General features: G+C 30.9%; 6 protein-coding genes across 12 annotated transcripts; 3 read left to right on the top strand and 3 right to left on the bottom strand.

Moving 5' to 3' along the window:
* The first annotated feature begins 14267 nt into the window (after positions 1-14267).
* Positions 14268-25290, top strand: LOC112719859 (putative pentatricopeptide repeat-containing protein At3g01580). Its single transcript, XM_025770581.2, has 2 exons — positions 14268-14399; positions 23020-25290. The coding sequence occupies exons 1-2, from the start codon at positions 14268-14270 to the stop codon at positions 25288-25290; spliced, it is 2403 nt and encodes an 800-aa protein (XP_025626366.2).
* A 490-nt stretch (positions 25291-25780) lies between these two features.
* LOC112719858 (probable LRR receptor-like serine/threonine-protein kinase At1g06840) lies at positions 25781-33050 on the top strand. Of its 6 annotated transcripts, none has more exons than XM_025770577.3 (21): positions 25781-26230; positions 27093-27267; positions 27559-27709; positions 27798-27869; positions 28021-28092; positions 28307-28450; positions 28555-28626; positions 28734-28805; positions 28912-28986; positions 29290-29358; positions 29476-29544; positions 29629-29700; positions 29846-29929; positions 30100-30168; positions 30299-30792; positions 30936-31097; positions 31200-31483; positions 31628-31679; positions 31786-32036; positions 32117-32251; positions 32384-33050. In XM_025770577.3, the coding sequence occupies exons 2-21, from the start codon at positions 27162-27164 to the stop codon at positions 32729-32731; spliced, it is 2853 nt and encodes a 950-aa protein (XP_025626362.1). In that variant the 5' UTR covers positions 25781-26230; positions 27093-27161; the 3' UTR covers positions 32732-33050. The 6 variants fall into 6 exon arrangements, with proteins under 6 accessions (XP_025626362.1, XP_025626364.1, XP_025626365.1 ...); XM_025770579.3 differs by having other exon boundaries at positions 25792-26457; XM_025770580.3 differs by having other exon boundaries at positions 25818-26161.
* A 3969-nt stretch (positions 33051-37019) lies between these two features.
* LOC112719857 (large ribosomal subunit protein uL16) lies at positions 37020-39561 on the top strand. Its single transcript, XM_025770576.2, has 5 exons — positions 37020-37150; positions 37243-37615; positions 38447-38575; positions 38921-39002; positions 39278-39561. The coding sequence occupies exons 1-5, from the start codon at positions 37141-37143 to the stop codon at positions 39350-39352; spliced, it is 669 nt and encodes a 222-aa protein (XP_025626361.1). The 5' UTR covers positions 37020-37140; the 3' UTR covers positions 39353-39561.
* A 2054-nt stretch (positions 39562-41615) lies between these two features.
* Positions 41616-46309, bottom strand: LOC112719856 (metal tolerance protein 4). The gene is made up of 7 exons (XM_025770575.3): positions 45785-46309; positions 44531-44706; positions 44002-44200; positions 42931-43109; positions 42692-42842; positions 42257-42387; positions 41616-41975 (listed from the first exon to the last, which is right to left on the bottom strand). Exons 1-7 carry the CDS (start codon positions 46032-46034, stop codon positions 41796-41798), a joined length of 1266 nt encoding a protein of 421 aa, XP_025626360.1. The 5' UTR covers positions 46035-46309; the 3' UTR covers positions 41616-41795.
* Positions 46310-51055: 4746 nt separating this feature from the next.
* LOC112719855 (cytochrome b-c1 complex subunit 8) lies at positions 51056-53209 on the bottom strand. The gene is made up of 2 exons (XM_025770574.2): positions 52890-53209; positions 51056-51278 (listed from the first exon to the last, which is right to left on the bottom strand). The coding sequence occupies exons 1-2, from the start codon at positions 53057-53059 to the stop codon at positions 51230-51232; spliced, it is 219 nt and encodes a 72-aa protein (XP_025626359.1). The 5' UTR covers positions 53060-53209; the 3' UTR covers positions 51056-51229.
* A 1004-nt stretch (positions 53210-54213) lies between these two features.
* Positions 54214-57757, bottom strand: LOC112719854 (KH domain-containing protein At2g38610). Of its 2 annotated transcripts, none has more exons than XM_025770573.3 (8): positions 57490-57757; positions 57223-57329; positions 57050-57138; positions 56375-56523; positions 55984-56103; positions 55732-55848; positions 55450-55593; positions 54214-54645 (listed from the first exon to the last, which is right to left on the bottom strand). In XM_025770573.3, exons 2-8 carry the CDS (start codon positions 57312-57314, stop codon positions 54499-54501), a joined length of 858 nt encoding a protein of 285 aa, XP_025626358.1. In that variant the 5' UTR covers positions 57315-57329; positions 57490-57757; the 3' UTR covers positions 54214-54498. The 2 variants fall into 2 exon arrangements, with proteins under 2 accessions (XP_025626358.1, XP_025626357.1); XM_025770572.3 differs by having other exon boundaries at positions 55975-56103; positions 57490-57730.
* Positions 57758-72089: the final 14332 nt, after the last annotated feature.

The following is a 72089-nucleotide window of genomic DNA, read 5'->3' as shown; positions in this document are numbered from 1 at the left end:
TAGTCCATTTTTCTAATTATATAAATCATAATCCTAATATAACATAACGACACTAAATTGATAAATTTTCATAAATATATTTATTTAGTATCTAATTAGATATTCTAGGTGGCATATATGATGTGAATTAATGTTTCATGTCGTCAATCGTTGATAAAAACTATTAATTGAGTGACATGAAAATAATTAATTTATAATATTTGAAGGACCAATTTAATTGATAAAATCTTTTAAAAACAAATTTAAAATATGTCCTATCTTTTAAGCAAGGTTCTGAAAATCGAATCGATCATCGAACCGTTCTAACTATCAGTTCGTTGGTTTATAGGTTTAACCGATTTGACCGTGGTGGAACCAAAAAAATTATTTTATAATAAAATAATAAATAAATAAAAATACATTCTGCAGAAAAATACCATCCAAAGTTCCTGTTCATGCATATGAAACGGACATCATCAAACAAAGCCATATAAATCAATGGCACGAGACATCAAAGAAGTTGTCTCTTGCCAAAATTTCGTTTCATATTACAACATATACAGACAACAAAATGCCACAAGTGATATAGAAATTCTATAATGGTTATTGAACATGCATGCTCTCATCAACACTAATCAACTAATCAATACCATCATTGCCGCAAGTGCTAGTCCACACTGCACCATGGCTTCGATCTAGCAACTTGCACTCAAAGTTCTTAGTCTGCATAATAATTATATGTATGATCAATAATACTAGCTGCTAGTACCATTTACAATGAAAAAAGTTTAAGAGTCAACAATTTTAATTTATATTAGCTAACACTTTTAGTCAACAGTTTAATGCCTTTAGTTTAATAGTCTAATACTATATTTTTAACCAACACTTTTAAATATTACTGACTAATTGTTCAATAATGTTTTATATATATTAGTTATATACTAGGAACTTAATTCTTACATACATATATATAACATAATAAAGAGTTTTTAGTAATGGTTTTGTGAGGGTGTCTATTTAGTGATTCCAATGCAATATATATGATGAAAAATAATTTTTTTAGTCATAACAATAACCACTATTTCATTACATAGGATAGTAGCATTAGTGTAAGATGTTGAAGACTCAAATTTCAACTACTCTTGACGTTAATTACTTGATTCAGCAAAATAATTTAAAAGTAGAAGAATGTGTATATATATAGTATACCTCACAAAGCTGGACAGCAGTTATGTTTCTAATTCCCTGTTGATACCAATCACAAATGCCAAGTAATTAAGGTTGCTGTTACTCTTGTTTATCTTTAATGTTATGTTCTCGTGTGGATAATTGCATGCAACCCTGCACACACAGATACAAAAAACTATAAATATTTCAATCTTAGCTTGCATGTGTGCATATATAAGGATCTAATTAAGAAAAAATGTTAATTATTAAGGGTTAGCACCTAACAACTAATCAATTATCATTGCTTTTAACAATTAATCATGCTTCAAAAAATTAACAGAAGGTTTAGACTTTAGAACCAACAATTAATAAATGCTTCAACAATTAATTATGCTTCAAGCAATCAGCTTCAACAATTAATCATGTAATCATGCTTCAAGCAGTCAGCTTCAACAATTAATCATGCTTCAAGCAATCAACAACAAAGTTTAGAACAACCAACAATAAATCAATGCTTCAACAATTATTATTACAAAAAACAAATTTTATACCTAGGGTTAGTAGAAGATAGGAAAGAATACAGAGCTGGCGGTGACAGTGGCTGGGGTGGAAGGGTCGAATAGAGCTGACACCGGCAAAAAAATTGCATGACGGCAACTGGCACTGGCAATAGCTGAGATTTTGACGGCTGAAAGGAAAGCTGGCTAAAAGGAACTTGCGACGGTGAGTGACTTCCACAGACCTTGCGACGGCGGCGGTGGCTGAACGGAGGTTGTGCCGGAAGCTCACCGTGGAGACTGGACGTGGTGAGAGCGAGAGGTGAGAGTGGAGGGCTGGAGGGGAGGTTCAAGAGTGGGTTTGTGCAGCGTGAGTGTCTGGGTGAAAGAGTCCTAAGATTCCCTTTTTGGGGGGGCCAAGTCAAAACGCCTACATTTTTTTGACAAAATTTAAAAACCAGCCGGATCACAGTTCGGTTCGACCAAATGATTTTCAATTAGTTCGGTGGTCCAACTAATTTTTAGATTTGATGGTTTTACTTTCTGTTCAAACTGTATTTGCTAACGGTTTTTGATTCGATCGACCAGTTCGAACCAGTTTTCAGAACCTTGCTTTTAAGAAGTAATTTAATTATTAACTCGAAACTTTTTATATTTATGAAACATTCAAATGAATTGTATTACGTTACATCTATATGATGACAAAGAAAATTCAAACATGCATGATGAGTTAACTTACTGAAAAATAAGTTGTCTTAAATAAATTTTATTCGCAGCTCGACAAACCTAAGAGCCAACTATATTTTAATCCAGTTTTGGGTTTTTCAACTATAACTATTTGTAATAATCACCAAAAAAGTTCGTTCCATATTGACTTTCTGATGCAATTTTGCTTTCTTTCTTTCCTTAATCAACACAAAGTCTAATCCTAATTAAGCTTTTGCGACAACAATTCATTTTCGGTATTAAAATTGATTGAGAAGAAGCGAGAAAAAATAAAATAAAAAATATATATATTTTATACCATAAAAAATATAAAAATATATAAAGAAAAAATAGTATAGATATATTTTTTCGAAAAAAATACATAGCTTTTTATTTGGGACTTGACATAAAGTTTTTAAGTTTTTACTTGTGGGGATATCCTTTTTTTTTTGGGTGTACTGTGGGGATATCCTTTTTGTTGGAAGATGATTGATAATTGGGAGTTTGGAACCAATTTTGTATGTTCTTCAGTGTTGGAAATAAGATACTTATCAATGACCAAAAAAAAAAAAGAGAAATAAAAACTAGACTACTTACCCTAACCACCCCCCCCCCCTCCTTTCTTCTTTTGGTCTGGACTTATTTTACAGCAAAAGCAAATCGTCAATACACAAATGCCTACCTCTATTTATAAGCATCCATATATGCTCTCCGTTGGGCTTTGTTGACTTCAGACAAAAAAAACATTAACTGTCCAAAGAATCAAGCATGATTTTACTAAATTTAAAAAAAAAAACAGAGGTATATTGTAAGCCCTGGTGATTTACAGAGTCCTCCGAGTTCTCTACAATTCTCCAAACTTGTTTTGCAAAGTGCGTTAAGTTTTGTAATTAAAAAACTTGAATCCCAACCCTCTATGTTTTTTGTTTAGGTAGATACTACAATGAAGATTTTATAATTGTCTTTATGTGAATATATTTCTTTTTGATCATTGAATGATAGATTGTATAATTAGATTTTGATATTTATAAAAGTGTTATTTTTGTTTAAAATGTGACTAAATAAATAAACTACACTTTTAACCAAAGCATCTTCATGAAAAGATATTTTTGCCATCTTTATTGAAGTATCCACTTTTTGTTTATCGTGATCTTTTTCCGGCTCTTCAGTGATTTCTGCGATCTTTTCCTAGAATGTCCACTAAAATTTGGTTACCTTGTTCACCGAAAAAAAAAAAAAAATTGGCTACCTTAACATTTAATCTTTATCAAAAGTTTTTTGGAAATTTAATTACGTTCGATGCATACGATGGAATAGCTTGAATTATTGATTTAATCAAAATCTCTTTATCTGTTTGATTAAGTAACATTTTTTTTATCCTTTTATTTTATTCATAACTCTTTTTATATTTAAGCTAACGCTCTACTTTTAGATCTTTTTTAATGTGTTGATAATTCTAAATATTTGTCAGAATTTTCTCACGCACATATCCAAAATCTCTTTAATATTATTTTTTACTTGAATTGATACTTGTTCTCTTACGCTTAACTTCTTAAGATTAATTCTGTCTTGACACTTCTATAAATATACTCATTCAAGATTAAAACAATCTGATATATCTCCTCCTTTTTTGCTTCAACTAAAATGATGTAGTTATCTACAAACATGAAATATGGACTCATTTTTTTGGATATGTAAATTTTTTTGTGTTGTGCATGGCTATGGAAGTGGGTGGTGCTAGACATGAATGTGAAAACTATGAAGTAAAGAAAACAGACTTATGTGGGAGGAAAAATCGGAGGGTCCTATTTGTACTTTTAAAATTTTTTTATTTTAAAAACAAAAATCGGATGGTCCGATTTTAATATTAAAATTTTTTTAATTTCTAAAACACAAATCGGACGGTCCGATTTGTGTGCTGCAAATTTTTTTTAATTTTTAAACATAAATCGGAGGGTCCGATTTGCTCTTGACACTATAACTGTATAAAGCACTCATGTACTCCATAACTGCGTCTTACACCATTCTCTCTTCCATATCTAAATTAAAAAGTGATAAATATGTGATGGTAGATACATTAGGTATAATTTTAAACATAAAAATCTCCACTACTATTATAAACAGATAAAAAGATAGATGATCATCTTTGTCGGAACTCTTTTATGCTATAATTTTTTTTGGCAACTCTCCCCTCACTTTAAATCTATAATTTGCATTTTTAATACATTTTATGATAAGTTGCATCCGTTCTGTTTTAAATCTAAAAGCCTCTAAATTTTTTTTAAGAAACCTCATTTTAATCTATCGTAAGCTTTGTTCATATCTAGTTTAATAGTCAAATTTTTAGATCCTCTTTTTCTTTTCTTTTGCAAGATGTGAAACGCTTTTTGAATAATTACAATATCATCCTGAATAATTAGTTTATTTCTTATAAAAGTACTTTAAGTAGGTGACATTACTTTATCCAAAATTTTCTTAAGCCACATAACTAATATTTTTGAGATGATTTTGTAAATAAAATTGCAATAACTTATCAATTTTAGATGATTGAAATTTTTTGACTACTTTATTTTAAGGATAAAAACAACCGTTATTTCATTACTAATCTCTTCTGACAAATTCTTATTTACAAAAAATTTTAAACGTCACATACCTCATTTTTTTATATCATTCCAATATTGCTGGAAGAACGACCATTGAACCGTCTGCTCCTAGTACTTTTAAACCTTCCATGCTAAAAGATTGCATTTTCTTCTGTCACTTGCACTACTAGCTCTTCATTCATCTCTTGATTCACTTTTGTGAAAATCTTTTGCACACATTATTCTAAGTTGTTGTTCTTAGAGGCTTTAAATAGTTATGTGAATTGCTCCTCTATCATCTCTAATACCTCTGAATTTCTGCTGATCCATTATTTTTAGGCATTTTTGAGTTTCTCGATTTTATTTCTGTCTTTCCTCCAAATGGTGGTAGCTAAAGATGGTAATGAGTCTTCATGAGAGCGGAGAGTCCTCAGTCCTCTCCTGTTCCTGTTCTCATTTAGAAAAATATCTCCTGATCTCGTCCCATTTTCGTTACGAGTCCGCGTTTATTTTTGTTGTTGGAAAGGTGGGTATCTGCGGGTATCAATGGATAATTGAATATTATTAAGTTTTAACATAATAACATAACATAAAATTTTTAACATATAAATTAAAATAAAATAAATTAGAGTTATTTATATAACTTATATTAAGGACATTTAAGTAAATTTTCTTTCGCAGGGATTTCTCGAGTCCTGTGGGACGAGTACCTCAATTCGCACCCTGTCTCCATTTATTCGTGGGAGCGGGTCCCGTCTCCGTAGATATTTTGCGGGTCTCCATTAGCCTTCTCGTCGCGGATAATCCTGGGTTTTTTTTTGCTATCCCTACTTAGGAGTGTTCATGAATCGGGTGAAATGGGTTTGATGTGACCCCGACCCGGTCTGAAATATATATCGAACCTATTTGTTAGATCTAAACCCGACTCTAAACCCAATGAAACCTAAACACTTTCGGGCCACGATTATATCGGGTGAAAATCGGGCCGTTAATATTATATTACCTTGATATCTTCTTGTAAGTTAGCATGTGAAAATATCCAAATTTCCAAAACTCCAACCATTATTTAATATGGTAAAATTCACTTAGAAAAATATAACAAGAACCAACTCTTATCTAAATTTAAAGCATAACCACAATCAATACTAATATTGTCTAATAATACCAAATATTTAAATCAATACAAATAACACAATATTATACATTAGTCTAAAGTCTTATGCATTTAATAACACAAAATATTAAGTTTTACAATACTTAAATTCCACATAAGAATAGCTATCATCCATCACTAATAACAAAAAATATTAATTGTGTATGATGACCGGGCCACCGGACCGAATTCTGGTGTCAATACAATGGGACGAATGGTCAGAACTCATTGTTGGAAAAGCCTCAAGCTTTGTATGTTAAAATATCTTTCCTCATTTCCAATTAGCTAGTACCTAATTTTGACATTGTGCTTCATACCAAATATCAATTATACATCACATACCTTGTACTCCATCTACATAGATATCAGATCATCAAATCATACCAAATTAGTAGTGCTCAAATTTATGTAGTTATAGTAGCCATTTGGTTAATATCACAAATTTAAGCTTTATCAATTAGGTGTTGTATTTTTTTTAACTCAAAAAAAATCTATATTAGATCATTAAAAGATATATTTAATTGTTCTTAAATTTATGAATATGATTGAAAAACTTTAATTTTTTATCTTGATGATTTGTTGTTCTAAATCTTAATGCGTGTTTTTTTTTTTTTTTTGAGTAAAATTTCTTAAATCTTCATTATTTAGGGTTGAGAACTAGAATTGGAAGGTAATTTTTTAAATATTATATTGAAAACTAAAATCTTAAAATTTTATTTATACTTTATATATTAATTCCTATTATACCCTGTACAAATAAAATATGTATTTAGTTTTATTTTTATTAAGAATCAAACTAGTAAATAATATTGACTTATCTTTTTTTATTTATAAAATAATAATAAAATTATTATGAGTTAAATATAAAATAATTAATATAATTATACTTATTTCTGTAATATATATATATATAAAAGCATAAAATGAATAATGAAAATAAAATTTTCCAACGTTAGGAGCACTCAGCAAGGGCGGAGGTTAGCTTCGACAACGGAGTTATAGCCTTCCTAAATTTTTTATAAAAGAATTAGTAGTATTATTACAAAAGAATAAATATAACTCAATTGATTTATGTTTTCTATTTTTATATTAAATTTATGGGATTAACTTTCATTTTTTACATTTATTCAATCGTTTTTAATTTTAAACATTAATGTCTTAGACTTAATTTTAATGGATTTTTACAAATTAAAGACCTTATTAGCTTATTCATATAAATTAAAATTTCATTTTCATTATCATTTATTATTTTCATTATCAACAAAATTTTACAATTTTAGTATTGAAATAGTTATAATAAAATTAATTCTTTTTATTTATATAATTTTTTTACAATAACATCTTAAATTTGGATTTCAATAGACTTTTACAAATTAAAAATTTTATTAACTTATTTATACAAATTAAAATTCTATTTTCATTATTATTTATTATTTTTGTTATCAACTAAATTTTACAATTTTAATATTAAAATTAGTTATAATAAAATTATTTTTTTATTTATATAATTATTTATTTTATAATTTTAATTCTACAAATTTTAAAATATTTTATAATATCTATTTACATAGTTATTTATTTATTATCATATTAGTAATAAATTTAAAAACAAATTATATTTATAAATTTTATTTTAATATAAATATTATTATATAATTTTATGTTACAAGTTTTTGCCTCCCAGACAAATTTTCAAGCTCCGCCTCAACAATTAACTGCTGCAAGACCTCGTCAAATTAAATGATAATGATAATAATAATAATAAATTAGAGAATGGGCCAGCAAAGTTGAATCTTAATCTTTTCTTTGTGCAACTTGGATACTTGTGTATTTTCAACAAAGAAAGGATATTTTTGAATTCTTCATCCAATGGTCTCCGTTTACGTTCGTTGATATGAAAGCATACCTTAATAGATATATACATGCAGTTGTATCTCTCATTAAGGTCTTAGGAGCATGATAAGAATTATTGGTTAATTGTCAAATTAAATAATAATGACTATGATGATGACCGTGATGATGAATTGATGATACAATACAAGATGGAGAATGATATGACCTTGTTGTACTTCACTTCTACTAATTATGTATATATTTTTTTAGAAATATAGATAAATAAGAATTTTGATAGAAATGGAAGAATACGGAGAAAAAAGAGATTGATAAGAGATTTGAATTGAAAATTGAAATAGAATAATTATTGTGCTATTTTTCAGTTATTTATAACAGAATCATAACCTTCTATTTATATAGCAGAGTTAGTAAGAGGACCTTATTTCTAAAAAATTAACAATCTCTAACTAAATCAGTTATAGCTAACTAACAGTTTTACTAATTGTTACTCATATCTCCAATATCCTCTCTCAAACTTGAAGATACTCTTGCAGTAACTTTAAGTTTGTCTTTACACATTGAAAAGTTCAGGGATTTAGTAAAAATATCAGCCACTTGATTCACTGCACTAATATGAATAATACTTAGTTGATTCTGATTTACTCTTTCTCTAACAAAATGTAAATCTAACTCAAAGTGTTTAGTTTTGCTGTGCAAAATGGGATTAGCTGCCAGCAAAACTGCACTCATGTTATCGCAATATAGAGTGGGAACAGTGTCAACTTGGATGTGAAGTTTCTTGAGAAGATTTTGGAGCTAGATTATTTCGAAATCTGCTTCGGCTAGTCCCCTATACTCAGCTTCTGTACTGGATCTACTGACAGAGGGTTGTTTCCTGCTGTACCAAGATACCAGGTTTGCACCAAGATAAACTCCATAACCATAAGTGAATTTTCTATCATCAACATCCAATCCCCAGTCTGAATCACAAAAAGTATAAATTCTTAAGTCAATGCTGGAATTAAACAAAAGATCTTGTTCTATGGTCCCAGCAAGATACCGTAACAATCTCTTCACACATTTCTAATGACTAATCAAGGGTCTTTGAATATATTGACTTAATTTGTTAATACAATAAGAGATTTTTGGCCTTGTTAAGGTAGCATACTGTAGAGACCCTATAACAGATCTATATAATGTTGCATCATCAAAGATATCATTTTCTTCTTTAGATAGTTTAACACTTGTGATCATAGGAGTTGGAACTCCTTTCAATTCTGCCATGCCAACTTTCTTCAATAGGTCAGATATGTATTTTGTTTGGCTAAGAAGATAAGTTTTCGAATCAAATAAAGAGTGATCTGACCTGGTTTTGATGAAACCAAATGAAGCTAAAGTTGGAGAAAATTTAACAAACCATGCTCTTGGGGCTTGTTTTAAGCCATACAAGGATTTTTTCAATTTACAAACCTGTCCAACATCACCTTGAGAAAATCCTGGAGGTTGTTTCATAAAAACCACTTCATTCAAATTCCTATTCAAAAATGCATTATTGAAATCGAACTACCGAATCTGCCAATGATACTTTAAAGCAATCGTGAGAACAATTCTTATGGATGAAGGTTTGATTACAGGGACAAAAACTTGTTCATAATCAACCCCTTCAACGTGGTGGTTACTCTTTGCAACCAATCTAGCTTTATACCTAACAATATCTCCATTTGATTTTTTTTTAATAGCAAAAATTCACCTGCTACCGATCACCTTGGCAGTAGGGGGAGGAGTTTCTAAACTCCATGTTTGATTCTTATATAAAGCTTGCAGCTCCTCCAACATGGCTTGATGCCAATGAGGTGACTGTAAAGCCTGTGCAGTAGTCCTAGGAACATTATTATAAAGATTAAGATTGGAAGAAGTAGTACTTGAGAATAGTTTTGGTTTTGCAATACCAGACTTGGATCTGGTTTGCATTGAGTGAGTATTAGTTGAAATTTTTGGTTTTGGAAAACTTCCAAATTATATTTCTAAACCTAAAATAGAGACACTATCTGAGTGGTGTTGAGCTGTATTGGCTTTAGAGAGAGGAATTAGCTCATTTGATTTTCGGTTAGAGGCTTGCTTAGGTGATGATACATCTAAGGAAGAGTGAGGAAGATTGTCAGAATTAGAACTAGATGGAACTGGTTGGTAGGAGGAATGAAGAGTAGAACTGGACTCATTGTTAAGATGTGAATTTGAAAAAGTATGAGTTATAATAGGCAGTACCAAGGATGTATGAGGAAATTGTTGCTTAGGCAAAGCAGGAGGTGAGGATGGCAAAAGAATAGAATATGAAAACTTAGATTCATCAAATATAACATGATGAGTAATAATGATATTTCCAATTTTAGTGAAACACTTATATCCCTTATGATTAGGAGCATAATCTAAGAATATGGATAATTGAGATTTGTAGTCAAATTTATTAGTAGAATATGGTTTAAGACATGGACAACAAGCACATCCAAAGGTTTTAAGGAAAGAATAGTCTGGTTTATGATGGTGAAGGAGTTCATAAGGAGTGATATTTTGAGTATTTAGAGAGGGTAGTCTATTGATGATGTAAGTTGCCAAAAGGAAGGTATCGTCCCAATGTATCAAAGGAAGAGAAGCTCTTGCAAGCATTGCAAGACCAGTTTCAACAATGTGACGATGCTTCCTTTCGACCCGTCCATTTTGTTGATGAGTGTATGGACAAGAGAAGCGATGAGTGATACTGTGAGTAGCAAAAAATTCAGTGAATTGTGTAGATAGGTATTCACGGCCATGGTCAGTTTGTAAAACTTTAATCTTTAGACGCATGTGAGTTTCAAGATTAGCTTTGAATTGTAAAAAATTATGAAAACGCCTGATATTTAGAATGGAGAAGATAAACACATGTATACCTAGTAAAAGCATCAACAAATGAGATATAGTAATTGAATCCATGATATGAAGTAATAGGAGCAGGTCCCCATAAATCTGAATACACCATTTCAAGAGGAGCATTAAAGTTAAATTTATCTAGAGAAAAAGGAAGAAGGTGCATTTTTGCCATACATCAGAATTTACAAATATGAGAAGTGACTTTATTTGATTGAAAATCCAAATTACAATATTTCATTACATTTAGAACAGTATTTGTACCACAGTGGCCAAGTCTATCATGCCACAATTCATATAAGTTCAAATTAGCATGAAAAATCTTATGATAAAAGTTGTCAATTTGCACTAAATTCTTATCAGCATTGTCAGATTTAGTTTGAGTAACAGTCACTCTATCAAAATGATAAATGCCATTCCTAGAAATTCCTTGAAGAAGAATCTCCTTTGTAATCTGGGATTTAACACAATAGTAGTTAGCATGAAATTCAAAGAAACACTTGTTATCAATAGCAAATTTATGCACACTTATAAGGTTCTGAGTTATTTCAAGGGAATGTAATAATTTGACAAGCAGAAACTTTTATTTTGTATCAAGATTAACAAGATACGAGTGACCATATTGAGTAATACTACTACCTGTACCATTACCTAGCATAATCTGTTCAGAACCATTGTAATAAGATGAACAAACCAAATTGTTTGGATCAGATGTGACATGCATGATGGCTGGCACCTGTATCAAGAAGCCAGGAAGAATCTGACAAGGTGGAAAGAGTTGCAAGATAAGCACGAGGAGTATGAAATGATGATGGAGGTGGAAGAGCCAAAGGTGTATTTGTTTGCTGATTTGTGGAATTTTGAGAAGAAGGGTGAAAGTTGTGATCAAAGCGATGGAAGCAAGAAAAGGCCACATGTCCAAGTCTCCTACATACTTGACACTGAGGCCTAGAGTCCAAAGAAGAGTATCTGCCACCGCGAGAAAATCTACCACCCTTTCCACGACGTCCATAGAAATTTGCTCTTGAAGGTGGTCGTGCATACGGAGGAGTTGTTTGTGTGTAATTGGCAGAAACTGATCCAAAATAAGGTTTTCAAAAATGATCGAACATATGTTCATGAGCCAGAAGGAGGGATTCAGCTTTCATTAGAGAAATTGATTCGATGTTTGTCAATGCAGCAGAGATATACAATGCATAATCCTCAGACAAGCCTTCAATAATGGCAGTAATATGATCATCAAGGAAGAGGGCATAACCACTTGCTGCTAGAGAATCCACAATCTTTCTTATCTTGGCAAGATATTCAGTAGCAGAAGTTCCACCTTTTCTAATCGACTTGAGTTCAAATTTTAATTTTTGAATCTTGATTTTTGAAGTTTTAGAGAAATAATCTTGAATTTTTGCCAAACCTGGTGTGCAAAAGCGCAATCCAACATTCTGTTCTTGAAGCTATCATCAATTGATGAAAGAAGCTAGGTCGTGAGGTAGTGATCTTTAGTCTTCCATTTCTTGTAGGATTCTAATTCTGTTCCTGCAATTCGAGCTGCTTCATTATCAAATCTGGTTAGAATTTTCTCTGGATTAAGATGATCCACCAATTCATTAGCATTAATGACATGGAAAGCCAAGTGCTGCCAAGTCTTGAAAGAGTTTTTATTGAGTTTATCTATCATAGGCGCAGAAAAAATAGTTGAATTTGTAGAAGAAGGAGAAGAAGAAGTGTGTGTGATAATTGCTGCCTTGGATCTTGGACCTGAGCTCATGATACCATGATAGAAATAGAAGAATACAGAGAAGAGAGAGATTGACAAGAGATTTGAATTGAAAATCGAAATAGAATAACTATTGTGCTATTTTTCAGTTTTCTACAACAGAATCATAACCTTCTATTTATACAGCAGAGTTAGTTAGAGGACCTTATCATTAGAAAGCTAACAACCTTTAACTAAATCAGTTATAGCTAACTAACAGTTTTACTAACTGTTGCTCATATCTCCAATAAATTTAATTTTTATATACCCGTAAGTGTATATAAATCTTATATTAATAACAATAATTAATTTTTTTTAAACCATTGTAATATGTAATCATAAAAATTCGTCGTTATTTTGTGACGGTTTTTAGAATGAAAGTGCAATTTATTTAGAATTTAGTATTATATCTTGAAATTTATAGAATATGTGATAGCTAAGCTAATTTTATTTTTATTTATTTCTAATATTGTTTATTCTTCTCTCTTTTTTGAATTAAGTCTCAAAGTAGTCTCTGAAGTTACACTCGAGTCTCAAAGTGGTCCTTGAAGTTAATAGTTAGCAAATTTCGTCCTCGAACTTACACTCTATGACTCATAGTAGTCCCTAAGGCACTTTCCGTCCATCGGAAAGCTGAAACAACGTCATTTTGTATTAATAAAAAAAATAGAAAAACCCGAGCCCCTTCTTCAACCCAAGCCCTTCCTCTTTCCCTTTCCCAACCCGAGCCCCTTCCTCTTCCCCTTCCGCTTCCCTTCTATCGCCGCCTCTCGCCATCCTCCGTCACAGCGACGCACCGCTCGCCTCCTATTCAACCTAGTCTCACACTCTTGTCTCTTCTCTGTCTTTCTCTGCCTCCCTCTTCTCTGTCTGCTTCTGCAAGTTGGAAGAGCCAATAAAGTTAAATTTTTTGAAGATTCTTGCCTTGGGATTTGAAAATCCAAATTTAACATAGGTCAACTAGTTAATCAGACATGACAGAACATGGGATGCTAGCTTAATTCACACAAATTTTAACACAGAGATTACCAACAAAATTTTTTCAAACAATTATCAAAGAAAGGGAATATTGTATTACATGGGCAAAAGATAAGTCTGGTCAATATTCTATAGCATCTAGATGCCAAGTTGTATTTGTTTTCTTTTATCCCCCAATTGATCAACTCCTTGAGGTTTGTAGACAAAAAGCGTTATGGAATACAATTTAGGACTTGAGATGCTCTCCAAAGATCATTTTGTTTGGAAACTCCTCCGTAATGGTGCTCCAGTTCGGCAGTGGCTCCACAACAGATTCCCGAACATTGAAGACAGATGCCCTCGATGTGGAGAAGAAGGGGAATCAATCATCCATTGTCTGGTTTACTGCATACAAGCAAAACAAACTTGGCAGATATCCCCTCTAGCTGGCCTCGACACAGTTTCAGATGAACTTGAACCATGGTAGTGGTGGGCGTGGCTCTGCGAACAGACAAAACAGCCGTTCAGGGAAAGAATGACTTGGCCATGGCAGCTAACATCCTTTGGAAAATTTGGAGAGGAAGAAAATTGAAGGTCTTTGAAGGAAAAGAAATTCCGTTGGCATTATACTCTCTTAGGCGTTGGAATTCCATGCTCGAATGTTGGACGATGGGGGACGGTGCAGCAAATGCGAGTAGAAAGGAGAGAACAGAGCGGCGTCAGAGAGGAGAATGGACGCGATGGAGAGACTATATTGGGGAAGGGGCGAGTGGCACGACGCTGTGACGAAGGCCGGCGAGAGGCAGCTAACAGAAGGGAAGGGGAAGGGAAAGGGGGAAGGGAAAGGGGGAAGGGCTCGGATTAAAGAAGGGGTTTGGATTTTTTTTAATTAATAAAAAACGACGTCGTTTCAGCTTTTCGATAAACGAAAAGTGCCTTAAAGACTACTATGAGTCTTGGAGTGCAAGTTCAAAAATAAAATTGAATAACTATTAATTTCAAAGATCACTCTAAAATTCGAATACATCTTTAAAAATTACTTTGAGATTTAACTCCTCTTTTTTTCCTCATCAATTTTCTACTATATGAAGAGACATATAATACATTGTGTGTATCTAATTCTAAACTACTGTAAAAGGAATAATTACAAAAATCATATTAAAACAAGACGTAATTGATTGGCAATATGATTTAGTATAGTAAAACTATAAGTAGTTAAGTACTCTAATATGAACATATTCTGATTGAAAGCAAGGAAAAACAAGTTGAATAATAGTAGTCTTTATTTTATTTAACATGGTTAGAACTTACAACCTACACATGTATAAACTATATTATCCATGCACAAAGTTCAATCTTATTGAACATTTATGTCACGTTCAACCAAGTCTTAAAAAAAAAAATAAAAAAAATATTTGGTAACAACAAAAATTAACAAAACAATAATCAAAATTTATTTTATTTAATATTTATTAATTTTAGTAATAATTAATAAATATCAATAAATAAAATAAATTTTGATGATTATTTTTTTTATTTTTCTGACATTATCATAAAAATATGCATTATAACAAGACTGCATTATACTGCAATTCACTTGCTATTAAGAAAATACTACATAAACAAGATTCCAATATTTAAAATAAAAAACATATTTTAAATTTTTTATTTAAAATATATAATACACATGTTTCTTAGTACTAATGTATAGTATAATCACGTATTTATCAATGTAATATAAATAACAATACAAACAAAGCAAAATTTTCAAATTAATATAATTTGATATAGCAGGGGAAGGAGATTCGAAGCAGCTATAGTTTGCATAGTGTCTTCATTAGAAAAGAACAATAAAATAAATACTAAATAAAAAAATATCTTCCGAAAATATTTGGTAACAAAAAAATATTAACGAAAAATTATAAAAATTTACTATTTTTAAATATATCTTATAATAAACAAACATTAAATAAAATAAATTTTAACTGTTTAAATTGATTATTTTTTATTTTTCTAACATTATCGAATATCCTCCTAATCAAATAATCAATAAAGTAAACTTCATAAATATTATATAAATGATTTTAATTATGATTATTCTTGATTCTTCATCATTGTTAAGTGTTTGATTCTTTACGATAGGTATAAAAGAGATCCATATACTTACTTAGTACAGTCTTAAAAGGGAAAAAAAAGCTTTTGACCTAGTAAAAATGCTTAATAAATGAAATTAGAATTTAATTAGGAAGTAATCTTTTTTCAGCCAATATCAATAAACTTTTTTAAATAATAATTTTACTCTAAATTTTAAATTTTATTTAATCTTTAAGTTCCAATCCTAGACTTTAAATCTTCTTAAAAATAAGTTAAAAAAAATAATTTTATAATAAAAAATAAACTAAAATTAGTTTTTTTTTTATATATATACTTATGTATTAAAATTGATAAATAATTTAATTAATTAATATGCATTATTGACTTTGAGGAGCCAATAGAATATATATACAATATATATAATGGAGGTTTAGAAAGTATTAGAGATATAATTATTAGTATTATTTTTTTCATCAGCTGAAAATTTTAGGATGAGTGGTATTATATTTATTATCGCTAGTATTTGGATGGTTATTCTAAATAATATAAAAATGTTTATTTTATAATTTAATAGTTCATTATACACATTGTACAAATAATTCATTGTCTCCCTAACGAAATCTATCTGAAATATATAGTTCACTTGCCTTCAAAAAGGATGGCTTATGTAATTAATGCGCCTACATATTTGAAAAAATTGGAAGCTTCAGCCTCAATGATCATTATAAAATAGTAACATTCAAATTAGACCATTTTACCAACTATACTACTTTTAAGATAAAAATTCAAGAGTCAATAAAATTTATTATTTTTAGTTATTATTTTTAATTATTAATATAATTTTTTAATTTAATAATTTAATAATATATTTTTAATTTATATTTTTAAATATTAATAATTAATTATTAACAAAAAATAATAAATTCTTCTCTAATATTCTTCGTACTTTTAAAACTCCTATATTCTAATTACTATCGAAAAATATATACTTTGATTCCTAACATTTGTCTTTGCTTTCGGTTTTACACCAAATATTTTAATTTTATTTTTTATAATACAAATTTTGTTGATTAACTTTTTTTTTCAATTTTTTATGGTAAAATTAGAATCGAACCGATCAAAATGTAATTGGTTCGGATTTATATTTTTTTGTACATGTACCCGAACCAAATCAAACCGATTAAGAACGGATTGGTTCGGTTCGGATAATTTGCTACCCAATGACTTTGAAATTCATAAAAAAAAAATAAATTTTTATCTTAAAAATTCAACAAGTACAATAAACATGTAACATCAATAGAAATAATCCAAACATGTTAAACATCAAATACATTAAAAACTAAACTCATTAAAATTCAAACATATTAATAATGAATAATCATTGTCTAATAGAAAAACCATATATATATATATATATATATATATATATATTTATTTTTTTATTTAATTAATATATGATCGGATTCGCGGGTTGGTTCGAGTTTTGCACCCCAAAAATCGATATTCAAACCAATCACTAACAAAAGTCATCGGTTTGGTTCGAATTGGATCTGATTACCCGTTGATTTCAGAACCAATTTAATTGATTCAGTTCGAATTCGAAGGGATAATCAGATACCCGCTACCCGTGCTCACCCCTATCGGTCTTCCTTTTTAAATTTTAAGTCTCTACGTATTGCAATTTTTGGGATCAAAATATTATTAAACTTTTAGTAATAGAGTCTGATTAAAAAATATCTTTTAATTAAGTTTAGTTGCCACCGACACCTATAGATTGTGTTCAATTTGCTTAATTTCCTACTACAGGTTCACCTAATTGACTTGATTTTCCCCACTGATAATATATTATTAACCACTTACTTTACTATAATTATTAAGTCATATTCGATGGAGTGTAAACCAATATGAACACTTGCATAAGGAATCTATCTATAATTAATATATAGTGGTTTGAAGCTTTCTACGCCTGACTTGTTCAATTACTCTCTCTAATTAAAATGAATTAGGTTTGATAAAGTTTTTTCTGAAAAGATGTACAAAAAGGTTATATGCTTAAGTTTTTCAAAATTACAGTACTTTTTTGAAATTAGTTTATATTTAAATTTGTGTAAATTATTTTTTTAATTTTAAAAATTGTTTTATAAATATAGTTATTGTGTTTAAATTTAAAAATTATTTTTAATTAAATTTATCAAACATATATATTACAATTTTTAAAAAGTTATATTTTAAAAACTAATTCTGATAAGTTATATTTTCGAAAAATAAAAGGTTTACTAATCAATATTTTTTTAATTGAATTTTTTGATGTCCATCCAGAGCTTGTGAACCAGTGAAGAAGAGCTGGAAGTCTTGGAATGGCACATTAATTAATTATTAACCAATTTATAATATATGTTAACCAACTTGACTAATGTGATCACATTTGTTTGGTTGACTATATTCAATTCGAGTCTCTCTGATCTTAGCTTTTTTTTTTTTTTTTTGGTGACTAAATACTAATCTCTTCTTTTTTTTGATTGGTGACATTTTTTTACCTCTATTTTTTTAAATAAAATATTGTTAGTTTTTTTTAAAATAAATAATTTATTTTTTAATAAAAATACTTTTTTAAACATGTTAAAAACTTAATAAAAGTACTTTATTTTTTATAAAAAATATTTTTTCATTCAAATAAACTAACTCAAATCAATATTTATACTACAAATTAATAATTAAATTAGTCATATATATATATATATATATATATATATATATATATTGGTGTAATGATGATATTATTGCAATGCTTTTGGTATACTACTCCTCTTGCTATATGGTTCTTTTTTTTGTTTAAATCTTTTTCCTACTTCTTGTTCTACCAATTACCAAAACACAAGCAATTGCTTAGTTTAAAAGTTATCACAATCTCAATCCCAACACAACATTAAATAAATAAATTAAAGAAATCAAAAGTCAAATGTATGTTTATATTTTATCTAATTAGACCGCATAACATGGATAATGCTTTATGGAGGGGGAAAATTTATTTGAAATATTGATAGTCTAAGTAGGAAAAAAAATTAAGATAAAATAATAGGTGGATACTACAATGAAGATGGCATAATTGTCTTCATATGAGTATATTTCTTTTTGACCTTTGGATGATGGATTGTATGGTTAGATTTTGATATTTATAAAAGTGTTGTTTTTGTTTAAAGTGTGGCTAAATAAATAAACCACACTTTTAACCAAAGCATCTTCATGAGAAGATATTTTTGCCATCTTCATTGTAGTATCCACCAAAATAATATATTACATAAATATTTTTATCTTCTTCCTCTCATTTTTGTTCAGGAGCATGCGCCATAGCAACCACCACCATGTGGGCATGTGGTATGATGACCACCATTGCTATCACAACTTATTATTGCACCACCATCATCTTAGATATTAATAATTAATAATATATATTATTTTTAAATTCATTTAAAATGTGTTAATAAAAAATAATGTTAATACACTGATGACATATATATGTAATTGTATATAGATGTATCCAAGTTTTTTCTTTAAAATATCTTTTATTTTTTTTATTAAACTACCACACTTAAATAAAGAATACATATCGAATAAGTATCTAATGAATTATGTATTTAATATGTAGATATGACAATTAAGTAAGATGATAAAGAGACGATAAATCAATAATTATAAATAAGAAAAACTAAACAAAACTATTAATAAAGCCAATAATGTTGATGGATCGAATCTGATCCGCAGATCCGTGTAGTGGCGGAGCTTGAAACAAAATTTTGGGGGGCCAAATAGAAAATAATTGTCAAGATGCTTTTGATATGGATCCCATTAAAAATAAGTTTGTCTAACCTCATCTCTCTGATTTGGGTGATATTGCCAAATTTGAAGCCGTTTTCCAAGATCTTGTTTCAAAGAATTAAGGTCAAACTCATTGGATGCAACTCTTTAAACTTTTGAATGTTATATCTCGCTTTTTTCGTGATTCATTAAAGTAGAAGAACTATCTACAGGTGTTGATATTGTAAAAGTTATATGTTCTCTTTCTTGAATATTAGCCTTCCTCTTAAAAAATACATCAATTCTTTGATTTTTCACGATTATTTTATATAAAAATTTGAATATATATCTTATAAAATATGTAGAAAAGAAGTTAGAAGCACAAATATTAAATTTTATAATATTTATTAATTTTTTTATTAATTTATACAAATACAATAATATCAATACTTATTAAATATTCTAATTTTTTTATCATATAAAAAATAAATTAAATAAACAGTAAAATATAAAATAATATTAAATTACATAAATAAAAAATACCTAATTTTTATATTTGAACTCGAAGATAGAGGGAGTGTTGCTTATTGAATAGAGAGTTGTGAAATACAAATACACTCGGTTAAGTCCAAATCCAACTTGTTTTAAATGTTTAAAACTAAAAACTATTGTGCAATAAAAGCAAGAGATGGAGATTAAAATTTGGTATTTTAAGTCATAGAAAAGTATTTGAGCCAATTGAACTATTTTTTATTTTTTGAAAAAGTACTACTAATTTTTTTAACAAAAGTTTGGGGGCCATGGCTCCCTTGTCTCAACTAAGCTCCGCCACTGTATCCGTGATGTTTATCCAAATTCGATCTAAAAATTACGGATATGAATCTAATCCGCAAGGCTATCGAATCCGATCTGCACACTAATATGATTGGATTACAAATTTTGTGTATAGGTATATGCATATCCAATTCGCATCGCAAAAATAAAGAAATAAATAAGTAAATATTCTTTTTATGTTTTATTTCAATTAATAATTATCAAATATGTATTATTTTAATTTATTATTTAAAAAGTATGTTTACTATTATTTTAAGAATAAACATATTTAAAAGAATAGAAAGATAAATTTTATTGATATTTTTTTAATAAAAATAAATTTTTTAAAAATATTTTTATATTTTACGAATATATCCGATCCGCAAATGTACGGATCGAATTAGATTCAAGCTTAAAAACTACGGATATTAGATCTGATAATTTTAGTTCGGATCGAATTAAACAAAATTTTGACCATATCCAATTTGATCCGATCCGATCCCATCCGCGTCCCTAACCAATATATATGATTGATGAGAAGGCACAAGAATATTATTCATCCAAGCAGTTGACCCATCGGATAAAGCTTTGATTATTGTTGGTAGATTGGTTTTGTTATTACTTGTTTTTTTTGTTAAGAATTTTAATATTTCTTTTGGCAAATTATTATTGTATTTGAGAACATTCCTGAAAATGTTTTCACACATGAGTTGTATGTCACATGGGATATGTCTAAAAAGTAAACAAATTAACAAATCCATGTTGATAAAAAAAACTAAGAACAAGAAGGAAAGAAAGCTATTTATTAATGGTAGTTGGGAGATTGCCAATACATTAATTCCAACCAAGAACTGATAATATCAAACTATACACAAAAAGAGCAAAAAGACTGAATTTTATATCTTTATCTCTAGACTTTAATTAGAGTGAATTTTGTAAAGATAGCTTTGAATGTTGGAGAGCAAAAAAAAAAAAAAAAAAAAAAAAAAGAATGAAGGAAATGGCTTCATATATAAATACTTTTATTTCATTTAATTTATTAAGCTGTTTTCTTTTCCTTCCTTTTATTTTCTTTACACTCTTTTATATAGATAGATTTTGATGTAATTTTTTTCTATTAATTGTTTCCATTAAATACGAACATAATGGATTGGAATAGTAAATGCAAAATGTGTATAAAATCTTGCTATACTTAATATGCTATATTGTTCTTTTTCTTTTTTAAATTTAAAAAACTCATTTTCTCTTAGTTAAATGTTAAAAATTCAATCCTAATCTCACTCATAAAAGAAAATTAAAATCATGGTTCAATTATTGCCCTCATCAAAATTCCTACTAGTTAAAAAAAAAAAAAAATAATCATCATATATTCATATGATCATTTAACATGCCATATATATAACTATTTGTTAATTAATAATAAAATATCAAAGCAAAAGAATAAAAAGACACCCATTTCAACTAATGTATGTATTTATTAATTTACTTTTTTCTATACAGTACTTTTTTATATTTTAATGATTAAGAGTATTTTAAAATTTTAGTGATTTTTAAACCTTTTACAAAGGTACTTGTATTTTAAAATTGATTTTTCCTGCTAATTTTAGTGAAATATTAATTCACTCTACCTTATATTTTGCTTGTCTATACCAATATATTTTTTATCAAACAAGAAAAAATAATCTAATTTAAGTTATGCTAATATATATTATTCTTTTAATTTTTTAGAAAACATAATACAACTTAACAACAATAGAAAGATGCCTCAACATACATTAGTAGTTAGAAACAACAACAACGTGCAAGATATTGATAATATAATAATAAATTAATGATAAAGTCTAGGTTGGTTATTATTATTGTCACTACAACGATTATATAATTTTTACATTTTTGTACAGTTGCGTTTTTTAATTTTAACTAACATTTTATTAGTGTTACTAAAATTATTTAACCATCTTAAAAACCATAACACAACATAACTCTCCTATAAGGTGAAAATTCAAATACAATTAATTTTATATAAAATTAATAATTAAAATTATTAAAAGATAATTTTAATTAAATCTATTAATATATAAATACTACTAATACTTTTAGTACTCCTAATTTAGTAGGTATTAGGTAATACTAATAAGTGACAATTGTATAAAAAATATAAGAAAATAGCTAATATGACAGTGTATAAAGAATATAAAAAAATAGGTATATATATATATTCTTTTTTTTTTTTCGTTCTTTCTCTTAGGGTTGTACACAAATCAGATTGGATATAGTCTATAGTTCTATCCGATCGGTATTTTATCGGATTAGATCAGATACGATATTCGCATTTTGTAGGTTGGATTCGATCCGATCAAATCCTTGTATTTGCGGATTGAATCCGATTAGATATCAAGTATATCTGCATCATTAAAAAAAAAACTATTTTAAAGTCCTGTTTAACTGTTTTAAAAAAATTATTTTTTTCATATATTTAAGTCTATTTATTTCTAAAATATTATCAATAAAAGTTCTCTTAAAATAAAAAAATAATAATAATAACATAAGATTTAAATTTAAATTATTTTAAATTGAAATATAACATAAAAATAAAAAATAAGATATTATAAACTATACTATTTATATCAGATATACGAATATATAAAAATATTACTCCTAAATACACAATCCGATGTTATCATATTTGATCCGATTCAATGAATATACAGATCGAATAATATCTACAAAATTTAAATTAAATACAAATAATTACCGCAAATATACAGATATTATCCGATCATTCTGCAGTCTCTCACCTTGGTATCTTCGGAAATTAGAATCAAGCTTCCCTCTTTCGAAGAAAGAAAAGAGGTGACAAACCCTAGCTCTATTGCCGCTGCCGTCCCGCCATTTGGCAGCTCCTTCATCGTCCGTCGCGTGCTTTTCGCTGGCGGTTTTGCTCCTTCTCCCTCATATTTTGCTAGTTCTCCGCGTTGTAAACATATGCACCGGAGGAATCTCTTAGTGAAGCTATTGGGAACTTGCTGCAGTAAGATATCAATTGCACAGTTGCACTCCCAATGTTTGAAATTGGGCCTTGCCCACGATAGTTTCATTGCTACCAATCTTAATGTTCTTTATGCTAAATATGCTTCAGTTACAGAAGCATATAAGCTATTCGAAGAATCACCTTGTAGAACTGTCCATCTGTGGAATGCTATGCTTAGGAGCTATTGTTTAGAACGAAAATGGGTAGAGACACTCTGCCTGTTTCATCGGATGAATGCATGTGCTTTATCAGCTGAGGAAAGACCTGACAATTTCACAGTATCAATTTCTTTGAAATCATGTGTTGGTTTGCAGAGGCTGAAACTGGGCGAAATGATTCACGGTTTTCTCAAGAAAGAGGCAATGAATAAGGATGTGTTTGTGGGATCTGCCTTGATTGAGTTGTATTCGAAATGTGGACGAATGAATGATGCTGAAAAAGTGTTTATGGAGTATCCAAATCCAGATGTGGTTTTATGGACTTCAATGGTTACAGGCTACGAACGAAGCCGCGATCCTGAACTTGCACTTGCATTTTTCTCACAAATGGTTGCGTCAGAGAATGTGAGTCCTGATCCAGTGACACTTGTTAGCGCTATTTGCGCTTGTGCTCAGTTATCGGATTTTAAGCTTGGAAGAAGTATCCATGGATATGTAAAAAGAAAGGGCTATGACACCAAGTTATGTTTGACCAATGCACTGCTGAATTTATATGCAAAAACTGGTTCTATCAAGAGTGCATATAACTTGTTCGAGAAAATGCCTGATAAGGATATTATATCTTGGACCTCAATGGTTGCTTGTTATACTGATAATGGAGCTGAAACCAAGTTATTAGATCTTTTCAATCAAATGATTGATAACAGAGTTGAACCCAACAGGGTTACTATTGTTAGTGTACTGCGATCATGCACTAACATGTCCAATCTGGAAGAGGGTATGAAGATTCACAAATTAGCAATTGACAATGGTCTTGAATTGGATATGGCAGTCTCTACAGCTCTTATGGACATGTACATGAAATGCTTTAAGCCTGAAAATGCAATTAGCCTCTTCAACAGAATGCCAGAGAAGGATGTAGTTTCTTGGGCTGTTTTGTTTAGTGGGTATGCTGAAATTGGAATGGCTCACATGTCAATGGGCATTTTCCGCAACATGTTATCTACCGGAACCCTACCCGATGCAATTGCCCTCGTGAAGATTCTTGCTGCTAGCTCGGATTTGGGGATTCTTCAACAAGCCGTTTGTCTTCATGGTTTCCTAACTAAATGTGGATTTGACAATAACATTTTTGTCGGCGCATCTCTCATAGAGATGTATGCAAAATGTAGTAGCATAGATAACGCTAACAAAGTTTTCAAACAAATTACACATAAAGATGTTGTTGTGTGGAGCTCAATCATTGCAGCTTATGGATTCCATGGGCAAGGAGAAGCAGCATTGAAGTTATTCAACGAGATGGTTGATAGTTCACATGTTAAGCCTAATCATGTAACCTTCCTTTCTATTCTGTTTGCTTGTAGTCATGCAGGTTTGATTAAAGAAGGGATAAAAATATTTGATACAATGTTAAATGAGTACCAATTGAAGCCGAATTCAGAGCACTATGCCATAATGGTTGATCTTCTTGGCCGGATTGGAGAGCTAGATAAAGGCTTGGAAATAATCAATCGCATGCCAATGCAAGCTGGTGCTAATGTGTGGGGAGCCTTGCTTGGTGCATGTAAGATTCATCAAAACATAAATATGGGAGAACTTGCAGCTCAGAATCTTTTTTCCTTAGACCCTAATCATGCAGGGTATTATGTACTTTTATCAAATATTTATTGTGGGGACAAGAATTGGCATAATGCTGCAAATATTAGGAAATTGGTAAAGGAAAATAGGTTGAAGAAGATTGTAGGTCGAAGTATGGTTGAGTTAAGGAATGAGGTTCATAATTTTGTTGCTTGTGATAGATTACATCATGAATGTGATCAAATTTATGACATGCTAAGAAAACTTAATGCAAGAATGAGGGAAGAAGGTTAAGCTCCTCAAGTACAGATTGAGCCTCTTGTGAGTTATTAACTTGGAGTGGATCCTAGTGGAAAAAAAATTGGATGGTGTCCAATGTAGAATCTCATCTTTCATTGCTCTCTCTTATTTAATTTTGGTCCCACTCATAGAATTAAAAGTGAGAGATTACACTTTATTCTTTCAAGTGTTAAAAAAAATAGAGAGGATCCATTCCCATTAACTTGTAATAATGAAAATTACTACCATTTTTTGGAAAAAAAAAATAAAATTATACTAGCTATCTCTTCGTATTCTTTATACAGCTGTCATACTAGCTATCTTCCCAAATTCTTTATACTAATAGGATTCATAAATTAATAAAATTATCAAATTATTTAACCATTCTCAATTATTAATTTCACATAAAATTAATTACACCTATAATTTTAACCTTTTTATAATTAACCGTTACTAAATAATGTGTGTCTTTTATTTATTGTCTATTTATCCAGGGTACGCTTTTGATTTGATGTAGAAATATCAAACATTTTGTGTATTGCGTCTTTCTTCACTCAATTTTTTTATTCATTGCTTGTCTAAGCTGTCTCATTCGGGGGTTTTGCTTTCTCTTCTTCTTCTTTCTCTCCTCCTTCAATTTTCATTCATCCCCCACAAAAGTCAAAGTCTTCAACTACACACATTATTATTATTATTATTATTATTATTATTATACCTCTCTTTCTCTTTCAAGTTTCAACCATTTTCTCCCTTTATTTTATACTGAGAAATTCCCATTGAATTTGGATTCAGAAAAGCTACAGTTTTCATGACAGTGATGGCATTGCATTCATCATCAACTCCACCACCTACATTTCCTGCTGCATTTGTTGTGTGTGCTGACCTGGTCCTACTCCTACTCACTCTTCTTCATCCCTTTCATTTTCATCATATGTTCATGCCTCACTATCTTTTGGTAACTTTAGCTGCAACTACACCCATGTGGTAGTTTAAATTTTTGTTTTCTTTCTTTATATATCATTATTCTCTTTCTTTATAGCTGTTATCTCAGGTATTCTTTTTTAATTTGGTTCCATAGATACATAGTTGCCACCCCCTGTGTTAATTTTTGCTTTCTTCATACCATTTACTTCAAAGTTAGAGTCTTTTTTGCTCATAATATTTAGCTCTTAATTATCTCAGGTACTCTTCTTTATATGCTGGTTTTCTTCTTTAACTTATAGTTGACGCCCCATGTGTTAGTTCTTGTTTTGTTCATAGTGTTTGATTCAAAGCTTCTTTTTTGTTCATAGTATTCAGTTGTTAATTATCTTGATTGTAGCCACCCGAAGTCTTTGTTTTTGCTTAGTTATACTATTTGCTTCCAAGTTAGATTCTTTTTTGTTCATAATATTCAGCTCTTATTTGCTTTAACCTCTTGTGCTAGTGTTTTTTGCATTTTTTGGATAGTTTTTTATTCCAATTTAGACTCTTTCTTGATCAAAACATTCAGCCGCTATCTCAAATTTTCTTCTTTAGTTGCCATCCTTTTTCCTTTTTGTTTCTCCAAGTATTTACTCTCTAAATTAAGAGCCTAATAGTTATTTGTATTTGCATTTTAGCTTTGACTTTGCTTTTAATTCTGTTATTTTCTTCGTTGATTTGATATGCCTTGGTTTTCTACACTGAATTGCTTTTGCCTTTTAGTTTGATAACTATTGTAAATTCTGTACTTTATGCATACGTGGGGTTTTATCTAAAATAGATATTCTTCTTTAGTTTTGAACTTAGGCTTTTATGCATCCATGGATGTTTCTTACCTAAGTTGTTGCTTTCAGAGAGAGAAAAGTAGCTTGCTTGGTTCATGAGAAACATTTAAGAGTTTCGTTGATATCTACTTTGCCGGGATGTATCTTTCAAAGGGTTGCAAGCATCAAGTTCTTTTCATCTTGTGGTTCTGCTGCTACTTGCTACATGTTTCGGCGGAGAATAATATCACTGACCCTGTTGAAGGTTTTACCCTTCTACTTTCATTTTGGTTTGATATATATTCCATGATGCTTTTCTTCTAGAAGTGAATATTTCCAGTCCATTAATTTGTCTCTGTGTATAATTGTTGTTGTGCTAAAGATCATAAGAAAACTTGGTAAAAACAATTGTGCAAATGCAGTATTCATGTGTCCCTTGCAATAATTATCCAAATAATTAAAGAAAAAACTTTATGAAGCAGTGCTGATAATGTGTAGTGTAGGTAACTGTTTGTTCCATTGATGATGAGATGATTGCTTTTGTTTTAATATGTAGTTGAAGCATTGAATGCCATAAAGCAAAGATTGAATGACCCTAATGGAAATTTGAGCAACTGGGGAGATAATGATCCATGTACATCGAAGTGGACAGGAGTTTTGTGCTACAATGAAACATTGGATGATGGATATCTACATGTTCAAGAACTGTATGGCCTCTATCTTCTATTTGACATTTCTTTTCCATAAAATCCATATGAACATTTCTAAGCTTCCATTTGTTTTTCTTGTTTGTAGGCAATTACTGAGTTTGAACCTGACAGGAAATTTGGCACCCGAGCTCGGCAACTTAACCCGTTTGTTAAGATTGTAAGACTTTGTCTAAATTGATGTTTAAGAAAGGACTAATATTGTGAATGGTTTTCCAATTTAGCAATTTCTAGATGCCATTTTTACTCTTTTTTTGCAGCTGTTAATTTATCCTTCTTCCTCTGATATATGCTTTTCTTTGTTCTCTAAGGAACTTTATGTGGAACAAGATAACTGGGAGTATTCCGAAGGAAATCGGTGAAATCAAAACTTTGCAACTCTTGTAAGTTGAGATTTCAATTTTGGCTTGTGTTTTTTTTCTGTCACCATTTGGTTCAATAACAAGGTTGTTTTATTGCCTTGGTAAATTTGAATCACTTTGTTACATAAATATCCTTGTCTGTGAATCAGTTTTGAATTCTGGTTCCTATAAGATTATAGAAGAAAAAAATAATTCAAATTCTCTCTCAAATTTTAGTTTTTTATTGGTTTTGTAGGCTTCTGAATGGAAACAACTTAACTGGTCCACTACCAGATGAGCTCGGCTATCTTCCGAATTTGGATAGGATACAAATTGATCAGAACAATATATCAGGGCCTGTACCTAAATCATTTGCAAACCTGAACAAGACAAAGCACTTGTAAGGTTCTTTATGATCAAAGTGTTGTTCAATTAGTCTTAATTTTTCTACTTCACTTGTATTGTTACCATAATGGTTTCATCTTTTTCCCTTTGATGGAGCAGCCACATGAACAATAATTCACTTAGCGGACAGATCCCACCGGAGCTTTTCCGGTTGCCGAGTCTTGTTCATCTGTAAGTTGATGATGACTGGATATCATTGATATAATTGCATCCATTCAAATAACTTTCTTGATTCTGTTTTATCCTTTGTTGTGATGCGAAAATCTTTGGACTTGCAGTCTTCTTGATAACAACAAATTAACAGGATATCTTCCGAGTGACCTCTACAAGTTGCCAAACTTACTTATAATGTATGGTTTGTTATTCTTTTCATCTTCTTTTCTTGGGAAAAAGCGCAGAGTCTTGTTGTAAAATTATGTTTCTAACTTGTTGTTTCGAATCTTCTTGTTCTTGCAGTCAACTTGATAACAATAACTTTGAGGGAAATACTATTCCAAGTTCTTATGGCAACATGTCAAAACTGCTGAAAATGTAAGTGAATTTGCTATGCAATAGATTTTGAGAATCTTGGTGATTGATTTCTTATATGTAGGAAACAAAATTTTATTTTATAATAATCTAATAGTCATAAAGAATGTTGAAAAATCCCTCCATAAAATCCTTTTTAGATGGCTTAGTACTTTGTTGAAGCCGATAATTGAAGAACAATGCCATATTCTATTTTTATTACTTTCCATTTTCTTTTTGGCTATATTTGTAGGACACAATTTTGTTGCTGTTTCTCCGTCCCTCTGCTTAATAAAATTTCTTAATTTAGTTGATTGGTTTTATCAGGAGTCTTAGGAATTGCAACTTGAGAGGACCAGTTCCTGATTTAAGCAGGATACCCCGCCTTCTTTATCTGTAAGTTCCATGATCTAATTTTCATGTAACATAAGATTTTGTACCATGTGTAGTGATGATAAATAGAGTTATGTAGTCTGAAAATGTTTTACTGACTATTATTTATAAAAATTTCAGAGACCTCAGTTCCAATCAGTTGAATGGATCAATTCCTAGCAACAAGCTTTCCAACAACATCACAACCATGTAAGGATCTCTTTCGTGTGAATATTTTTCCTTGCATACAGAATGTTTTTACTTTTAGTTTCTGATATCCACTAATATATGCAGTGATTTATCGAACAACAAGCTTACTGGAACTATTCCATCCTACTTTTCTAGTCTTCCTGTTCTTCAAAGATTGTAAGTTTCTTTCTATTTAGCATCCTTTTCAAACATTTTACCTTGAATTGCTTAGTAAGATAATATTTCTATGGAACAATCATGGCATCATGTTATAAAGTAGATGATGACTTTCGAGTTTTGACTAAATTATCTTCTCTGGCAGGTCACTTGAAAACAATTTATTGAAAGGCAGTGTTTCTTCCACCATTTGGCAGAACAAGACTTTGAATGGCAAAAAATTTATCTTGTAAGATCAGAAGTGATGAATTCTACAATTTTTGGCCACTTAGATGTGTATTTGGGAGTGTTTATCTGTGGTTTTCATATTTTTTGAATGTTGTTGACATTTTTCATGTTCCTTTTTATAGATGTTATCGAAATTTCCGAAATGCTAAGCATATGTTTCTCATCTTGCAGGGAGTTGCAAAACAATAGCCTTACAAGCATATCAGGCACTACTGATATTCCTCCAAATGTCACACTCTCGTATAGTTCTAATACACCGGCTTTCGATCCTTTTTATGCTTGTTAATTATATATAGTGGTGATGAGCATTAGATATGATCATTTATAAATTACTTTGTCACATTGTAATGCAAAAATTGATGTATTTCAGGCTCAATGGGAATCCTCTATGCTCAAATAATAAGTCCTTGGTTCAATTCTGTGGATCTGAGACTGCTGACAATAACACAAATGGCATTGTTTCAACAAATTCCAGCTCATGCCCTGCTCAAGCGTGCCCTCCTCCTTTCGAATATTCCTTGGACTGTTTCTGTGCAGCACCATTGCTTGTCGGTTATCGGCTGAAAAGTCCTGGATTTTCGGATTTTCGACCATATGTGTTTTCCTTTCAGGAATACCTGAGTACAGGTCTTAGTATACAGATGGATCAGCTTCAATTTAATTTTTATTGGCAAGCCGGACCTCGGTTGAGAATGGACTTGAAGCTTTTTCCAGTTTATGTTGATAACAGCAGCTCTCATATTTTCAATACAACCGAGCTCCTACGGCTCATGACCATGTTCACCGGATGGCACATTCAAGACAGTGATTTGTTTGGTCCTTATGAGTTACTTGGCTTCAATCTCCTTGATCCTTACAAGGGTGGTAAGTCTCAAGATTTCAAATTTGATTTAATGCTTGACAATCACAATAAAACTTGGGTCACATTTTCTTTAGCTCACTGAGAATTACAAATTCAAAGTCTTATCTATATAGATTAAGCTGTTATTACAATTCTTTCTATGCAGTGGTCATCCCCAAGTCTTCAAATTCAAAGATAAGTACAGGTGCTTTGGCTGGCATAATCTTAGGATCAATTGCCTGCGCCGTGACGTTATCTGCAATAGTTACACTCCTTATATTAAGAGTGAAGTTGAAAGATCGTCCTGTAGTTTCGAAGCGTCGTCATTGTGAGTTTTAGTTTTGCTCTTTCACCTATCACAAGTGCCTTGTGCATGAAGCTTGAGTTTTTATAAAAGGATATGTTAACACTTGATTCTCTTTACTTGCAGCATCTAAGATCTCAATAAAAATTGATGGTGTAAGGGCCTTCACTTTTGGAGAATTATCTGCTGCTACCAACAATTTTAGCAACTCTTCTCAAGTAGGACAAGGAGGTTATGGCAAGGTTTACAAAGGTATTCTTTCTGATGGCACCGTTGTTGCCATTAAACGTGCGCAGGAGGGGTCACTGCAAGGTGAGAAAGAGTTCCTCACAGAAATATCATTACTTTCGAGGCTACATCATCGCAACCTTGTGTCTCTCCTTGGATACTGTGATGAAGAGGGTGAACAGGTACCTTTAGCTTTTAATTTCAGAAAGTTTAAACATTCTATGCTCCATTTTAGTAAATGCTATGCAAGTCCATTTTCTTTTTATCATTGTGAACTCCCTTTCTGTTAAGATTCTTGCATTTGGATTGTTGCTTTGTGCTTGCAGATGCTGGTTTATGAATTCATGCCGAATGGTACACTAAGGGAACACATTTCAGGTACACTATCCGGTTCGAATAAGAAGCACAATGATATTTTGGATAATTTGTTTTACTTTCCTTTTATGTTGTATCTCTTTAAGTGTATGCTTATGTTTTACAACAGTTACAGCAAAAGATCCTCTGAGTTTCGCCATGAGATTGAAGATTGCGCTAGGATCAGCAAAGGGTCTTATGTATTTACACACTGAAGCTGATCCTCCAATATTCCACAGAGATGTTAAAGCCAGCAACATATTATTGGACTCTAAGTTCACAGCAAAAGTGGCTGATTTCGGACTTTCGCGGCTCGCTCCAGTTCCTGATCTTGAAGGAGTTGTCCCTGGCCATGTATCCACAGTGGTAAAGGGCACCCCGGTAAGTAAGGCTTTTGTGATAGGACTTGCTCATGTTAAAGTTGAAATTATAGACTTTAATTTTCATTCTTTTATATGCAGGGTTATCTTGATCCAGAGTACTTCCTAACTCACAAGTTGACTGATAAAAGCGATGTTTATAGTCTTGGGGTTGTGTTTCTGGAACTTTTGACTGGGATGCAACCAATCTCACATGGCAAGAACATTGTTAGAGAGGTAATTTACCTATAAACATGTGTAATTAGATCAAACTCACCATGTGAATAAATAATCTTAATTATTTCCTATCTCTTATGATATGACAACATTCTATGATACTTGAGGATGACATAGTTTTTTTTATGGTAGGTTAATGTCGCGTATCAATCTGGCGTAATATTTTCGATCATTGATGACCGCATGGGGTCCTATCCATCTGAGCATGTAGAGAAATTCTTGACCTTGGCCCTGAAGTGTTGCGAAGACGAGCCAGAAGCCCGGCCTAAAATGGCAGAGGTGGTTAGGGAGCTTGAGAACATATGGTCCATGATGCCAGAATCAGATACCCGGAAAGCCGAATCGATAACCAGTGATTCAGGAAAGTTAAGTACAAGTACACCATCTTCATCCTCTGCTATAAAGACTCCTTTTGTATCAGGAGATGTTTCAGGTAGTGACCTTGTTAGTGGAGTAATACCAAGCATCAAGCCAAGATAGAAGAAGATTTCATGCTGCATAGTGTGAGTTATTGGATCAGGAAACTATGTGTTTGTTAGATTTGACTTCATCTTCACTATGTAAATTCTTTTTGTTAGTACAATGTAATAAAACTTATAGAGAATTGGCAGGTAAATAATATTATTGATTTTGTAGTTATGTAAGTGTTAGGAAAATAAGTGCATGTTTTATGTTTGAATTAGTTTGTTTTGGGATAAAAACAATTTGTAATCAATAACTTCCTGGTACAGATTTTGTAGGAAAAGAACAAAAAAAAAAAAGGGATTAACCAAAAAAATTAAATTAAATTTTTATTTTTATTTTTTTGGTCTGATCATTTTGCAACTTATCCTATTGTAACTTCAGAGGTTGCCGATGGTGGTAGGATTTGACTCCTTCATGAGACTTTAATCTTGTGAAATTGAGTTAGCTAGATTCTTAGTAATATTGAACATTCCATGAAAAAATTGCAAAAAATTCGAGACTTAAACATCGTGTTAGATCAATATTTAATCTCACATATCAACAACTAATTCTGACACTTTAAGTCACTAGGAGAGTGTAACGGTAGACGAGATGGGTACGTACTCTCCCTGTTTCAAAATAATAGTGGCTTTCATTTTTTGGATTCGTAAAAAATTAATATATTTACACAATTAAAACAGAGGAAGTATGAAAAGATAGATTCAAATAATATCAAAATGATATTTACTATAAGATCATAAGGGTAAATGAGTCACTAAATTGAAAAAAAAAACTCACTTAATAGGCTTTATAGTTATGAAACACAAAAACATTTACACAGATACGAGATATAATACAATATAAAAATATATATATATTAATTTTAATTTTTTAAGACATGAAGACACTACAACAACAACAATAAAATTTTGTCCCAATAGATGAGGTCGGCTATATGAATCAAACAATGTCATTGAACTCTATCATGTATCATGTCTACAGAAAGACTATTTACATGTAGATCTCATTTGACAATTTCGTGGATAGTCTTCCTAGGTCTTCCTCTTCCTTTCACCCCTTATCCATCTTCTATCTCATCTACCCTCCTGACTGGGTGTTCTGTCGGTCATCTTCTCACATGTCCAAATCACTTAAGATGCGATTCTACCATATTTTCCACAATAAGTGCTACTCCAACTTTCTCTCTTATATCTTCGTTCCTTATTCTATCCAATCGCGTATGGCCACTCATCCATCTCAACATCTTCATCTCTGCCACACTTAACTTATGTTCGTGCTCCTCTTTGGCTGCCCAACACTTTGTACCATAAAGCATAGCCGGTCTGATATCAGTGCGATAGAATTTACCTTCAAGTTTTAAAGACACTTTTTTGTCACATATAAACCAGACGCACTCCGTTATTTTGACCAACCAACTTGGATCTTATGATTTACATCATGTTCAATATCTCCATTATCCTGTATGATGCACCCAAGATACTTAAAACTTTTAACTTTTCGTAGGATATTTTCTCCAATCTTCACCTCTATATTAGGATTTTCTCTTCGACAGCGGAACTTACATTCCATATATTCTGTCTTACTACGACTTATGCGCAGACCATACAATTCTAGAGTTTCTCTCCATAAATCCAACTTTTTATTTAGGCATTTCCTTGACTCTTCCATAAGGACGATATCATCGGCAAAAAGCATGCACTATAACACAGGCTCTTGGATATGCTCTGTGAGTACTTTCAATACTAATATGAAAAGGTATGGATTTAAGGATGATCTCTGATATAATCCTATACCAATAGAAAATTCTCTGTCACACCACTTTGAGTCTTCATACTAGTTGTAGCCCCATCATACATGTCTTTAATTGCACGAATATATGCGATCCTTACTCTCTTCCTTTCCAAAACCTTCCATAAGACCTCCCTTGGCACTCTATCATACGCTTTTTCTAAATCAATAAACACCATATGTAGATCCCTTTTAGTACTATGATACATCTCTATCATCCTTCTTAACAGGTATATTACTTCATTAGTAGATCTGCCGCGCATACAACTAAATTGGTTCTCTGTTACTTGTGTCTCTTGTCTCAGCCTCCGTTCTATCACCTTTTCCCATAACTTCATGGTATGACTTATAAGCTTGATTTCTCTATAGTTTCTACAACTTTGTATATCCCTCTTATTTTTGTAGATAGGTATCAAACTACTCTTTCTCCACTCATCTAGCATCTTCTTTTACTTTAAAATATCATTAAAAAGCTTGGTTAACCAATTGATGCATTTCTTTTCAAGGCCCTTCCAAACTTCAATTGGAATGTTATCAGGCCCTACTACCCAGCCATTTTTCATCCGTTTTAAAACCTCTTTTACCTCAAAGTCTCGAATCCTTCGATAGTAGTCAAAGTTTTAATTTTCTTCCCTCGTGCATAACCGACCAAGGCTCGGAAGAGTCTTCTATCCTTCATTAAATAACTCTTAGAAGTAGTTCTTCCACCTTTCATTGATTTTCTAATCTTGAGCAAAAACCTCTCCATTTTTATCCTTTATGCATTTAATTTGATCTAAGTCTCTCGTTCTTCTTTCACAGCTCTTTGCGATTCTATATATACATTTTTCTCCTTCTTTCGTGCTTAAAGACTAGTAGAGATTCTCATATGCTCTTATTCTTATTTCACTTACAGCCACTTTTGTCTCTTTCTTAGCCTATTATATTTTTTCAATTATCTACATTGCGGCACAAAGATCACTCCTTAAAAGCACTCCCTTTTTGAACTTTATCTTTTCTTATACACTCGCATTCTACCACCAGAACTCCTTGTCTCTTGGTCATATCCCTCTAGATTCTCCAAAACTTTCTTCTACTATTCTTCTAATAACTTCTATCATCTCCTTCCACATCTCCACTGCGCTTCCATCCCCATTTCATTTTGTCTTTTCTCCTATCCATCTTAAGAAGCTTCTTTGTTTCTCACCTTTCATCCGCCACCACTTCGTTCTTGGATTCTTCATATGATGTCTCTCTCCCGGAATAATTCTACAATTAATCCGAAATTTTCGGTTGACTCTCCTTAACAAGAAGAAGTCAATTTGAGAGCTTGTCATACCACTCCTATAGGTTATAAGATGTTCATCTCTCTTTTTAAAACATATATTTACGATGAGAAGGTCAAAGGTTGAAGAAAAGTCCAAAATAGTTTTACTCTTGGTATCGACCACCCCGAAAACATGGCCTCCGTGAATGCTTCCATACCAAGTCACTTCACTTCCAACATTGCCATTTAAATTTCCTCCTAAGAAAATCTTATCTCTCGAAGGTATGTCTTGGACCAAACTCTCTATATCCTCCCAAAACCTTATCTTGTGTTGTTCGTCCGAACCCACTTGCGGTGCATAGACGCTAATCACATGAAAAATACCTCATTCCACCACAAGTTTGATAGAATGATCCGATCTCCCACCTTTTTGACATCCACTATGTCTTTCTTCCACTGTCTATCCATGATAATACCTATCTCATTCCTATTCTTCATCTTTCCCATATACCAAAGTTTGAACCCAGAAATATCCAATTCCTTAGCCTTCGTATCGACCCATTTTGTTTTTTGTAGGCACATGATGTTAATCTTCCTTCTTGTCATAGTATCCACCACCTCCATGAATTTTTCTGTTAGAGTGCTTATGTTCTATGTCCCAAATCTCAGCCTTCTACCGCTCCACCTTTACCTTTACATTTTTTTTATTGAACTAGTTTATTTACTCTCGTTCGTTCATGAAAACGCGGGAACCCTTACTCATTTAACACTACACCTGGACACCGATGCAGCGACTCTTACTCATTTGGTACTGTATGCGAGTCATACCGCGTGTTGCTTCCGAGCAACGACCTAGTTTTAGCGCAATAACGTCTTTGATTTATGTCATGAAGATTCAACTAAGTTTTTATGTTGGTTGTCGAAGGCCAAAACAACCCTCCATCTTTATCCGGGTTTGGGACCGGCTATGTACCACAAGTGTAGCATAGTCAGAATTTAAGACATGAAGACACTATATATTTATATATTTAGATAAATTATAATAATATCATAATTTTTTATTGATATTAAAGCAAAAATTATGTATTAATTATTTAAAATAATTTTGGTATTAATAAATTTGAAGCAGTAAGATTAAGATGGGTATGGGCCGAATAATAGGCTTTAAAATAGAGCAAGTCCAATCCAAGATTCTGAAACTTTCTGGGCCTTTCCTAACCCAACCCCGACGGTCAAAGAAGAATAAAAAAGTACCAACGATGACGCAAGCCCATACGTAATGAACGACACGAATAAAACAGCGTGCGAATGACGCGCCATTGCCCATACCGTAGCGTATATAAAGCACCATCACCCCGCGAATCCTATCCATCTCAATTTTCCTTACGCAATGGGGAGAAGTACGATCTCTAATCCTTCATTCTTCGATGCAATTGAAATCTCTGTTTAAAGTTTAAATCTCTAGAATTGAATGTTTGAAATTTGTTTCCAGGACCAGCGAGGTGTTACAGGCAAATCAAGAACAAGCCATATCCAAAATCGCGATTCTGCAGGGGTGTGCCTGACCCTAAGATCCGAATCTATGACGTCGGAATGAAGAAGAAGGGTGCGGATGAGTTTCCGTTCTGCGTGCACCTTGTTTCATGGGAGAAGGAGAATGTTTCCAGTGAGGCACTTGAGGCTGCTCGCATTGCTTGCAACAAGTACATGTCCAAATTCGCAGGCAAAGACGCTTTCCATTTGCGTGTTAGGGTTCATCCTTTCCATGTTCTCCGTATCAACAAGATGCTCTCCTGCGCCGGCGCCGACAGGCTCCAGACTGGCATGAGGGGCGCCTTTGGCAAGCCGCAGGGCACTTGCGCTAGGTATACTCTCTCATATCATGTTATCAATAATTTCTTTTCAGATAGTTATAGATAGATCTAACAATTCGCATGAAAGAATTCTCATCATTTCTTGCTCTACAAGAAATCTCATCTAAGATATTCGTAATTTAGTTGAGAGTTGTCATACAGCAGTGACATATCAGCATACAATTATCACGTCACAGTATTTCTGTATATGAAACATATTTTAGGAATACAACTTGTTAGAAAACAAGAGACTAAACTGGAGAAAGGATTTGTGTATTATTGACTGTATTTAAGTTGTCTATTCAAGTTGTCTAGAATGATACAATATAAATATAAAAGGATATTTATAGGTACTAAGAGAATCGTAATAATAAAGACGTAATCTCCTATAATAAATATTCAGATATACTAAATAATACTAATTGATCCTAATTATATTCTAACACAACTGAAACAAATTGTTAAAGAGTATTTTGAAAAGGTGCATCCTACTATGCAGATGTTATTTGTACAGATTTTATATCATGCTATACTAAATAATAACCACCTTTTAAGCTATGTTTTCGTCTGCTATAAAACATTGTACACATGTTGCTCAATTTGTGATTGTTTTGAGAATATCCGTAGAAAATACATCTGTGTTGTATAATTCACCTTTTGATATAAAATTTATGATTTACTTTCATAGACCAGCTTTTTGGTAATTAATATATGCAGCTCTTCCTTCGATTTAGTAGTTGGTTAAATCATAACTGACTAACATACTTTAGTGCCTTGTATAATGTATATGAAATGGAATCCCAATGATATATGCTCATTTTGCATTTGGTTTCTGGTTACCAGGGTGAACATTGGCCAGGTACTTCTCTCGGTTCGCACCAAGGATAACCATGGTCATCATGCTCAGGAGGCTCTGCGACGCGCCAAGTTCAAGTTCCCCGGCCGCCAGAAGATCATTGTCAGCAGGAAGTGGTGAGCTTTTTAACTTTATGGTTGCATTTCTAATACTGCAAGTTCGTTGCTATTCTTGCAATTTTGATTCTATACAAATTACTAGCCTTGTTATTGCTAATACTAGATTTTGTTGTGAGTTTATGTGTCTTCATAATTTGTATCACTTCAAGAATTGTTAAATTTGCTACATGTCAAATTGGTTATTTGAACAAGTTATGCAAAGAAAAATGCTAATGATGGATGATCAAGTTTTTCCAACTGGAAGAACATGGGGTTTCTATTTTTCAGTGTGTATGCTCATTTTTTACCCTTTGTATTTATTGGAAATGCTTGCTTGCTTAGTAATTCTTTTTCAATTTTCAGGGGATTTACAAAGTTCAACCGAACAGAGTATTTGAAGTTAAAGTCTGAGAACAGAATTGTGCCTGATGGTGTCAATGCCAAGGTTCGTTTCCACCCTGATAAATTATAAACTACAAAAATGTTATTTGCACTCCAAAATTAATCATCAAAATCAGTCACCAAGTATTTATGTATAAACATATATGTAATTTAACTTATTTTTAATATGTATTTTATATTTTAATGTGTATTCTATACTGGTGACTGATTTTGATGTACACCTAACATAGTTGTTATAAATTGTTCTCATTCTTTTTGGGAAAGAGTTCTTGCAATTGATACATAGTTTATTAATATTTTTTTTTATGTTCTATGAAGCTTCTTGGGTGCCATGGACCTTTGGCAAATCGTAAACCTGGACAAGCTATCTTGCCAGCTACTGCTAGTGCTTAGGCCCTTTGAATATGTGGTTCATTTTCCCTTACCTGGTGAATAGGTGTTCCTATCGACCACGGTATTTACTGTAATTATAAGAATAAACTGGGGTTAAGGGTCTTCATTTTGTTTTATTTATGGAAGTATGACTGTAATTATAAGAATAAAACTGTGTTCAGGGTCTTCATTTTGTTTAATTTATGAAACTATGAATTATTGTTTTTGCATCCAGTTTTCTTTCAAGATGCATTGGAAATGTAGTTGCGCATGTTTATGCTCCTTTAAGTGCACAAATGATTCGATATTTCATGAAGGTTCTATAAATAATTCGATGGGTTTAAGTAACTATTAACCATTTATATATCAGACACATTTAAAAAAAAAAAAACCATTTATATATCATGATGCGCAAAAAATGTTCGCATAATAAATCTGAATAAAGAATAACTATGGGTATAACCTGACGTACGTAAAATGACAAGAACCTTTATACATCTTCTTTTTTCATGTTACGTAAATATTAAAATTAGTTACTAAATCGTCATTTGTAAAATTACATATTGGATTATAAAATACATAATAAAAACATATAAAATAATGTATGTGTATATATATGACATTTTGTCCACTACCAATATGATTATTTGCTGATTTAACTTTCCTATTTCAGCTTAAATATGAAAGGGATTATTATAAGCTTCCTGTCTTTGTTGTACTTTCTTCGTCCTATAATAATAAGATTTAGTTTGGTAAAGTTTTACTTTTTAAAAGTTGTAGTATTTATGTTTGGTAAATTAAATAAAAAATAATTTTTAATAAACACAAGCAACATCAATTATATTTGATAAAATAGCTTTTAAAATTTAAAAATATTATAATAGACATAAATGTAAGCATTAAATTTGAAAATTAGTTAACATATGAGGTTATATTAGACTTTTAAATTTTGAAAAGCACAAGCAAACTTTAAAAAACTCTATCTTAGGTACTTTCAAAAGTACCCCAAAATTTTAAAAGCTGTCAGCACAAGCACATAGTCTTTTTGATTTACCAACCACAAAACGAGGAGCTTGAGTTTTTAAAAAATACAAACACCTCTTCAAAAAGCTTTACAAAACTTATCCATATCACACAAATTTTTGCTCATGGCATACAAATCTTTGTACATAGCACAACTTTTTGCTACGAATATATTTTATTAGTTGGGTGAGTCAATGTTTTCGGTATATAATCCTCTAAAAATTTTTATGCTACATATAAAAAATTCTATGTTATACTTATGCAATAAGATTTTTGTGTTGTACATCAAAATTTATATGATGTGTGTAGTGTCAATATTTTGGGTATGCGCTCCTTAAAAAAATTTTGTATTGTATACTAAAATTTGTGTGCTGTATACCAAAATTTATATGTTATGCATCAAAATTTATATGCTTTAGTTTTTTGAACATTTATAAGAGAAGAAAAAGATAATGAAAACGATAAGGACCGTGATAATGATAACAAAAGAAGAAGGAGGAGGATAAAAAAGAAAAAAAAAATTAAAGAACATCAAGAAGAAAGATAGCCGTGGTGACAACGACGATGGCGGCAGTGACGACGACAACAACGTTGAAGAAGGAAGAATGAACGTAAGAAAAGAAGCAGCAACCATAATAGTTAAAGAAGAGAAAAGTGACGCACGAATAGATTTTTATTTTTAAACAACTTGATTAAACTTGGTTACTCAAAATATTTTTATTTTTAAACAAACACCTAACATTTTTTATTGATATATGCCACTTTGATGGCAAATACAAATACAATTCTTCATACCCGTGATCTTGTGGCAGTGCTGGTTAACAAGACAAAGTTAGCCTCTAAGCCGCCAAATACACCAATGGAACACTCAGATTTATGCAAAGATTCTTTCCTATCATCTCAATTTATTGTTTTTATAATAATAAACAAATAGTTAAATTTTAGAAATTTTATCCATCTCATCCAATAGTTCCTACCATTCACTTTCAACTTTCATTTTCTTGCTGTTTATAAGAAAACATTTCTTATAAGATGACACTACAAACTTGAAGTAGCATTGTAATATCATAAAGTGGACGTTTCATAATAGCATTTTTCAATCAGATTGCCAACAATGACAAATCAACTAAGAAATTTCTTAATACACTAAACATGCAATTTTCCAAATTAATCTCCAATATACCATTTCATAACGTTGCAAGTTTAATCATCACTTCGATGAACTTTGATGGAATAATTGGAAAATGTTGTTGGTTTAAGATTGTTTTGGAAGGTGCTAAAAAGCATGGTTTCCATATATATCATAACAAGAGATAGATTTGAGATTTGAGATTTTTCATATAACCAAAAAAGAGTGTGATCCTCTTTTTTGCATTAAAACTCAAAAATTACAACTTACACAACTATGAATATATGGTATACATAGAACATGAAAATCAGCTCAAGACTGATTGTTGGGCAGCTTGACAAGAACCGAGTGCTCCGGTTTGTGTTCGCATTCGAAGTCTAGATGAACGAATGCGCGCTCAACTTCTGGAAGCTTCTCGAGCTTTATCTGTAGTGTCTCTCCAATGGCATGTGCTTCTTTCAATGGCAATTCCTCTGGCAGTTCAATATCAACCTGTTTCCAGTAATAGCTTTACTTTCACAAACTCTAAGGTCTACTTAGCAATTAGAAGTACCATACATATATTATTTTAAGTGAATAACATTAGTGAACTCTTTTTTTATATGCACAAAAGGTGGTTAGAAATTCTATAGGAATTACATCAGTACTAATAGAGAAATCACAATTAAATAATCTAAGAACTTGGGGATGCTTGCATTTATCCGAAGATTCATTGATCCAAGAATGTACCAAAAAATCGGCGAATAAAAGGGAACAGAGAGCTTGCAGCATACCTCCACAAAATATAGAACACCAAATGTGTATGCGCGGACAGTGTCAACTCGCTTAACTTGAGGATGTCTTACAACAAGATATGTTAGCTTCTGTAAAAATTCAGGTGGGGCAGATTGTCCCACTAGTGAAACTGCAGGAGAAGTCATTCAGAATCAGAAATTAAAACATCTTCATTTACAAACAAGGCTAAGGATTAGGTAGTGAAAGATAAAGCTTGCTGATTTATTAAAACTAAATTGATCTAGTCTTACAAAGTCATTTATCATAGATGCCACCACATTTTCAAATGAAAAAAAAACTACTATTAAGGATTAATTAGGCCAGTGCTTCCTTGGCAACACTAGATTTTGTTGCAAGTGCTCCTGTTATAGTTTTGTCAAATGAGAATATTTTGCTACTTGAAGTTCTAATAAGGTTATAGTAGATTGAATTACCTGCATTTTCCATAACAGTGCGGGACCAATTTGTAATGGTGTAAAGTGCAAGTAAAATAGCGCCAATCGGATCAATCCACCAGTAAAACTTATCACCAAGAACAGCTGCAACTAGTCCAACCAGATTTGTCACAACATCAAAGTGGTGATCCTGAAATTTTGACCATTATTTTGGCATGGTTCAAGAATCAAGGCTATTATGATAAAACAAATCAAATATCCGAAAGAATTATCCATACATCCGCATAGGCACGGACAATCTTGTTCCGTGATGTTCTACAATAAAGCCAGAGGAAAAGCTTCACCACCGACGCAAATATCATAATAGAATACAACCAGATCAATTGTTCTTCAGTCATCCTGTCATTAGGAGTATTTCGTATTAGTTCTTCTAGAGCCGTGATTAACACCTGAAAGCCTGTAGCAAAATTTTTTTAGCATTCTTGAGTGAACAATTTTTTATGAAACTAAAACAAACCACAAGAACAAGTTTTGAAGAAAACTAGGAGCCTAACATGAATCATGAAAGATTTAGAGAATTAACATTTGAAATAACCTATACTCAAATATGTTCTTAGTTCACTTTTTATCTTGCACTTCATTAGCAAAACTATGTTCTACTATTCAAGTTCTATGATTTGAGAATGAGAAAAAGCTCAAGAGTAACAAATCCTTTAAGGAGAAAGAATGGTATGTGTGGTATAAAAATGAACTCAGACCAGAGACAGTGTCTGCTGGCTGCAGCATTATTCTCCCTTGTACATTTTTCATCTGGTCTATGGTTATGTCATCCTATAACCTGTGTCACCATTTATATTCTAGATTTTAATGCTTTCCTTTATTTCAGCAAAAATATGAAAGCCTATCCATTGTAGAAATCCTGTTTAACATTACTCCCGCTGTTTTCTTTTATCTATCATTAGCACTTTTCGGTATATGGATACAATTTACATTGATCCAAGAATATATCAAAAAGTGACAGTGATACATAAAAGTGAAACAACAGAGAAATTTACAAGAGGATATAATCTCTAGATTGTACCGTCTCCATCCCAAATTATTGGTCACTTAGAAAATTAGGCATATTCAAAACTCAATATATCTTGATACGATTTGTATCCAAAAGCATTAAATTTTGAATGTACCATATTTTCCAAGGTGACGGATAACGTGGGATAGAGGGAGAAACAGACACGGGAGATAGCAGATAGAAAATTGATGCATGTAATATGATGTAAAATTAAGCGAGCAACAGACTAACAGCAGAATGAACAGTATGGAAGCTAGGAATAGGAGTGAGTTTGACACACCAAGTGTTGCCATGACAGCAGCAAAGATAATTATGCCAACTGGCTGCACCCTCAACTTTCCAATTGGATATTTGTAGATATTTATGTTCTTCATTGAGAGGTGAGTGAACCAAAGTATTCCACCTGCCATGAGATCAAGCAGAGAGTCCAATGTTGATGCTGCAATAGCTAATGATCCACTCCTCACTGTGGCATAAATCTATGTATGGAAAATTCATATTAGCTGTTCCATTTCAACTCAAGGATTTTCATCAAGAGAAACAAAAACAAACATGTAAAAGGATCTAATCAACGTTTAAATAAGTATAACTTCTTTGTTTGAAATCTGTAACATGTATCATGGACCAAATAGCCAATTTTGTATCATGAATATAGCATTTCAAATTTAACTATTAGTTTGAAGTGAATCCTCTTAATTAAGATCATAGGTTATATATATAAATAATGGTTCAAATTCTAAAACATGTCGTTGGAATGATAAATGAATGAATACATTATACATACTTAGCAGTATCAAATAAAATATCACCTTTAGTATCAATAGAACTATGTTTGCATAATTGGAAATCCTCATAGCTCTTTCTTGTTGAAGCTGTTCCTCATCGTCAGTGTCCTCAATAATGTTGCTGTCAGATGCCACTATGGCATCAACTTCATCAAATGATTTTAGAGTAGCAATTTGCTTTTCGTAATACTCTTTCTCCCCTATAAATATTGTACAATCTTAGTTCAAAGTAAAATTAAACACATAAATAGATAAATACTAAAAAGAATGTCATTCAAGAACAGATTTACAGCACTTAATTAAGTTTCATATATGCTATCATAAGATATCTTAACCTTATAGTTGGACAAATTAAAGTTGCTTAACATCTTGAACCTCTCTTTGCTGACAAAACATGGCACTTAATGACAGAAGGCAACACTAATCTTTGTCCCATTAATAATTCTAAATTATCATTAGTAATCTATACATCTAATAGAGATACTTAGATTGAAGAAAAGTGTGCATAAATATTGGCAACATAAATACATAATGCCGCACAGAAAATGCCAAAAGAAGACATAAGTGATATTGTACTTGTACATTTCACAAATTGGTAACATTAAATGTGTTCTGAGCATAGCATCATATGCAATAACACAAACTTTCATTCTAATTAAGTTTCTGACAAAAAGAAATTATTCTGTCTGAAATTGAACACCAAACCTATGACTTTGTCCCCTTTTATTTGTCCAAATTTTCAATATCTAAGACTAATACCTACCCTCTCATCAGAAAAAAAAAAGCTAAATATGCGGAACCATGCTAGAATTCTACCATTCAGGTTCAAGCTAAGTTCATGATATAAACTTCAAAACTTGATTGACAGGTGTATCTCTACCTTTCTCTTTCAAGTTGCAGAGTTTTCCTTACTCCACAATTGTACTAAGAACACTAATTAAAAGCACTATAAATGAAAAACTTTTACTAAAAGTTATTAAAAATAAATAATTTTCTTTTCACATTTTTATTACATATACATAAAAAATATAAAAATATTACATCATTATCTCCTCAACTAATTTCTTTAGACACTTTTTAGCTAAATTCGAATGCTTTTTGCTTTAAATTCCAGTGTTTTTATATAACTTTGCAACCTAAAAAGTAACCAAAAACAGAACAGAATTTTGTAAAGTAAAAACTAAAAAAAAAAAAAAAAGTGAAAGTGATAAAATAACTTAAACATTTTCTAAATCATATGCATGGACATCTATATATATATGAGAGAGAGAGAGAAACCTGGAGTTAAGGCGGTGGAGAGAGAGAGATTAAGGTTGGAGAGAGACTCGGCGTCGAGGGAAGATCGGACCTTGTCAGGAATCTTGGAGAGAAAAGCGGTTCTGAGGGAGTTGACGGAGTTGCGGCGACTAAGACGAGATCTCCGGCCACCGTTCTCGGCGGCGGAGGAGGCAGGAGGATGATGATGATGGTGCTTGGATAGCAACGGGCTCGTGATGTTGGGATCTGAAGCCGAATTATTGGCGTCCATGGAAGGATGAATGAATGAAGGAGTGAGGTGGTTAGTTGTGTTGCGTTGTCAGTGATATGATGAGAAGAAGAAGAAGAAGACGACGACGACGAAGAAGCAGTGAAGCACCATGCGCACCACATTCACATACCTCCCTGCCTGCCAAAACATGATTATTCAATCATGAATATATAATATATAATAATCGACTATGCTAAGTGTACACCAAAATCAACCATCAAAGTCAGCCATCAGTATCAAATATACGTTAGAATATAAATATATATTGAAAATAAATTAAACAATACATATATTTATACACAAATACATTGATGACTGATTTTAGTGACTAATTTTGATGTGCAAATAATATTTTTATATAATAATAAATAGAAATTCAGGTTCAGTGACGAATTTGATAACTTGATTAAAATTTAGTTTTAGTAATTAATTTTAATGTATAAATAATATTTTTTAAATAATAATAATAATAATACAAAAATAAAATCCTTTGCTAAGTCAATGTTAATGTCATATCTATGGACTATGCTCTCCTTCAATGGTAAATAAATGCTTACATAAAAAAGAAAACATTCATAATTACTTGCATAATTATTATTACAAATTAATTACACACCAAAAATCAATCGTGTGTAAGTCGCTCATTAGTCATTAACTCATTATATATAATAATTATGTTAAGTGCGTATTAAAATTTAATCACTAGTTAACAAACATATAAAATTATATATTTGGTATTTGATAATTTTATAATTTTAATGTAAAAATATTATTTTATTATAATATGTTTGATTATTTTATTATAACTTAATAAAAATATGTGTTAATTAGTATATATAAATATGTATAAATACATAATAATTATATTGATAGAAGTGTATCTAATATTCTTTGTATATATAAAAATACGTATTTAATATTTTATAAAATAATTTTATTATACAACGATAAAAAGATTTAAGTATTTGTCTATTATAAATATTATTAGTTTACTATAGCAGATTTGATTAGTCTAGTGGTTGGATTTCTAGCTAAAAGAATATACAAATTAATATGTATAAATATAAGATAGGTGATTTTTATTATATATAGAACATTTTTTTTATAAATAAGTATTCTGAAGTGACCTATTTTAGTATATTTCTAAAATTATTATAATTACCTATAATTATAGCAAAAATTTTATATTTACAATTGTCAAAAAGATATATTTCTAAAATGGTATTTAAAAATTTTTATTGTTGACAAAAATAACTTCAAATAATACAAATAATAAATAAGTCTAAAAAATTAGTAGATATTAAATATGTATTTTAAAAAAATTAAAAAAAAATCAACTTTTGATGTAATATTTTGTAAGTATTATTAAAATTTTTTTTAATTTTAAAATTTGATAAATTTATGTCAAGTGATTTTTTTTATTGTGAACTAACGATCAATTTTTATATATGATGACTAAATTCATGTAATATTTGTATAATTGTATTGTTTTTTTTTTCCTATTCCATTATATATTAGTACGTTAATTAATATAGGTGCATGTTTTACACTTTTACCCTTACACGACTGTCTTAAAAATCTAACTCCTGATAGAAATATAGAACCTAACTGACAATGTACGTATGAATACCATTTCAATTTGAGATCAACCTAATAATTTTTTTTTTTTGTATGGACATGAAAATATCAAAGAAAAAACTATATATATATATATATAGTAATGGTCAAAATAACTTTCTATTCTATATATCAACATGCAAGAACCTAATATATAACTATATTATTATTGTTTGTAAAAGTGACATATGGACTGCATGAGATCGATGTTTTCGAATCTTTTATTTTGAAATTAAACTAATATTGTTAATGTATAATTGGACAAGGATGCCACCAATTCATACCAGTGCTACAGTGCATATGTGTGTTAATCCAATTTCATTTTTCTTTTCACGAATTTCTAAAAATATAAACAAAAAAATTAATAGAAATAAAAAATATATTCTTAAACTAAACAGGCACAATGTTTCACTTATTATATAGGTGAAAATATATATTTTTTTATATATAAAAACTAATTATATGTAAGAAAAAGACAAGTTCAGCTAAACTAACAATAAAAGCTTCATAAAGTTTTTCATCACTTAGATTATTACTTATTCTCTTGCTATTAAATACTCTCATAGCAAAAAATTAAAATGTAGTAGATCGAGCTAATTTATTAATAAAAATAAATTAATAGATGAAAATGATCTAATATTTATAAAAGTATAATAATTATATTTGCAAGTAGTGATGTGAGATTTTAAAAGCAAAATATATACCAAAACAAAACCAAACCCATAAAGAGTAGGATGAACTATCTCAAAGACAAGAAGGCAAAGGCCATGCCTGCAAATTCTTTTTTTTTCCCCCCTCCCTTGTTTATCTATTTATTTATTTATTTATTTATTGTTATTATTATTACTTTGTGGACGTGATGACGGCTAATTTTTTGTAATATGAGGTTGACATGTGAATTACGCTGAGTTATAGAGTATTGGAAAAATATACACTGTTGTGACAGGTTCAATTTTTTGTTTTAGTGGAAAGAAATCGGACCGTCCGATTTCATTGCAGAGAGAGGGACACAAATCGGACGGTCCGATTTGTGTGAAGCAGAATTTCGTGGGTACTGAAATTGGACCCAGAATTTTCTGTACCAGTTGCAACGTGGAGCCAGTACATAAATCAGACCCAGAATTTTCTGTACCGTTTGTACTCAGTCCGTCCGATTACAATACCTCCAATCGGTTCGATTTGTCTTGCACAATCCTCATACGCCATATACCTCCATAATCCTACTATACACCAACCCCCTCTCTATATTAAAATTAAAAAGTTCCGTGATAACAACTCAAATTTCGGATATTGTTTATACAATTATTAACGTATGGACCAGTATTTTTGGTGCTATATTCCCTAACCTTTTTCAATATCAATACGTTTGACTAAGAGACAAATTAATATTAAAGTAAATGGCGAAAATAGATGTAGACGTAACACAAGTATATCAAAATTCAAAGAAAGGGAAATTGGGACATGTTTCTTGTAATTATTTGTGTTAAAAATATATAAAATTATCTTAAAATTGAGGGTTAAACCTTTATCCCAAATATAATTATTAACTTAAGCAATCTGCACATTTTAAATACAATTTACTTGTTCCTTAATATTTTAACCCCAAGAGTTGTTGTTTCATGTTGAGATACTTCTAAATAATATATAATTTTTTGAATTCTTAAAGCAAGACTTTTTGAATTGATTTTTAAATAATCAAAGTTATTGGAAACGGACTGTTCAACGCAATATGTAAATGCTAAAATAAAAATAAAGATGAAAGTCAGCTGAGTTATGATTATGAAAGCTAAACCCTAAAATTTTAAAACGATAGATATTTTATAGGGAATAAATAATTTATTAATTACTATTAATCTTGCCTAATCAAGACTTCCTATGTGCTTCTGGGCACACAGTTTAGCTCAATGAGGGGCCAACTGCACCATTCACAAACTGCACTTTTTTAAGAAATCTATATGTCCAGGACAAAATTTTCTAAAATTCTACGATACCTACTTGTCTTATTACTCTTGTCAATAATGAGTGTTAAGAATTCATGTCCAACAAAGTTTTTGTAATTAAGCTAGAATTAGGGATGGCAAAATGGGTTGAACTCGTCGGGCCTGCTAAATCCGCTAAAAAGGGCGGGTCGGGCTAGAATTTGGAGCCCGCCAAATTAAAAAAATCCGTCAAACCCGCACCGTCAAATTAGCAGGTTTTGGCGGGGCGGGACGAGACGGTCCGCTGGGTCGAAGATTTTTATTTTTTTTATTAAATAAAAGAGTTATTACTATTATAAAATTCATAATTATATAATTTTTAAACACTTTTTTTTGTTTTTGTTTTTATTCTTCTTTTCATTATTAATTTTATTTATTTTATTTTACAATTTCATATATTTGTTCAAATTATGTTTTTTAAAATAAAGATAGTTCTATTGACAAATATTATTTTGAACAATTTTATTGAAGTTAAAAATTAAAAAAAGATAGTAAAAAATTATATTATAATTTGACTATTTTTTATTTGTATTTGATTTTTTAATTATTATTTTTTAGTTAATTTTAATGAATTTTATTTTTTTAAAAAAAAAAAAAAGAGTCAAGCGGGCTAGCCCGTCGACCTGCCAATCCGTCATAAAGCGGGGCGGGCTAGCATTTTGAACCCATTTTAGCTGGCGGGGCGGGCCAGGTTGGGGCGGGCCGGCCCGCTTTACTACCCCTAGCTAGAATCATCAATTCATCACTATGGTGATTCTGATACAACGATGTTCAACTCCAATTTAGGTCAGATTGAGACTTGGATTCCAGCAGTTGTTATTGTGACCGATAATCGAGACATTACAGATTAATTGAAAAAAAAAATGTTAATCATCACTCTGTTTAAAAGTTCAAATGATTACTGGTCTAGTATAATATTACGATTTTTTTTTAATCCATTACTTTGTAAGAACACAATCTGTCTTGAATTTGAACAAAATCCAAAATTTAAATTTTCATGCTAACCAATTTTAATTTTCTTATTTTATTGAATTCAAATGAAGATATTTTATTATTTACATTAATACGTTAAAATGGAAAATAGACTCCATTACTAGTTTCTTACCACCCTTCTTCGGGAGCTCATTTCCTAAAAACAAACAAACAAGAATCTTATTTGTGCTGATACAATTTCAAGAGATTAAGGTCCAAATTGTAGTTAGTTGGTACTTGGGTATTCAATTGAAGTTACTTGTACTTAAGTTTCCTGAAATTGCCGATGTTCATGTTCCCTCCATGGGTGAGATCCTAACATGAAACTGTCATGTTTGTATCTCATAACGTGATACTATCACTCTATCACTACCTTCATTTTCACTATTCATTTCAATGATATACCAATCTCAAACCAAAATGAAACAAGAAAAAGGGAATGCAACCATAAAGTAAAATGAAGAAAACTATCAACATTAAGACATATCAACGTTGAAACGTCTCAAATTCACAGGCATCTCAGAAGCAAAAGGGCAAAAATGAGTTTCAACACATTATTATTTGCTCATAGACAAAGATTAAAGCAACACAGTTGGAAACCATCCAAATATTGATAATGTCATGCTCTCAATATCTGTGGGACAACTTCTCCTTTTCCTGGTAGTTCTGAACATACCTGCGCATCCCATATGAGAAAGAATGACATTAGATTCAAAAGCAAAAGCTGAAGCATGGGAAGCTGAGAGAAAGAAACATATGTCAATGCCAACCACAGCTACATTTAGGCTAAGCTTTTCCCTGAGACACTAGCTTTGATATCAAATACAAGATATTTTTTGAAAGAAAGAAAGAAATGTGAATCAAGGTAAACAAGTGCAACATCCTCGCATATAATTGACAATGTAGCTGATTTCAGCTCAATTTCCAGCTTTATCCACAAAAAAAATCAAATGGCTAATGCTATAATCAATAATCACATAGTCAAACATTTGCTTTCAGAGAGTACTTGCATGTCTCTCTTGCTATGCTTAAAAATGACTCATTAACCATTAAACTCATCATTTCAATGTTGTAAAAGCAGTGCCACCCCGTCAAAAACTCAACTAAGTTGCATTAGCTTGAGAAACAGTGAATCTCAAAATTCAATGAAAACGCAGAGATAATCACACACAGCAGCGCTAATCACAACCACATTTAGGCTAAGCTTTTCAACATGAGACCTAACAACTTAGCATGAGCTAGGTTGGTGCCTCTAGGTTCACACGAGGGCACTGGATCCTTCGCAAGAGGAAGCATCCTTGGTAGTCGAGTCATTTAGCTTAGGATCACAAGGACAGCTGGCAACTAGAGTAAGAGAGAAAGACTAATATTTCCGAAATTTATATGAAAAAGTTTTAGTCATTCCCCACTCACATCGCTTCTACTTTTTCGAGAAAATATAGTTATAACGTTCGAATTCAAATATAGATGCATGCTAAGCTAGTGGAGCATCCTCTCATTATAATTACGACGATTATAGCTTATTTCAGCTCAATTTCCAGCATTTTCAAACAAGAAAAACACAAACAAGAAGAACCAAGCACCAGGACAAGAACTAGAATAGTTAAATGGCTAATGATATAATCAAGAATCACTCATTAATCATTATACTCAACATTTCAACATAACCAACAATATAAAGCAATGGCACACCATCACAAATTTCAAAACAAGTTTTTATTAACTTGAAGAACAGTAAATTCCAGATTCATCCAAAACAGAGACACAGTAACCAAACACAACAGTGACTGAAAAAAATCCCAAACTCATCACATGGTCCCTATGAATTAGGGACATCTACCATATCAGTCCTTACTATAATTCCTAGGGATCAAATCGGAGTTTTTGAGAGCCTATATTTCTATATAGCCACCTCTAAACTCGGGACCAAATTTGCGAATCAATTCTTATAAAAAAAATTTCCCTCAAAATTAAGAAAAACACAGGAAATGGACCGAAATCGAAATCGAAATTCGATGGAACTAAGAAGGCCAAAAAAGCAATCAATCATCGATGATTATTATTTATCAAAATCGCAAGAAGACGAAAACCATAAATTCGATAATTTTATAATAGAACATCACACGAAGTGAACCGAAATAGAACATCAGTGAAACTACGAAGAAGAAATAGCAAAAAGGAGTAATGCATCGAATCGATTAAAGTCGAAACCCTAGAAACAAAAGTGAAGAGAGAATACAAAATCGAATCGAATGGAAACGCTATTGAGAGAGAGAAGGTTAATTACGAGTAGACTCCGACGAGGGGACCGAGGAGGAGGGTGGCGCTGATCCAGTTCTCGGAGACCTTATGGTGGATCTTGGTAGGCAGGTCCTTCCATAGACCAGGCATGATCTTCTGGTGGAAAGGTGAGAGGCCGTAGGTCACCGCCTTCATCGGAACGAATCCCTTCCCCATCTTCTTTCTTCTTCTTCTTCTTCTTCTTCTTCTTCTTCTTCCTCCTTTGATCGAATTACTCTTCTCTTGTACGGAGCGTTTCGGTTCTGAGTTCTCTTCTTTCTTTCCTTCTCTGGTGACTGCAAGTAACGGAAAAAATATGCGATGGGGTTAGCTATGGTCTCAGGAATTTGGGCTTTATCTGGGCCTGGATTTTCATTTGGATATCGAGCGGCCCAATTCATAGTGCCATGTTATTTCTTGTAACTTACGGTAACTATGGGTTGATATAATGATTAGTTCACTAGTCTGCTTAAGTAAGTGTCAAAGTTTAAATCCCGTCATGCGCATGCAAAAATTTATTGGTCAATAACAAACCCTTAAATAGAGATCTGATCTGCAATAAATTAATCCTTAGCCGGTTGAATTGAAAAATACCGTGAGAAACTAAAAAAAAACTTGTGAGTTACCATATGATGAAAGAGTATTTCATAGACTAACTTGCCAGCTTGGTTGATCGATTAAATTATAGTTTGAATCTTGTCTTATGTATGCAACAATTAACCATAGCAGCTTACTTCGATAAATGTAGTATCTGAATATTTTATTTGTCAATCAAAGTTGAAAGAATATATTATAATTATGATCAAGGAACTGTTTACTTTAATACACGAGCCTAAAAATTTATAAAGCATACTTAATCATTTCCTCTAATATTGAAAAGTTTATCCTTGTATGGTGTAAATGAGGCCTAGGAATTAAAGTGATGGACAAAGGTGGTTGCTGTGACAAAAAATAGCCCCACTTTGCAGAAACAAATCATTAATCATCAAACCAAAACCAAAACCAAACAAGTTTTAATATAACATGTCTTAGCAGTGTTACAGTCAACAACATCAACATCTACATTAACTTCCATGGCCCTACTGGCATGATTCTCAAGATATGGTCTTCCAAAAATGGTTTGTTAGAAGAAAATAATTCATGAAGCATATTAACCGTTTATATATTTAACATGTCTTCTATGAACAAATTTTAGACCTCACGATCATAAAAATTCTGATATTCTCTAGTTGTAAAATGATGCAATAACTTCTCCTGATAATTCTGTATTTTATAAGATTTGACATAAACCTTCCTTATTTCCTTACAATCATAATGCTTCTCCAGATAAATTTTGTCTCAAGATGTAGCTTTGATATTGAGATCTTATAAGTTATAACATTGTTCAAAAAGTACACTTATGTTATGAGACATGTCTTCTAAACATTATCAATAATAAACAGTTTTGCTATACTAATAATGCAATAGATATTGTCACAATGAATATAATATATATGTCCCTTTCCCCCCTGTTATTTTTGTTCTGCAAAATCAGCATTACATATTCTGCAATAAAACCACCTTGTCATTTGAAGCTATACATGATTTTTAGTTACATAGAAAGCAACTTTTTTCCCCTACTGATCAGTTTTGGCCCTTTTAATTTCATTAGAAGTGAATGGAGAGGCACTACCACTCAATTGAGGGCTCTCTTCTCTGAAATTGGAATTCAGCATTGCAAGTTCCCTTAGCTGTTGTCTTTTGTAGAAGTCTTGTGACTCATCCTTCACATGTAAACAGAAGAAATTTAAATAAAAGAAAAAAGAAAAGTTAAATAAAAAGAAATTATATATATCAATACCTATACTTCCTACAAATGTTTTGTCTTGAGACATGTAAATAAGAGTAAATTGCAATCTTGTTCTTGACAAAATGTGTAGGGAAAGGCTGTATTTTTAGTATTTAAATACGACAAATTCGTCATGTTATATTCAAAAGAAGGATGATTAATTAGTCTATTGATATACAATCTATATATGTACGGGAGGACTTATGAAAATGAAAACAGAAAACGAAAACGCAAACTAAACGCATATTGTTCTCATAATTTTGCTCAGAGGGACGATCGAGCGTCAAGGCTTACCCTTTCTACATTTCTATTGACTATAACTATATATAAGTTCCAAAACTCAAAGATTATATGAGTTCCCTAATTACAAGCTTGCTGTCATGATACCACTCATCCCAAAAGCTTAAGCTTATAGGAGAAGACAACATCTAGACCTTTCGGACATAGAGTTTGATATAATTTCATGACACCACTCATCCCAAAAGTTTAAACTTATAGGAGGAGGCAACATGAATGTTTATATCTCTAACACTTGCCAATTCAGAAAAGGAAAAACAATTCAACTGGCTAAACCTTGCATCAATGCAACATCACATGTATACGAGCGAAGATATTAAGAGTACTAAAAAGTAACAGTGACAGATAAAATGGAAGGAGATTATGTTGGGAACTATATATGTGAAGTTTCATCAATGAACTCTGATAAATGCAAAAGAGTTAGAAAGAGAGATGTACATACCACTGGTTTAAGTAGCTCTTGTATGATTTCCTGTGCTTGCCTCAACCTTACATCAACAACACTTGCTGGTAGTTCAGCTTCAATCAAAATGTGTAGTGGATCATTCAGGTGTTCATACCCTGGCCTTCCTCTTAACAACTCTTCCTTCATATTCAAAAAGTTATTATAATTAGGCTCTGTTAAATTATTTGCCACTCATTTCAATTGTTCAGTTTTCATAATCTTTGGTGGTTAGTTAATTGTATTACTACACAATCCAGTAAGATATAGATGAGATGATACCTTGTCTAGGTCCTTAATTGAACCTTTCCCTCTGATAAACACACGGCAACCGGTTGTTGCCTCGACTCGCTTGAGCGAATTACCCCTTGGGCCAAGAAGCCGGCCGACGAAATTAAACTGAAAAGCTAAACTAGCCTTAGTGATTCAACGGTTAATAGAAAGTTGAAAAATATCACAACATTATTAGAGGATGCATAAATCTTTTAGAGCTTAGGGACAAAAATGCAGCAGAAAATGTCTTACATATCTTACATTTGGATAGCCTTCCTTCGGAATATCCAAGCGCAAAATCTTCTTCACAATGTGAGAATTCGGAACTGCTTGTGGTGATGTTTGCCAATCCACATTTAGGCCTTGTACTCCACTTAGCCTCTGATGTTACCAAATCATGCAGAAATGGCCATAAGATTTAAACAAAGAAAAGAAGTGAAAGACTGAAAGAGTGCTGGTAAATGTTTAAAGGAAATTAAGATGTCGTGACCGGATAAATACACTAACATCTCTGCATTTGAATAAAACATCTACCCTTACCACAACAAATCAAAGGGTGTCGCGTATGCGCATGTGATATTATCTAATCTCAGGCTAGGTTAACAATTAGAAAGTTTCATATTGAGTTAGAACAAAATGCTGAGATACTTACATCATGTGACAAGCTGTTCCAGCCAGTGAAGTTCGGTGTTATATCCGACGAAACCATATGACTCGGGCTTACATATTGCATTCTGTCAAAGTCACTAAATCCTACTTGGTTCTGCAACATTCCATTCTTCCCAGAAACCCTTAAAATCTCTGATACAATGAAAATGATACTCAATATAAGAAGAACTTGTATGAAGAGCAACACAGAATCTAAAAGAGCACAAGTAATGTTGATGATACTTTCTTGATATAAGTTGAAAATCATTGAATGGGAAGGGTTCTAGCAAGATATATACAACGAAAAATCTCGACGGAGGTTAATGTATACTTTTACTAATGTATTCTTCCTTTTTCATGATTCTGTCACCACTCAACAGATTCAGAATTGTAAAGAATCATTCATACAGAAAATTACATAATGTAGGATGATTGAGTCAATCCATAATCAATAAACTGAAATTGAGAACTTGGTGCATTACAAAAGAAGATTAAAATTATAACCCTGAATACAAAGAAAAGGTGATAAACTAGTTCAGAGTAACAGAAATCAAATTAGAGAGGTGTCTCAACAGAAATGAAAAATTGAACAAACAAGAGTAGTGAAATTGAAGATACAAACACTAAACACCATTGAATTTCACATTAGAACATAAGAAATCAAAAGAAAACTAATAACCTTGATTGAGGAGTCTGCTACACAAGGGTAAAACTTGCATGAAAGGACCAAGCTTCTGGTGTTCTTGTAGCAGCTCAGTTAAGTAGTGACTGAAAAAAAAAACAAACAAATTAGTTGAATTTTCAATATTATGAAAAAACAACAAACAAATTAAAGAATAGAATCATTCAAACCTATCAACATCAAAATTGCTTCTCATGTTTATGTTTGGTGAATTAGCCCTTTGAGAAGCAGGTGAGGAAATCTGATTATACAAGCCAGACATGAATTCTACAAAGGGCTGCTCAGAAGAAGAAGAACAATTGAGATTCAAAGGGAGAAAGAAAATGAATAATAATAATAATAGATAGAAAAAAGAATGAACTAAACCTAAGAAGAAGAGAGAAGGGTATGAAAAAAAAAATAGAAAATATTTTTGATGAAGGGGAAGGGAGGGCCACCTCTTGTTTGTGTAGGCTCAGTAGTAAAAGCAAAGGCTTAAAGGGGTGTCTCTCTGTCCCTCATCATCATCATCATCATCATCAACATCATCAATTCATCATCATAATCTTCTATGTGTGTTTTGTTGGCTTCTGATGAATACAAATGCAAAAGGGTTAGTAGTAGTATCAACTATCAACTATGTGTATATATGTTTTTCGTCTCTGTTGTATACATTGCCAAAAATTAATTGTCTAACACATGTGTATCACTGGTGAACCCCACCTTAACAGCTTTTTTTTTTTTTTTAAATTATATATCAATTTTAAATTCGACAATTTTTGACATAATTTTAAGTAGGTTAACCAAAAAATCAGCCATCAGATCAGTTCAGTTCATGTAAAAATCAGTTAACAACAAATCGATTAAAAAGTAAAAAAAAAAAAAAACAGTCAAAGAACTGATTAACCGATCCACTTGATATAATTTTTTAACGATTAATTAATTTAAAATAATATATATAAATATATTATTTTATTATATTCGATCTAATTCTAATTAAATTATAGCTGAATTTTTTAATTTTTAAACTTCTAACTTCATCTCTATTTCTAGAAACTTGTTAATATCTATGATTGTTGATATTTTTTTTAAGGGTGAGCACGGGTCGGTTTGGTTCGGGTTTATGATAAAATTAGAATCGAACTGATCAAAATATAATTGGTTCGGTTTAATTCGGATTTGCATTTTTTGTACATGTACTCGAACCGAACCAAATCAAATCAATTAAGAACAGATTGATTCGGTTCGGCTAATTGAATACCCGGTGACTTTGAAATTCATAAAAAAACCAAATTTTTATCTTAAAAATTCAACAAGTACAATAAACATGTAACATTAATAGAAATAATCCAAACATGTTAAACACCAAATACATTAAAACTAAACTCATTAAAATCCAAACATATTAATAATGAATAATCATTGTCTAATGAAAAGCCATATATATATTTTTTATTTTTTTATTTAATTAATATATAATCAGGTTTGTGGGTTGGTTCGGATTCCGCACTCCTAAAACCGATACCCGAACCAATCACTAACAAAAGTCATCGGTTTGATTCAAGTTGTACCTGATTATCCGTTGATTTCAAAACCAATTTAATTGGTTCGATTCGAATTCGGAATAATCGAGTATTCACTGCCCATGCTCACCCCTAATTTTTTCTGTTTCATACAGATAATAAGAATTTGTGTATATATTCTCTTATCAAAGTAGCAATAATAATAATAATAATAATAATAATAATAATAATAATAATAATAATAATAATAATAATAATAATCTCTAATTAAATTTGTATAACCAACAAGCATGAGGTGTGGTGGTAAGTGAGTTGTACTCACTAGGCTATGTTTGAATTGGTGGTAGATAAGAGAATGGAGTGGAATGAAGCCTAGCTGAATCAAATTTTTCTATTTTATTTATTTATTTTTTGTGGGGGAAGGATTACACTATTCTTAACAAAACAAAAATGATAAACCATGATTCTATTTTCATCCTTGTTCTTCAAAATTAATTTGACCAATAATTGGAAGGATGAAATCGTTCTATCACTAACTATTTTTGTTTTATAGTAACATTACCAAAAATCAAACAATAAAAGTTCATTAAATTATTTTGGATTTCATGCATTCTATTTTGTACGTCAGAAAAGGATAATTAGTCATTAAAAAGGTTGTGACTAATAAAAATATGTAATGTAAATATTGAAGAAGAGATAGATATATAAAAGAGGGATGGCATAGTCAAAGATGCAAAAGAAAGCTCCTCCACATATTCATTATGTGACAAAAGAGGCCTCTTTCATCCCTTGAGCTGGTTGTGATATTTAATTTCTATTATATTATAGTGTAGGTGAATTTGATATTTGATTAGTCATTTAAGATTTAGATACAATACAAATTTTAGCAAGTATTCATAGAAGTATTTATAGATTGATGTATTCTTGCGACAAAAAAGAAAAAAATGAATTTATAATTTTATGATATATATATGTTTTAGGTTTATAATTTTTTTTACGGTATTTAAATTTTATTTAATAGTTTTTTGCTGACTAATAAAATGTTGCATACACAATATGAGATTTAAACTTTCAAAATTTATTTAAACGAACAAGTGATCTAACCACGTCCAAGTTGGTTGTTCTAGATTTATACTAATGCACCAAAAATTAATTTAGGTTGGTCGAGTCAATTCACTTTTGTCCGTTCAGAAAAGTGTCGAGAATTCAAATTTCAATATGTTTTAATCTGCGATGAATTAGTCCTTAATCTATCAACAATGCTAGGAAACTAAGAGGGTACCAGCCAAAAAACCAGCCAAATGTCTCTTTGTGAATTCAAAACCTCTACGTGGATGGTATTTATGTTAGGCATTAGGATGTTTCTTTTCTTTATAAATTGGATGGTTTTGAATCTATTTTCTGATTTATCATGTTTTAGGCATTTGGAGAGGGAAGGAGGGTGAAGAGATGGAAAATAATTGAATCAGTTTCCGTAATTCACGTTGCAATGATACTGAATGTATCTCCTCCTAATTTGAATGTGGTGAAACATTTAATAACTAATATTTTAAATCATAAATAAATAAAACTAATTACTATATTTATAATTAATTAAGTTGTTCCATTTTTGGCTGATTTGGAGTTGGTTCGATATACTTTTCTTTAATCTATTTAAGAGATACTATAAACAACAACTAATGCACCAAGAAAGGTTTTTTTTTTTTTTTTTTTGAGGAATGCTAGGGCCAGCAACTTTTGTGATTTGTAGCCATCAAATAACCATCAATGATGGTTTTAATGGTGTGAGATTGATATGAGATTTCATCCAATGACTCACTCTTCTTTATTGGTTACATGCTGGCCAGAATTTAACAAAATTGCTGACCTCCTAGACTTTTCTTTTTTTTTTTAATATAAAATGCTAAAGTAAAATCATGTACCCTAAATTGGGAGGGTATGTAGAGATTGAATTTGGTACAATCAATGAATCAATTAGGAAAGGAAGAATCAAAGTAAAATAGGGCACACCAATATGACTAAACGGGGGACACTGTTTTCAATGTCACCAGACCATAGAACATGTAGATTGAAACCAATCACCCGCATGCTTCACGCTATGTTATTAATATCTTCATATTCATATATCATTATATTATTACCATAAACTATAAAATCAAATCAAAACCAAATGCATATCCTTTATTGTTATTATGATCCTTAGTTCCCTACCAAAGTCATTTACAACTAGCATAGCAAAGTATGAAAAGTTATCTTCCAACAACCTTCACAAATCAAACAAATCTAGCTAGGTACCCAAAAAAAAAAAAAGGCTCAAAGCATATATCAATTCTCAGTTGATTGATTTATAAAAGATAAGAGAATTTTATTAGAAAAAATAAAATAAAAAAATAGGATTTATTTATTTATAAATGAGATGTTTAAATAGGACTCTGTTTTTTATTTTTTATAGAATATATACTTTATTTTCCTGTAAGATTTTAATATAACATACGTTTGGTCTATTTGACCAAAATACTTTTAATATTCATTATAATTATATATATAAGTTAGTGATAATTATTTATTTGACTCAAATAATAATAATTATAATAATATATGATGATTATCAGTGACTTAGAGAAGGAGTTGAATCTAGGTCTCTTTTTACTTTGTTGGATTTTACTTTAAATTGGATGAAGGTTAGAAAATCTGTTAAGTTTGTTTTTGTTGAAAACGCATGAGACACTTTTATTTTGTCTCTTGTTGATAAAGGAACCAAAACAGAGTTGTATGGGAGTAGAGTTGCTGTGACGTCTTGCTAGATAGAATAAGCAGGAGACAATTTTATTTTGTCTCTTAGAGAATAAAACCAGAATTAGAACAAAGAAGGAAGAATGACACATCCATATATCTATCCTAGTTCAGCCACCATGTGCGATGTGACCTACATCCAGTCTCCTTCACAACTATGATAGAATTTTTACTATTTTTCAAAGTTTTTAAACACTAATTTTCTTAGGATTCAACCCAATCCTATCTATGACAAACTCAGCTTCTACCCAAGCTAGATTTGATTAGGTTCACCCCCTAGATTTTCAACTACTAAGTACTCACCCAACTTAGTAAGAAAATTTTCTCAAGATCATGATTATAAAATAGAAAAATGTACAAAGAATTTTTGAAATAAACATTTGGCTTTTCTCCAATTCTAACTCTCTTTGCCTTTTCTCTCAATAGCTTTTTCTTAATTTATCACTTTAATGTCTTTTTCTATTGAAATAGAGAAAGATAAAATTGAAAAAGCAGAATATTCAATAAAGAACCATGAAGGAGAAGAAGGTATAGTTTTGTAAGCTACGGAAACTTAAACTTCGTGCTCTCACTCCTTGAATCAATCTCTGGCCGTTTATCCCTTTAATAGAGGAGTAAAACTTCAAAAACTTGATACTTGACTCCATCACTTTTGACTTCTTCTTCCGAATATCAACAGTATTAGCGGCGCAGAAGAGAGATAGAATAGCAGCATTGATTGAACCATACATGTATCCATACCTACCATCTTTTCTTTCATTCTTTTTTAAATTTCTTGAAGGATCCAAGCCGTATATCAAAACTTTGACTCCAAGTTTGATTCTTGACCGTTGATACACAACAGAGCTTTATAACCTTCATTTTCTTCAACTTTTCAGTTCGGTGCTTGAGGGAGGAAAGCATTTTAACAAGCAATTTAGGAAGCACAAAGATAGAAATAATCTTCTGAATAACCTTGGATTTGATCGTTGCTTTTTGGTACCCTAACTTCTGACTTTCTTCTTCTTTTCCTTTGTTTCTTGATTTTGGTAACCACTTTTCCTTCTTAATTTGAGCCCTAATCAGACCTACATTTTCTTGCTTACTCTTGAAAGTAATCATGTGGGTGAAAGAGAAGAGAGAAGAGAAAAGACTGATTCGGTTGATTTGAGTTTAGTTCAGATGGAAGTGAAACAATCAATCTTAGTTAGCTATCAATTTCATAGACCATAAACAAATTAATGATGTGAAATTGAGTTTGTATCATTACTTGGTCTTAAGCTTGGTTTTTTATTCTGATAAGAAGTATTCGTATGATTTGTGATTAACAACTATTTCTTTGAATCCATGAGAGAGAACTTACGAACTTTAGGTTTGTTATTAGGCCAGTTTTGATTGCCACTAGTTTTTGCACATTAAACAAACTTAAAGAAAAATTCTCCTGGAGAATTGGTACAAACTAAACACTGATGGGACCTTCAGAGAAAATTCGGGGCCAGCGAGTTGTGCTGGAGTTCTAAGGAACGAAAATGGTGGTTAGGTGTGAGAATTTGCTAGAAGATTAGATAATACAAAGGTCATAGAAGCTGAAATTAACCATATAAAAGTGGGGTTGAAAATTGTTTGGAGTAAAGGAATCAAATTTTTAATAATAAAATCATATTCTCAAGGAGCGATCAAGCTTATAAAAAACTCTCCCATGCATCATCCAACTCTTTTTCATCCTCTACGAAGAATACGGGCTATGATAAATAATAGTTGGAGAGTGAAGTTTCAACATGTGTTCAGAGAGACTAATCAGGTAGCGGATAGATTAGCTAACCTGATATTGGATGATGAAGAAAAAAGTATGTTTTTTGAAGAACCCCTGAAAAAATCTCAATGCATCTCTTTGCTGATAGTTGTGGAATCTCATATCCCCATCCTTTGTAATCCTTTTCTTTTGAATTATTTTAGCCTTATAGTCATCTTAATAAAAAAAAAAATTCTAATCACATATATTAATATATAATTGGACTTTTAACTTTAATAATAATGTTTGTTCATTATCAATTAATTTGTTATTAATTCTTCAAATTTAACAATATATTTATTATTATTGTGATATATTTTATTTATTTTAATATTTTATTATTAATCATAAAATATATAAAAATTTAAATTAAATATTTTTTGTAATAATTTAAATATTTTATATTATTATTATATTAATATTATTTGAATCAACCAAATAATTACTACTCATTTATATAGTTATAATTATTATTAAATAGAATTTTAATCAAATAAATTAAAATATATATTCTTTAATGTTATAAAAGAAGAGAGTATATATTTTATAAATAAAAAAATCATTTAAATATTTTGCAGAAAAAAAGGTCATTTTCTCTTATTTATTCGGTATGATGAGATTGGTATTAATTTTGACAGCTTAGTAACCGCTATTATTGATTTCTATAATCTATCAACTTGCTTACAATTTGTAAGAAAATGTGGCACGTATATTAATGTTATACCATTTGTTTTTCTAAAACCAACTGTCACACTCCCCATTTTTGTCTTACCTCAACCCACCTACCAGAACAACTATTTTTAAATGGGAATCATCATAGCTTTCATTCCTAGGGAATATATAAGCCAAACTTTGTGCATCTTTTCTATTTTATGAGTTTATGTGTGTTTGAATGAAGAAATTAAATATTGTTACATTCTAGCTAGCTGATATTTAAGGTATACATTAAAAAAAAGAATAATAAAAAAGTCTCTATTCGGTATAGTCATCAAAATGTATAATTTATTTTTTTTTTTACTATATTCTAATAATTTGACATGTCAATGACTGATTCATTGAGAATTAAAACTCTATTTAAGAGTTTATTATTAGTTAATTAGTTACTGCATACACAAATCGAAATTCAAATATATAATTTATTTTTAATTGCAAAGTAAGTATAATACTTCAGAACTACTTTTCTTTTATTTTACAAAATTACCTAAAAAATTACCTAAGCCTAAAGCATATATTTCTTTCCAAAATATATATTAACTTATTAGTTGTTAAATATAACATATGCATACATTTTTTTTTAATTTAATCTCTAGTGGCGTAATGTAATAACCATCTAATTTTATTTTCTGTATGAGTAGTATTACAATTGAGAAAGCTGTAAATGTAAGAATTCAAATATTTATTATTTTCTTTGAATAGAAGTATAGAACGAATAACATATTTACGAGTAGTATCAAAGATTAAGATTCTCTAAATTAAAAAAGTTGACAAAATAATAAAGTAAGAAGTTAACTATTTTTAACTAAGATAATAAAACATACATTTTAATACTTTATAGAAATTACAAATTTAATAGTAATTAATTCCTACTTTATTATTGTATGAAAATTTTTATTTTAGAAAATTTAAATTCGTATCGAGGTGGCACTACAACAATTCCAGCAGATAGCGGTAAAAATTTTACGACGGTTTTATAAAACCACTGCAAAACAGCAACCTGCGGCACATATAGCGGCAGTTATTGGTCGAGACTGCAATCAGGACAATATTTAGCGGCGGTTTTTCTCGAACTGCCGCTATATTTCAATCAGACTTGCATTATTATTAACAGGCTTTATTCACTGTGCACGAATTAAAATTATTATTGAATTATTGTAATTAAACATTAATAATTTGATAACATATATTTTTTTAAACCTTATTCTAAATAAATGTGGAATATAAGCTTCAAGAAAGTATGGTATAAAGCGAGGGCTTGCCTACAATGTCACGTGCATGCACCTAAATCAAGCTATATAGAATAGAATGTACCACTACAACTTAAATTAAGAGGGAAGAAGCATAGGATTCCTAGAACTATGAGGTGTATAATATTTTTTTTCCCTCAAAATAAATAGTAATAATTAATAAATAAGAGGGATATTGGCCCATGGATCGGACAAGCTACGAGGTAATAAGAACGTATGGAGCAAATATGGGACAAGATAGGTCGCAATTATGAGATTCACGCACGATGTGTTGTGTAAGTATTCTCAAGTTAAATTTGTATTACTAGTACTACTAAAAAATGTTAACACAATTCGGATGTTTTGTTTGGTTAGATTACACGATAATCAGCCCAATTGGAGTTAGTTTAGTGAGTTTTTTTTTTCTTTTTTGGGTGTCTAGTTTAGTGAGTTAACACTTAAAATAGTATTTAAAAGATAGTATTTAAAAGATTATACATAATATAAGTTATTTAGTCTCTCAAAAAGATTTAACAATTTTCAGTTTGAACTTTGGAAAACTGAAAATTTTAACGTAGGTTAAATTGGTCATTTCCTTAATTTTTTTTTTGCATAATTATTGGTATGACATTACGTAATTAAATATATATAAAACTATTTTATATTAATAGTGCATTAAAATTAAATTCGCACTTACGTTTTTTATTGCATGTTTACGTCATTCACTAATGTAATTAAATTCCTTTAAATATGTCTAACCAATGGAAAAAAAATTCACTCATGGTTATTCTTCGTTGCATCTAATTAAAATGTTGCCATCGAATATAACTTGGAGAACAAGACACTAATATACGATGATACATAATATATTTGAGAGTAAAGTATCGTTTTTGTCTCCAAACGTTTGGGTTAAGTTCTATTTGTGTCCCTAACGTTTAAATCGTCCTATTTGTATCCTTAACGTTTATAAAAGTGATTCAATGTTATCCTACTATCAATTATACTAACAAATCAGATTATAGTTTTCAATTATTCTCACTTGGATGTATTCCTTCTCAATTAGGTCTCACTTGGATGTATTTGATTTTAATATTATACCCACTATTTGTGTTTAGATTCAGTTATGTCCCTAGAAAAGTGAATTATGTAAATGTTGTAGGAATTAGTTTCAACATTTGATGAGCTATTTTTCGGAGTAGATCGTCGATTCTATCCTAGACATTTGTATTCTAACTTCAAGAAGAGATTTTTAAAACTCAAACTAAAGCGCTCATGATGTGTAATTAACAGCAGGATAACATTGAATCACTTTTACAAACGTTAGGAATACAAATGGGACGATTTAAACGTTAGGGACACAAATAGGATTTACCACAAACGTTGGGGACAAAAACAATACTTTACTCTATATTCAATGTATCGGGTATTATAATTTTTTTCAGTTAATAGTCAAATTAATCTCTAAAAAATAAGATGTTTTTCAAATTCAATCTTGAAATATTTTATCAATCAAATTAGTTCTTCAAAAATTACGAATTAATTATATTTGTCCTTCAGTCATTCCGTTAATAATTTTCTTCAAAGATTGATGTTGTAAAACGTTAATTGATAACATATATATAATACTTGGTATGTCTAATTGGATATTGACCAAATATGTTTATAAAAATTATTAATTTAGTTATTTTTTCCAATTATAAAAATCTTATTCCTAATATGACCTAATAACTAAATTGATAGATTTTCGTAAACATATTTAGTCAACGTCTAATTGAATATGTTATATGTCATGTATGCTATCAGTTAACATTTTATATCATCAATCGTTGACGAAAATTGTAAGTGAAGTAACTAAAGGACAAATATGATTAATTCAATTCGTAATCTTTTGAAGGACCAATTTAATTGAAAAAAATTTTCAATAACAAATTTAAAGAATGCCTTATCTTTCAAGAGAACTAATTTAACTATTAACTCATGTTTTTTTTAAATATATATAATTTGTATTGTTCTTGGACTCATTTTTATTGGGTACTATTTTCTTTTAAATCAAACTCCTCTAAACTAAAAAAAAGTGAGAGTTTAATTATTCGTAAAAAATAATAAAATTTTTATATTATAAAAATTATAAATTTAATAGGGATTCATCTTTATTTTATTACATTTTATCACCTTATTAATATGGTCACTGTAATTCTATAAATGATATATTTTTCGTTGTTCTACTATCATAAATTAAAGATGTTGATTATTCAGATATGTCCCTCCCTACATCTATATATCCCTTCTTCGAATATGATTTTATGAACATATACGACTAGAAAAATTATTTTTACCAGTTATTTATTGTTAGGATTTGGTTGAATTAGTCCCACATTGCTTAGGATAGCAAATGGAGTGGGTGGCCTATGCTATAAATATGAGGCTAAGTTCTCCATTTGTTTTTGCACCAGTCAGAAACACTTTAAGCTTGTATCTGATTTTTCTTTTCCTCTATACTCTTTGATTAGAGAGTGTTGTGAGGTGTAGTTAGATATTTGCTTTGAGAGAGTGTGGGTGTACTGGGGTGCCGGTGTTAGAGAGAAAGAAGTCTATGTGTTGCAACAATTTTCACATAGTGATATTCTCTGGTTGTCATTTGACAACGGCCGTGATTTTTTCTCCGGTAATTGGAGTTTCCACGTTAAATTCTTGTGTTGTGATTGTGTCTATTTTATTTCTCTGTGAAAGGTATTTTCTCAAGAGGGAATGGTGTATTATTCCCAACATTTATTTTATTTTTAACAATAATAAAAATAACCGTTAATATATTTATCAGTAATCAAATATTAATCATCTTATATTTTATAATTAAAAAGATTTTAGCGGTAATTATATAATTACTGATAAAGATCTTTTTAATTACCACCAAAAAATATAATTACCATTATAACATATTGTAATAACAACAAATACATAAGCTAAATAAGAAATATTACTACGAGAAAAATATTGAATACTGTTGGAATTAGCGTTGGACGTTAGTGGCAGGTTTACCAGCGGATATGGAATAAATTCGTCAAGTAAAAAAGTTACCGTCGTATTAGATTTTTTGATGATAAATCTGTCAGTAATATTTGGAGGGAAAAAAATTGGCGCGAGCATTACCGTCAGAATTACCAAATCCTCAGGTAAAGCTCAATTAATGGAACGTGTTTTGGTCATACGCAATGTATTGCCGTCGGATTTATCCGTCAGTAAATCTGACGGGAAACATGATATAAATCCAAAATGCGCGGCCCTCTCCCCTCACTTTCAAGAACACTCTTCCCCCCTCCCCCTCCAATTCTCCTCTCTCTTCTCTCTCCCCTGCAACTACCTCCGGCAGCCCCTCCGCCAATGCTGCCCACCTCCATTCTCCTCCAAAGTTTGTGTCAAGTCGCCTATATTGTGTTTCGTTGCCTCAAACGGAGTTGCTCATTCTGTCTCCGCCACCGTTGGAAGAGTTGCCACTGTCGCTCCCTCTGTCGCTGGAGTTGTGTCTCTCCTTCGTCGTCCAGGTAGGTTGCCCTCATCCCTCTCCCTATTCCATCTTGTTTTCATTTTATTTTAATAAAAAATGTTAACTCTTTTTTGCCCTAACTCCTTTTTTGAACCACCATCCAATTCTACCTCTGCCTCTGGTTTCTTTGCCTGCGGCTGCTTCAGTTGCCGCCGAATCCCTTTCTATTTCTGCCGCTCCTGGTTGTCCTGCTCGGCTCCTCTGTCTGTGCTTCTGTCAAAGACAAGCGCCTCAGGGTGAAGGGACTCGTGAGGATGCCCACTAAGGTTCTTCACATCACTATCAAGAAATCTCTTTGTGGTGAAAGTAAATTCTTCATTGCTCCTTCCACAATTTTTATCATACTGTGACTGTTTTGTAATTTATATTTTTTTTCAAATTGAATCCGTCTCTCATATTTAGATATCATTCATTATAGAATGTTAAAGAATTTTGGATTGGAAAGATTATCTATTTCAGTGCTTGGGTATTTAGATAATAATTGTTCTAAAATTTATACAAATGATGGTACTGTTATTATTGCTTGAGTATTTGATGCAAATTATTTGTTAGAATTTTGAGTTTCAGTGGCCTTAATGTTAGTTTTATGTTGTGGTTAGTTCACACTATATATGCTTGTGGTTTGCTGTGTTATATGTGTGTATTTGTTGGCACATCTTATTTTCTACCATGATTAGAATGATTTACAATGAACCTATAAAGCTAGAAGATGTCCAGCCAGAAGTTGATAATATGAATGGGTATATATAATAATTCATTCTCTTTCAAGTAACTCTTACATAGGTTGCACATTATTTTATCTACTACTTACTATTGATTATTAATTTAGTGTTCCTGTAGTTCTTTTATCTTTTCTTTCTTTGTTATTTTTTTATTGAACTCTCTTTGCTTTGCTTGTTGCAGATTTCTACAAAACAACAACTTGACAGGTCAAGTTCCATCAAACTTGATTGAAAAACAAGGACTAAATTTTGGGTAACTAAAAAAACTTATTTACTTTTCAACTTTTAGAATTGTCTCAAATGATTAATATTGATGATAGTTGATAATGAAATTTTTATTGGTTATGAATTGGTGTTTGATTTGGCTATTGTATTGGCTTAATTTATGACAATGTATGATTGATATTGTCGATGATAAATTAGGTAATTATTAATATCATAAATAGTTTAGTATGGTTGATTCTTTATGTAATGTAGTAGTATTAGTATAGCTTAATCTTTAATGCTCATAGTATTGTTCTTTCGATTTCTGATTTAATTTTGTTAAATTTTTGTAATTGAAAATTTGGTGCAGTTCAAATTTGATTTTCTTGCTTAATTGAATTATTTTTTTAATAATAAATTTTAATATTTAAACTTGTTTATGAATTTTCAATTAAAAATTATAAAACTATTTAAAATTATAAGAAATTGTAAAACTTTGAATTTTGTTAGTTTAAAAATTATTAAATTTAAGTATTTAAAATTATATATTGAGTTTTCAAACAAATTTTAAAAAAATTAAAATCTAAGTTTATTGTCGGTGTCGGCACTATTAATTTAATTATTAATAATAAATAATATATTACCGACGGATTTACCGGAAAAAAATTCGACGGTAACAAGCTCTAGAATTTCGCAATTAAAAGTTTATATCTGCCGGTAATTAGCGGCAAATAAAAAATCCGCTAATAAACAGTTTCCAGTGAAATTTATACTGTCAAATTTATTCTACCGCTAAATCCGACGAATTTTTTTGATAAATTTATCGATAAATTTGATAGTATTCGATGATTTTCTTGTAGTGTATAACATTTATTGTTATTGCAACTAATTAAAAATTTGCCATTAAAATTATGAGGAAGTATAGGGAACCAATGGAATATCTGTACAATGTGTACAATAGAGGTTTAGAGATGTCCGATTCAGTATTAGAGATATAACCATTAGTGTTACCTTTTCCTATTAGATTAAACTTTTGGGATGGGTGGTATCATGACATAGTTTCAAAGCTCTAGATCTGAAAGATCAAAAGTTCGATCCTTGGTGAACCCCAAAATCAATGATGTTCATTTTTTAACTCATAGCCCATTATATACATTGTACAAATATTCTATTGGCTCTCTAGCGGAATTCTAAAATTATTTTTATTGTAGTGCATTGGGAAGAACATCAAAGTTGAAAAGAAGGCAAAGAATCGAATAAATAAAAAAGTTAAAAGTAAAATGAAAAACATAGAGAGAAGCATTGTTTTATAAAAGAAAATGCATTTTCGAAAACTAGGGGAGGCAAGTGAGCTAGCCCTTTTCGCCGGGTCTCATCCTGTCTAGTGAGACAATCCCAAAAATATAATAATAATATGATGATTAAAAATATTATATGAGAATTAAAAATAATTAATTATTTTATTTTTAAATTTAAATTTTATATTTGAATGAAATCTTAACTAATTCTATTTTAAATTATTGTGATATAGTTCATAAAATTTAAAAGATTCAAATTTAAAATTAGTAATATACATAACTTTGTGTGACACAATCCACATCTATCGAACTTAGCATATCTATTTAGCTTATTATATATTGAACATGACTATTTGTGTTTTTCAACAGTGCTTATTATGGAACAAATTTTCCAACAGTTGAGAATTTTGAAGGGCATGTAACTAATGAAAATTTTAGTTTTCTAACAATATTTATGAAACAAATTTTCCAATTCACATATTATACTCTTCAATTCGTTTCTATGCTTCTCTGCTTATACACTCTCTTGGTCACATTCTATCAATAGTTGAGTAATTATTTGGTATTTTTTTATAAATTCCACTAAAAATAATTGTTTGCTAATGAAAAAGTTAAGGAAATAATGCACTTTATTATATGATCATTGAATGTATATAATATTGTGACTATATTTGAATCCACACAGCAGCAATATAAAGTTCATGTTACATATTGTATCTATCAACTATAGCTATTATTTCAACACTTTATAGTGTGTTGTTCAATTTTATTATCTTCCTCTATTTTCACTGGATCTTTCTCTATCTCCATGCACATTGTTGCACAGTTTCCAAAACCAAGGTCTGATTTTTGTTTTGAACATTTGAGAGAAGGTATTTACTGAACATTTCTAGATTCAAACATCATAAAGTCATTTAAGAATGTATAATATTAATAAAGGTGTTTATTTTTTCTTTAACAGGCATCAACAAGATTTGTTTGTGCCTTATTTTCTCTTCATTTTCCCATGGATAGCCGCATGGGCAAAGAGATGAGACTAGTAATTATACTACAATTCCCAATTATCTAGAGCAGAAGAAAGTTCAAAAGTCGTCAAGGATCTGGAACTAGCACCATATTTAAGCATGTATGATTTTCTATTGCAAAATGTTTAGACGTGGGAATAAATTATGGTATAAGCATTTGAGTTGTTTGGAATGACACTGTTTTCCAGAAACCGCTGCTAAACATTGCGACGCTATTTCTCGGTTTTGCGACGGTTGT

Source organism: Arachis hypogaea, chromosome 11 (genome assembly GCF_003086295.3).
Source record: "Arachis hypogaea cultivar Tifrunner chromosome 11, arahy.Tifrunner.gnm2.J5K5, whole genome shotgun sequence".
Lineage (NCBI taxonomy): Eukaryota > Viridiplantae > Streptophyta > Magnoliopsida > Fabales > Fabaceae > Arachis > Arachis hypogaea.
Note: the sequence above shows the minus strand (reverse complement) of the source record. Positions and strands in the feature narration are given on the sequence as shown.

Bases quoted from the DNA above. Each gene is read 5' to 3' on its own strand.
- LOC112719859 (XM_025770581.2), top strand. From the start codon at position 14,268: ATGGAGAGACTATATTGGGGAAGGGGCGAGTGGCACGACGCTGTGACG. The intron at 14,400-23,019 runs GTTTGGATTTTT...ATCATTCTGCAG, and splicing joins GGGCTCGGATTAAAGAAGGG to TCTCTCACCTTGGTATCTTC.
- LOC112719858 (XM_025770577.3), top strand. From the start codon at position 27,162: ATGTATCTTTCAAAGGGTTGCAAGCATCAAGTTCTTTTCATCTTGTGG. The intron at 29,359-29,475 runs GTAAGTTCCATG...TAAAAATTTCAG, and splicing joins ATACCCCGCCTTCTTTATCT to AGACCTCAGTTCCAATCAGT. The intron at 30,793-30,935 runs GTAAGTCTCAAG...CTTTCTATGCAG, and splicing joins CCTTGATCCTTACAAGGGTG to TGGTCATCCCCAAGTCTTCA.
- LOC112719857 (XM_025770576.2), top strand. The intron at 38,576-38,920 runs GTGAGCTTTTTA...TTCAATTTTCAG, and splicing joins ATCATTGTCAGCAGGAAGTG to GGGATTTACAAAGTTCAACC. The intron at 39,003-39,277 runs GTTCGTTTCCAC...TGTTCTATGAAG, and splicing joins CTGATGGTGTCAATGCCAAG to CTTCTTGGGTGCCATGGACC.
- LOC112719856 (XM_025770575.3), bottom strand. From the start codon at position 46,034: ATGGACGCCAATAATTCGGCTTCAGATCCCAACATCACGAGCCCGTTG. The intron at 42,388-42,691 runs GTAATTCAATCT...CTTCTCCTGCAG, and splicing joins CACTGTTATGGAAAATGCAG to TTTCACTAGTGGGACAATCT. The intron at 41,976-42,256 runs GTATGCTGCAAG...TACTGGAAACAG, and splicing joins GTGTTCTATATTTTGTGGAG to GTTGATATTGAACTGCCAGA.
- LOC112719855 (XM_025770574.2), bottom strand. From the start codon at position 53,059: ATGGGGAAGGGATTCGTTCCGATGAAGGCGGTGACCTACGGCCTCTCA. The intron at 51,279-52,889 runs GTAATTAACCTT...TGGGATGCGCAG, and splicing joins CCCCTCGTCGGAGTCTACTC to GTATGTTCAGAACTACCAGG.
- LOC112719854 (XM_025770572.3), bottom strand. From the start codon at position 57,314: ATGTCTGGCTTGTATAATCAGATTTCCTCACCTGCTTCTCAAAGGGCT. The intron at 56,104-56,374 runs GTAAGTATCTCA...TGGTAACATCAG, and splicing joins GGAACAGCTTGTCACATGAT to AGGCTAAGTGGAGTACAAGG. The intron at 55,849-55,974 runs GTAAGACATTTT...TTAGCTTTTCAG, and splicing joins GCTATCCAAATGTAAGATAT to TTTAATTTCGTCGGCCGGCT.